This window comes from Carcharodon carcharias (genome assembly GCF_017639515.1).
Source record: "Carcharodon carcharias isolate sCarCar2 chromosome 27 unlocalized genomic scaffold, sCarCar2.pri SUPER_27_unloc_9, whole genome shotgun sequence".
In the NCBI taxonomy this organism is placed as follows: domain Eukaryota; kingdom Metazoa; phylum Chordata; class Chondrichthyes; order Lamniformes; family Lamnidae; genus Carcharodon; species Carcharodon carcharias.
The window spans coordinates 470394-532303 of record NW_024470653.1 but is presented as its reverse complement, the minus strand read 5'-3'; the positions used below and the strand labels follow the sequence as shown (position 1 = coordinate 532303).

General features: G+C 52.7%; 1 protein-coding gene across 1 annotated transcript; it reads right to left on the bottom strand.

The window, feature by feature from the left end:
* Positions 1-6667: 6667 nt before the first annotated feature.
* LOC121273989 (GMP reductase 2-like) lies at positions 6668-33615 on the bottom strand. The gene is made up of 10 exons (XM_041181119.1): positions 33607-33615; positions 32802-32885; positions 29587-29760; positions 27079-27160; positions 22511-22617; positions 20211-20253; positions 16506-16665; positions 13527-13648; positions 13089-13248; positions 6668-7350 (listed from the first exon to the last, which is right to left on the bottom strand). The coding sequence occupies exons 1-10, from the start codon at positions 33613-33615 to the stop codon at positions 7170-7172; spliced, it is 1122 nt and encodes a 373-aa protein (XP_041037053.1). The 3' UTR covers positions 6668-7169.
* Positions 33616-61910: the final 28295 nt, after the last annotated feature.

Sequence of the window (61910 nt, the reverse complement as noted above, 5' to 3'; positions counted from 1 at the left end):
ATTTAAGGTGTGAGGAGAATTTGCATTTTTAGATAAATCGGCACAGTTTGAATTTCAAAGAGGTAGAAGGATAAGGCCAATCCGTGTGTTTATTTTTCCCAAAGATTACTGATGATATTAGCACCAGGGAAAGTTTTACATTGTGGGAAAGTACATTTTCAAAGACACATGGGACAATGGAATTTACAGATTAAAAAGAAGGAAACATATAAAGGGGAGAATGAAAGGAAATGTTGAGAGAGGCCCTGCATACATCTAGCAGGAGCTGGCGAAACATCCTCAGAAACTCCTCCAGCCACATCTGCACAAGTTTGCTGCATCCAGCCCTTAAAGGTGACGATTGTACTGGCCTGAGTTTTTTTTAAACTTTAAAATCTATTTGGGACTGTTGTCTTACAAGGGGTGCATTTGGGAGTCAGGTTAGGTAGGAATTTTAGTATTTACTATAGTAATAAGTAACTGGAATCTTAAGTACGTGTTTGTCGTCTTTTTTCTTTTGTTAACAAATATTTTAATTTAGTTTTCAAAAAAAAAACCTCTCAAGGTCTTGGTGGACATATTCTGAAATCAATGCCCGCATCTCGTAATAAATACCAATTGCAAAACCGTTGTGACAGTGGCATCGAGTTTCCCTGGTGGATTTGGTCCCCCTGCCTGCACATCATCTTCCATGTCATAACATGTCTCATAACATATATAACATATAACATAACATAGCTCCTGATGTTCACTGCAACTGGCTTCAATGCTGCTGAGTGGCACTTTCATGGAATCTATCAGCGGGGGAGGTTCATCAAGGACAATTCCAGGGATAAAGAACTGTAGCAACGAGGACAGGTTAGAGAGGTTGGGACTCTTTTCCTTGGAGAAAATGATGCGAGGGATTTTTTTTTTCACCCAGTGAGTGGCTGGGGTCTGGAACGAACTTCCTGAGGGAGGGTGGTGGAAGCAGGTTCGATCGAGGTGTTCGAAAGGGCAATTGGATTGCTACCCTGGAGAGGAAGAATGTGCAAGGTGATGGGGGAATTAGGCAGGCGAGAGAGCACGGACCCGATGGGCCGAATGGCTTTCTTGTGCACCGTCAAGGTTATGTGACGCAGTGACCTCGTTCGTGTGCATCTGGAGCCACGTCCGGGCCACGGCCCAGGTACAGACGGCTGCTTTCCTACCCCACCAGGGATCTAGGAGCAAACCGGGTGGGGGAGGGAGTGATCTGGGGAACAGGGGGACGGGGGTTGGTCTGGGGGAGGGTCTCAGGGTGGGGGTTGGTCTGGGGGTGGGGGACGGGGGTGGTTGGGGGACAGAGGGTGGTGTAGGGGTGGAGGATGGAGGGTGGTCTGGGGTTGGGAGACGTGGGGTGGGAGAGGTGGAGGTTGTATGTCTGGGGGTGGGGGTTTGGGGGACGGAGGATGGTCTGGGGGGTGGGGGTGGTCACGGGGTGATTTGGGGGTGGTGATGGAGGGTGGGGATGGGGGCTGGACTGGGGGGGTGGAGGGTGGTCTGGAGATGGAGGGTGGCGATTGGGGTGGGGGGGGTGGTCTGGGGTTGGGTGGGGGAACGGGGTTCTGGTGGGGGATGGAGGGTGGGGACGGGGTTCTGGTGGGGGATGGAGGGTGTTCTGGGGGATGGAGGGTGGGGACGGGTTTCTGGTGGGGGATGGAGGGTGTTCTGGGGGATGGAGGGTGGGGACGGGGTTCTGGTGGGGGATGGAGGGTGGGGACGGGGTTCTGGTGGGGGATGGAGGGTGGGGACGGGGTTCTGGTGGGGGATGGAGGGTGTTTTGGGGGATAGAGGGTGGGGACGGGGTTCTGGTGGGGGATGGAGGGTGGGGACGGGGTTCTGGTGGGGGATGGAGGGTGTTCTGGGGGATGGAGGGTGGGGACGGGGTTCTGGTGGGGGATGGAGGGTGGGGACGGGGTTCTGGTGGGGGATGGAGGGTGGGGACGGGGTTCTGGTGGGGGATGGAGGGTGTTCTGGGGGATGGAGGGTGGGGACGGGGTTCTGGTGGGGGATGGAGGGTGTTCTGGGGGATGGAGGGTGGGGACGGGGTTCTGGTGGGGGATGGAGGGTGGGGACGGGGTTCTGGTGGGGGATGGAGGGTGTTCTGGGGGATGGAGGGTGGGGACGGGGTTCTGGTGGGGGATGGAGGGTGGGGACGGGGTTCTGGTGGGGGATGGAGGGTGTTCTGGGGGATGGAGGGTGGGGACGGGGTTCTGGTGGGGGATGGAGGGTGGGGACGGGGTTCTGGTGGGGGATGGAGGGTGGGGACGGGGTTCTGGTGGGGGATGGAGGGTGTTCTGGGGGATGGAGGGTGGGGACTGGGTTCTGGTGGGGGATGGAGGGTGTTCTGGGGGATGGAGGGTGGGGACGGGGTTCTGGTGGGGGATGGAGGGTGGGGACGGGGTTCTGGTGGGGGATGGAGGGTGGGGACGGGGTTCTGGTGGGGGATGGAGGGTGTTCTGGGGGATAGAGGGTGGGGACGGGGTTCTGGTGGGGGATGGAGGGTGGGGACGGGGTTCTGGTGGGGGATGGAGGGTGGGGACGGGGTTCTGGTGGGGGATGGAGGGTGTTCTGGGGATGGAGGGTGGGGACGGGGTTCTGGTGGGGGATGGAGGGTGTTCTGGGGGATGGAGGGTGGGGACGGGGTTCTGGTGGGGGATGGAGGGTGGGGACGGGGTTCTGGTGGGGGATGGAGGGTGGGGACGGGGTTCTGGTGGGGGATGGAGGGTGTTCTGGGGGATGGAGGGTGGGGACGGGGTTCTGGTGGGGGATGGAGGGTGGGGACGGGGTTCTGGTGGGGGATGGAGGGTGGGGACGGGGTTCTGGTGGGGGATGGAGGGTGGGGACGGGGTTCTGGTGGGGGATGGAGGGTGTTCTGGGGGGATGGAGGGTGGGGACGGGGTTCTGGTGGGGGATGGAGGGTGGGGACGGGGTTCTGGTGGGGGATGGAGGGTGTTCTGGGGGATGGAGGGTGGGGACGGGGTTCTGGTGGGGGATGGAGGGTGGGGACGGGGTTCTGGTGGGGGATGGAGGGTGGGGACGGGGTTCTGGTGGGGGATGGAGGGTGTTCTGGGGGATGGAGGGTGGGGACGGGGTTCTGGTGGGGGATGGAGGGTGGGGACGGGGTTCTGGTGGGGGATGGAGGGTGTTCTGGGGGATGGAGGGTGGGGACGGGGTTCTGGTGGGGGATGGAGGGTGGGGACGGGGTTCTGGTGGGGGATGGAGGGTGGGGACGGGGTTCTGGTGGGGGATGGAGGGTGTTCTGGGGGATGGAGGGTGGGGACGGGGTTCTGGTGGGGGATGGAGGGTGGGGACGGGGTTCTGGTGGGGGATGGAGGGTGGGGACGGGGTTCTGGTGGGGGCTGGAGACGGGGTTCTGGTGGGGGATGGAGGGTGTTCTGGGGGATGGAGGGTGGGGACGGGGTTCTGGTGGGGGATGGAGGGTGTTCTGGGGGATGGAGGGTGGGGACGGGGTTCTGGTGGGGGATGGAGGGTGGGGACGGGGTTCTGGTGGGGGATGGAGGGTGTTCTGGGGGATGGAGGGTGGGGACGGGGTTCTGGTGGGGGATGGAGGGTGGGGACGGGGTTCTGGTGGGGGATGGAGGGTGGGGACGGGGTTCTGGTGGGGGATGGAGGGTGGGGACGGGGTTCTGGTGGGGGATGGAGGGTGGGGACGGGGTTCTGGTGGGGGATGGAGGGTGTTCTGGGGGATGGAGGGTGGGGACGGGGTTCTGGTGGGGGATGGAGGGTGGGGACGGGGTTCTGGTGGGGGATGGAGGGTGTTCTGGGGGATGGAGGGTGGGGACGGGGTTCTGGTGGGGGATGGAGGGTGGGGACGGGGTTCTGGTGGGGGATGGAGGGTGTTCTGGGGGATGGAGGGTGGGTACGGGGTTCTGGTGGGGGATGGAGGGTGGGGACGGGGTTCTGGTGGGGGATGGAGGGTGTTCTGGGGGATGGAGGGTGGGGACGGGGTTCTGGTGGGGGCTGGAGGGTGGGGGCGAGGGATGGAGGGTGGTGATCTGGGGGTGGTGCTCGGACCTTGTTTATTTTGCTGGGGGGTGGGGGGGGGCGTGGTTTGGTTTATTTTATTTGTTCACATAAAGTGAATTGCAAAAATAAACGCACCCGGGCGGCTGACTGCTCACAGGATCCCGGCCGGGGCTGCTTACCAAGCTCCAACACCCGTCCGACGTTACGATCGTGGTCCCAGGTCAGACAGGCGCGGCCATCGTGGGCAAGCAGTCCCGGTGACACACCATCCCCACCGCCGCCTGTGCAGGCTGGAGGCAGCGGAAAGTTCCCCCTCGCCAGGTCGCGTCAATCGCTCTCCCGGCGCGGGCACCAGCACCTCCGCCTGCGCCGACACACTGCCGCTTCGGCACCCCGAGGCGCGAAACAAAACCTGACCCCGAGCCGCGGGGGTGGGGGTGGTGGCAGGGTGGGGGGGGGGGGGGGGAGCAATACTCCGGTCAGGCGGCCGAAAGCTTGGGTCGGAGAGGTTGGCTCTTAGGGGCGGCTTCCGGGAGGGGAGCGGGGCGGAGGAGTTGAGGGAGGGAGTTCCGTAGCTCGGGGAGAGAGGGGAGGGGGGGAGAGAAGGGAGAGAGGGAGAGAGGAGGAGGGGGAGGGAGAGGGGAAAGGAAGGGGACAAGGGGAGGGGAGAGAGGGAGGGAGGAGAGGGGATGGGGGAGAGGGACAAGGGGAGGGGAGAGGGAGAGAGAGGGAGAATGGGGGAAAAGGGAGCCCTGGCAGCTGAAGGCATGGCCATCAATGGCGGAGCAATTAAAATCGGGGGCTGTGGGGGGGAGAAACGCTTGAGAGGCGCGGAGATCTCGGAGGGTCGTGGGGCTGGAGGAGAGTGGGGGTGGCGGTGGGACCGATCGGGGGGAGAATGGGCAAAGCCATGGCAGGATGGGGAAAACCAGGATGAGAATTTTTAAATTGAGGTGTTTGTCGACTGGGAGCCAGTGTCGGTCAGCGAGCGCAGGGGTGGGGGTGATGGGGGGGGGTGGGGGGAAACCGAGACTCGGCGTGAGTTAGGACAGGGGCGGGGGGGGCAGCGGTGTTTCGCACGGGGCTGGAGTTCGCGGAGGGCGGGAAGGCAGGGAGAGCAGCCGGGAGTGGGTTGGGAATGGGCGAGTCCGGAGGCGACGAAGGGGGCGGATGAGGGTTTCTGCGACCGACGAGCCAAGCCGAGCTGGGCGGTGGGGGTAAAGCCAGGCGGCGTTACGAAGGTGGAGCCAGGCGGTTCTGGCAACAGCACGACCACGCAGTTGGGAGCTCATCTCCAGCTCAAATGTGACAGCGAGGTTGTGAGCAGTCCGGCTCGGTCTTAATTGCCGGGTTGGGGGGAGGGAGGGAGGGACGTGGTGGGCGGGATAGGGGACGGAGTTTGGGGCGAGGGCTGAAGCGAATGGCTTCAGTTTTCCCCGCTGTTTAATTGGAGGAAGTTCCTTTTTCTCCAGTCGCATGAGCAGTCTGACAATCTTGCGATAGTTGAGGGAGGCTATGGTGAGGTGGCGCTAGGGGTCCTCAGTGAACATGTGAAAACTGACACTGAGCTTTGGCTGATGTCACCGAGGGGTAGCAATGTAGACGAGAAGCAGTAGGAGGAGGAGGGTAGGGGTTGTACCCTCAGGGGGACGGCAGAGGTAACGGAGTGGGAGCAGGGAGAGAAGCCGCTGCAAGCGATCCCCTGTCTGGCTACGGGTGACATGGATAAGGATGGAACCAGGAGAGGGCAGCCCCACCCCAGCCGGATGACATGGGGTGGGGTGGAGAGAGGCGTAGGAGGAGGGCGGCGGGGTCATCCCCATGTCAAAGTTCGCAGACGGGGTCGAGGAGGACAGGGGGGGAGGGTTTACCCCTTCATGGGTCCTGCGACTCCGACAGGGGCCCTTTCCGTACTGTGGGGGGGAGAGGGCAAGGGGCGGAAACCCAGTCAGAAGGAGTCGAACACAGAGTTCCGGGAATGGGCGTCGGGAGGCGGCAACATGTTCAAGGACATAGGAGAGGAAAGGGAGACTGGGTGGGGGGTGGGGGTGTAGCAGTAGTTTGGGAGGACAGGGAGGGGTCAAGATACATGCAGAATAAAGCTCCCTCTACACTGTCCCCATCAACACTCCCAGGACAGGTACAGCAGTGGGTTAGATACAGAGTAAAGCTCCGTCTACACTGTCCCCATCAAACACTCCCAGGACAGGTACAGCAGGGGGTTAGATACATAGTAAATCTCCCTCTACACCGTCCCCATCAAACACTCCCAGGACTGGTACAGCACGGGGTTAGGTACAGAGTAAAGCTCCCTCTACACTGTCCCCATCAAACACTCCCAGGACAAGTACAGCACGGGGTTAGGTACAGAGTAAAGCTCCCTCTACACTGTCCCCATCAAACACTCCCAGGACAGGTACAGCATGGGGTTAGATACAGAGTAAAGCTCCCTCTACACAGCCCCCATCAAACACTCCAAGGACAGGTACAGCACGGGGTTAGATACAGAGTAAAGCTCCCTCTACGCTGTCCCCATCAAACACTCCCAGGACAGGTACAGAACGGGGTTAGATACAGAGTAAAGCTCCGTCTATACTGTCCCCATCAAACACTCCCAGGACAGGTACAGCACGGGGTTAGATACAGAGTAAAGCTTCCTCTACACAGTCCTCATCAAACACTCCCAGGACAGGTACAGCACGGGGTTAGATACAGAGTAAAGCTCCCCCTACACTGTCCCCATCACACACACCCTGGGCAGTGATTGGACCGTATCTGATACACTGCCCTCAGCTGGGTTAGGGTCTCTTGTGGTTACCTTCTTCCTGCCCCAGTCAAACAGGAAGCCCTACATTGCCATTACAGTGAGGTGAAAGGAGGAGACACTGAATGGAGTGGAGTGGAAAAGGGTGGGGGGGCGGTGAGGTGGGGGGCAGTGGGGTGGGGTGCAGTGGGGCAGGGAGCAGGGGTGGGTGGTCCTCAGTGGTCAGAACGGTGGGTGGAATGCAGTGTAGGGTGGGTCAGGAGTGGGGAGTGGGGAGGACGACGAATGTGTGGGTTTAGGAAGGGATTAGACAAAGCTGGATTGAAGCGCAGCCCATTGCACCACCCCACACCACGCAGCTCCGCCAACGACGCTGCTTCAAACCGGGGCGTGAGCCAGGAGTGGCTGGCGGGCTCTAGTTGAACAGGGGGTTGAGCTGCTGCGTGACGCGGATGAAGGTGGTCCTCCGGCTGAGCTCCTTCAGCTTGGCCGCTCCCACGTAGGTGCAGGTGGAGCGCACGCCGCCCAGGATATCTCGGACCGTGCTCTCCACGTCTCCTTTGAACTCCACCTCCACTGACTTTCCTTCCGACGCCCTGCAGCGAGCCAGTGAACGATGCAGGAGGGGTAGAGCGGGTAATGGTGGTGGGGAAGTGGGGGTAACGGTGGTGGGGTAGAGGAGGTAACGGTGGTGGGGTAAAGTAGGTAACGGTGGTGGGGTAGAGGAGGTAACGGTGGTGGGGTAGAGGAGGTAACGGTGGTGGGGTGGGGTGGGCGAGGTGGGGGGAAGGGAGAGAGAAAACATCAGACAAGTTAAAGGGGGTGGAGACGGCAAAGGCCGAGAGAGTCATTTGAACCGCGGAGATGGAGGGAGCTGCTGCGGCCCCTCTCGTAGCGGCCAGTTTGACCGGGGACACCGTCACAGGTACACAGAACTCGTTAAGCACTGACTCAGGGTTCATCCGGCGCCCCTTAACGTGAAACGTCCCCGCTTCAGAGGAACGCTGTCAGACATCACCGGACGCCAAAACGCAGAGGGAGCTATTGGGAAGGGCGGCAAGAGGAACATGAGAATGAGGAGCGGGAGTGGGCTATTCGGCCCCTCGAGCCTGCTTCCCCCACCATTCGGTAAGACCGTGGCTGATCTGATTGTGGCCTTGACTCCACTTTCCTGCCTGTCCCTCACACCCCCACCCATAACCCTCGACTCCCTCGTCGATCAAAACTCTGTCTAATTCAGCCTCGGATATACTCAGTGACCCGGCCTCCACCGCTCTCTGGATGGGGGGGGCGGAGAGAATCCCACAGACTGACCCGCTCTGAGAGAAGAAATTCCTCCTCGTCTCCGTCTTCAATGGGAGACCCCCCTTATTTTTAAACTGTGCCCCCCTCCCCCCCCCCACCCCTGTCGTTCTAGATTCCTCCCTCCACGAGGGGGAAACATCCTATCAGCATCCACCCTGTCAAGCAACCCCCCCCCCCACCCCCTTCAGGATCTTATCTGTCTCAATAATATCTTCTCTCGTTCTTCTAAACTCCAATGGGTACCAGCCCAACCTGCTCAACCTTTCCCCATAAGACAAACTCCCTTCCTCCTGGGAATCAGCCGAGTGAACCTTCTCTGAATGGCTTCCAGAGCAAGTACCTCCCTCCTTAAGTAAGGAGACCAGAACTGTTCGCAGTACTTCGGCTGCAGAGTCACCAATACCAGTTGTGGCAAGACTCCCCTACTTTTGTCAAAAGGATTGGTTTTAAGGAGTAACTCAAAGATGGCGAGGCAGTGAGGTTGAGGGAGGGAATTCCACAGCACACGGCCAAGACATGTCAAGATGTGCCCGCTGGTGGTGCAGCAAATGAAGTGCTTGGGAGGTCAAAATCAGAGGGAGGTCAAAGTCTCGGAGGGTTGTGGGGCTGAGGGAGGTTACAGAGATTGGGGAGGAAGTGGGGGGGAGGAGGCGAGGCCACGGAGGGATCTGAAAACGAGGGTGATCATTTTAAAATTGAAAGTGTCGCTTGACCGTGGCCAACCTAGGTAGGTCAGTGAGCCCAGGGAGCGACGGGCGGGTGGTCAAGCGGCGTGAGAGAGGGCATGGGCGGCAAGAGTTTCCGATGAGCTCGAGTTTACGGGGTGGTGGGGGGGGGGTGGGGGAGCGGGTGCAGAATGTGAAAGGCCGGTTGGGAGTGCATAGGAACGTAGTCGAGCCTAGAGGTGACGGAGGCATGGGTGGGTGGGTAGTGGGGGGGGGGGTGGTTTCACAGCGGCAGATGAGCTGAGCTGAGCTGAGCTGGATGATAACAGAGACTGAGGATTGCGAAAGATCAGCGGCAGCCGGACAAGGACGTGGGGGTGGGGAGGGGGGGTAATCGGAGGTTTCGACGGGGAGCGAGGACGATCAGTCTTCCCGAAGATTAGCCGGAGGAGAGTGCGGACTGTTCGAGGCGGAGAGGTCGGAAGGGCAGACGTATTCAAGGGGTTGGGAGAGAAGCAGCGGCAAGGTGGAGCTGGGTGTCTTTGTCTGTTTGTGACCATGTGGAACCTGACTCCTCCACCCTCTTCAGATGGCGTTTCCCCTTCCCTCCGCACCTCCCCCGCCCCCCAAAGGGCACCATGCGCACGAGGAAGATGGTGACAACTGAGGATCGATCGGTGGAAATCTCCAGAGAGAGACAAGGAGGCGGGGTTGAGAATGGGGAACCATTGCTCTGGGCGTTCCGGCTCCGGCTCATTCGCTGAAGGGTGGAACGCGGTCACTCAGGGCAGTCCCGCGGCCGCGTCCAAAGGCTGCGGAGAGACCGAGGAGGGAAAGTTTACCAATGTCACCGTCGCCTCTGTGACTTTGATGAATCACAGAATCACAGGGTTCAGAAGAGGCCCTTCAGCCCATCGAGTCTGCACCGACACGTGGGAAACACCTGACCTACCTACCTAATCCTGTTGACCAGCGCTCGGCCCCATAGCTTTGAATGTTAAGACGTGCCGAGTGCTCATCCAGGTACTTTTTAAAGGATGTGAGACAACCCGCCTCCACCACCCTCCCAGGCAGCGCATTCCAGACCCTCACCACCCTCTGGGTAAAAAAGTTTTTCCTCACATCCCCCCCCCCAAACCTCCTGCCCCCTCACCTTGAACTTGTGTCCCCCTCGTGACTGACCCTTCCACGAAGGGGAACAGCCGCTCCCCATCCACCCTGTCCACGCCCAATTCATAACCTTGGACATGAAGGGGCCACTTTGGTGCTTGGGCGCTTGGCCGCTTCGATGCGGACGGCTGGAGTCCCGGGAAAGGCGGCGATGGGTTTGGGGGGAGGCCACTGCGTGTTCGAGGGGCTTCGGAGAGAGGCGGGAGGTTGGAGAAGGGACGGGTAGTCTGCGAGGACGGAGGGATGGGTTGCGGGGGGGGGGGGGGGTAGCGCGCGCGTTTTCCAACTTCCACACCCCCCCACCAACTCCCCACTGGCATCAATCGCTATAACCTTTGACTTCACTGCGAGTGACACAACGAACAATATCCTGATCAGATCACGCCACACGGTGGGTCACGTGTCCTATCGTGCTTGTACTTGGCTCTTTAAAAGAGCTCTCTAGCTAGTCGTTTGGTAGCGCAGAACTTGAGCGTTGCTGAAATAATAGAGACTCGTCTAAGTGAGGGTGGTGGTTGGATGATAGCAGGTTGGAAAAGGGAGGGTGGGGGGGCAGGGACAGGACCTGAGGAGGAAAGGGAATTTTTTTTTGCAGTGCAGTGTCAACCCCTGGGGTGGGGGGAGGTCGGGCACCTGCTCCGACTGCCTCCCTGTCCCCCGGCAGAGGCACCCCAAACTTGGGCACATATTTGCTGAGGCTCCGCTGGGCGCCTGCTCAACGCATTTCGGGGAATAGCTCATTCCCCCTCGGTGCTGTGTGCGGTTTTGTCCGCTGTTTTTACCTGTCGGACGAACGCGGCTACACTTCAGAAGCGATGGGGGGGGGGGGGGGGGGGTGGGGGTGGGGGTGGCGGGGGGTGCTGGGGGGCCGTCCCGCGCCCTCTGGAATCAGAGCCGAATGGTGATTTAATCGGGGAGGCGGACACACGGTGATGTCGGAGCTCCCCGTGCGATTCATCTCGGCGCCAGGGGAACACCGCCACCTCGCTGCTGTCCTCTCGCCTCCGGCCCCTTCGACTCCGCCTTGACCTTTGGTCTCTCTCACTCCCCCTCTCTCTCCATTCAAGCCATCCCTACCGTAGTCACGGCCCCTCCCTTGCTGTTCCCGAGTTCGGCACTCCCCGTGCTCCCTCGTCTCCTCGCTGCGTGGAGATGGACGTCCCGATTGTAACATGGAGGTGGGTGGGTGGTGGGTGGGGAGTGGTGGTGGGGGTTGAGCGGGGCAGGGGGGGGGGGGCAGGGCTAGTACAGAAGGATGGGTGGGTGGGGGGAGTTGCAGGGCAAGCTGGCATGGCCACTGCAGCGCGAGGGAGGGGTCGAGAGCCGGCCAGTTGTGAGCCAGGCCCCTCGTCTCCCGCCTTCAAAGGCCGACCCCTGTCCGGAACTGGGCGAGGAGGGGGGGGGGGGAGGAAAGGGTGGGCAGAAGCGGGGGTGGGTGGGTGGGGGGCCATGGCACTGGAGGGGTCTGGGGGAAACAGGCGCCGACACACTGAAGCCACATTGTCCAGGGTTGAGCTTGGGGCTCCGGTGATCGCGGGCGGTGAGCCCGGCAGGGGGGGGTGTGTGTAGGGCGTGGCACCCTGTACGTTTTAACCCGTGAGGCAAAAAGAGACCTCGACGGCTCTGCTGTTCCTAGTTTCCCATTCAGCTTCCAGTCCACCCTCTCCCTCCCCTCGGCGTCACAATCTCCAGCAGTGTCTTATGTTTTGTTTTATTTAATTTACAGGATGCGCCTGGGCCCAGCATTTGTTGCCCATCCCTAATTGCCCCTCGAGAAGGTGGTGGGTGGGCCGCCTCCTTGAGCCGCTGCGGACGCTATGGTGTAGGTACACCCACCGTGCTGTTAGGGAGGGAGTTCCCAGGATTTTGACCCAGCAACAGGGAAGGAACGGCCGATATATTTCCAAGTTGGGATGGCGAGTGCGGCTCGGAGGGGAACTTCCAGGTGGGGGTGTTCCCCGTGTGTCTGCTGCCCTCGTCCTTCTAGATGGTAGCGGTCGTGGGTTTGGAAGGTGCTGTCGAAGGAGCCTCGGTGAGTTGCTGCGGTGCATCTTGTAGATGGTACACACACTGCTGCTACTGTGCGTCGGTGGTGGGGGGAGTGAATGTTGGTGGATGGGGTACCGATCGAGCGGGGGTTGCTTTGTCCTGGACGGTGTCGAGCTTCTCGAGTGTTGTGGGAGCCGCCCTCATCCAGGCAAGTGGGGGGAGTGTCCCATCACACTCCAGACTTGTGCCTTGTAGATGGTGGACAGGATTTGGGGAGTCGGGAGGTGAGTGACTCTCCGCAGGATTCCCAATCTCTGACCTGCTCTTGGAGCTACAGTATTTATATGGCTGGTCCGGTTCAGTTTCTGGTCTATTTCCTCCTTGAATGCCTCCCATTGCTCTGACACAGTTTCATCTGCAGGTAGCTGCTCCCAGTCCCCCACTTGGGCCAAATCGTATTTCATTTAAGTAAAATTCGCCTTTCCCCAGTGTAGAACTTTTATTCCTGGCCCAACCTTATTCTTCTCCATAACTGTGCTAAATCTAACTCAGTTATGATCGCTATCTCCAAAATGCTCCCCAACTGACACGCCTTTCACCTCCCCGGGCCTCATTTCCAAATATTAGGTCCAGAACTGCCCCCACCTCCCTTGTTGGGCTTGCTACATACTGGCTCCTGGATGCAACTTGAGAATTTTGCTCCCTCCCCACCTTGCACACTAAAACTATCCCGGTTAATATTTGGGTCATTAAAATCCCCCACTATTACTGCCTTATTATTCTTACGCTTCTCTGAAATTTGAATACATATTTGATCCTCTAACGCTCCCCGGCTGTTTGGGGGGCCTATAGTACACGCCCAACAGCGTGCTTGCCCCTTTTGTACTTTTTAAGACTTCTACCCACATGGCCTCATTTGTTGATCCCTCCTCACTGCTATTATCGACTCCTTGATCAATATTGCGATGCCCCCTCCTCGTCTATCCCCCCATCTCTATCCCGTCTGAATACCCCTGTGGCCAGGAATGTTGAGCTGCCAATCCTGCCCTGCTTTTAGCGAAGTCTCGGCCACAGCTGCCATCTCACACTCCCACGTGCCTGTCTGGGCCCTCAGCTCGTCTCGTCTCACCCCTCGGGCTCCTTGCGTTAAAGATATATTCCGCTCAGCCTGGCTGAACTCCCGTCTTTGCGGCCTGGACGGTTACCTGTAATCGGCGACGCCCCCGGCGTGTTTCTCCATCGCAGTCTCCGAGCTCATCCCATAGAACAGCTTGTATTTCTTGCCGTCCTTCTCGATGGTGTCGCCTCCGCACTGGGAGTGTCCCGAGAACATCCCGCCCAGCATCACAAAGTCCGCACCGGCACCTTGGATAGGTTCGGAGAGGGGGGGGCGGTGGTGGGGGTAGCGGGGAACAGGGGGAGGAGGGAGAAGGGAGAAATTAGAGACCGGCAGAGGTGAGGGCCAAAAGGTGAGACCATGGGGTGAATTTTACAGGGGGGCCTATTTCCTGACACCGCAGCCTCCACCACCACCACCCGTCAACCCTCTTGGTCCTGAAGTCTGTTGGTAACTAGCTGACTTTAAGCAGGACGTAGGACTTAGGAGCAGGCGTAGGCCATTCGGCCCCTCGAGCCTGCTCCACCATTCATGGCTGACCTGATCGTGGCCTGAACAGCCCAAGGAGAGAAATTATGCGGTGCGCCAAGGTCTGCCGGCTGGGCCGGCGCTGGGAGCGACTGCCGGGATTCTTCAGTTCGGATCATGCTGCAATCCTCAGGAACACCAGGATTAGGAGCAGGCGTAGGCCATTTGGCCCCTCGAGCCTGCTCCGCCATTCGGTAAGATTGCGGCTGATCTGATCGTGGCCTCGCCTCCACTCTCCTGCGCCCCTCGCTCCCCTTCCCTGCTCCCCCCTCGCAACTCATGGACGTCTACAGCACAGAAGGAGGCCATTCGGCCCATCATGTCCACGCCGGTCAACAAAGATCCAACTACACTCATCCCATTTTCCAGCGCTCGTCCCATAGCCCTGGAGGCTAAGGCAACGCAAGTGTATATCTAAATACTTCTTAAACGTTATGAGAGTTTCTGACTCGACCACCCTTTCAGGCAGCGAGTTCCAGACTCCCACCATCCTCTGGGTGAAAAAATGTCTTCTTAACTCCCCTCTTCCTCTCACCTTGAATCTATGCCCCCTGGTTATTGACCCCTCTACTAATGGAAAAAGTGCCTTCCGATCCGCCCTATCTATGCTCCTCGTAATCTTATACACCTCGATCAGGTCCCCTCTCAACCTTCGCTGCTCCAAGGAAAACAACTCCAGCCCATCCAACCTTTTTTTTAATGCGTTCATGGGATGTGGGCTTCGCTGGCTGGGCCCAGCATTTATTGCCCATCCCTAACTGCCCCCTTAAGAAGGTGGTCCGCCTTCTTCAACCACTGCAGCCCGTGTGGTGTAAGTACACCCACCGTGCTGTTAGGGAGGGAGTTTCCCCAGGATTTCGACCAGGCAACAGTGAAGGAACGGCCGATATATTCCCAAGTCAGGATGGTGAGCGGCTCGGAGGGGGACTTCCAGGTGGTGCTGTTCACCCCGTGCGTCTGCTGCCCTGGTCCCTCTAGATGGTAGAGGTCACAGGTTTGGAAGGTGCTGTCTAAGGATCCCTGGTGAATTCCTTGGTGAACCTTTCCTCATAGCTCAGACCCTCCAGCCCAGGCAGCATCCTGGTAAATCTCCTCTACGCCCTCTCCAGTGCAATCACATCCTTGTCCGACTCCCTCGTCGATCAAAACTCTGTCTAACTCGGCTTCGGATATATTCAGTGACCCGGCCTCCGCCGCTCTCTGGGGAGGAGATTTCCACGGACTGACCACCCTCTGAGGGAAGAAAGATTCTCTTTGTCCCCACCTGAAAAGGTAGATTGTAATTATGATTAACTCCTTGATCAATACTGAGATGCCCCCTCCTCCTCTATCCCCCCTCTCTATCCTCTCTGAATACCCCTATGACCAGGAATGTTGAGCTGCCAATCCTGTCACCGCCAATGAACCCACCCCCCCACCAGACTCCAGCGTTCAAATATGCCGGCAGGTCAGGTTGGGGGAGGTGGAGGGGAGGGGACGTAAGATGCGCCCCCCATTTGGTTAAACGAATAATACATGTTAGTCGGGCTGAATGGGGAGGTGGCGGACAGGGTGGGGGAGTGGGGTTCACAGGAAAATATTGAAATGAGCCGCTCCCTGCTAGCTTCTATGTGTGGGGGGGGTGCGGGGGGGCGGTGAGGTGGCCTTGATCGCAGGGTGGAGAGGGCGGGAGGGGCTGTTGGTTTGCAGAGTTGGGGGGGGGGTGGTGCGCTACAGGAGGGGAATCAGGCCGATGCTAATCGGCATGGCGAGGCTGATACCTTCTCCTTCTCCTCCTCCTCCCCTGAAGGCTCTGACCCCCCTCTACTGAGGGATGGGGCTGCTAGTTACCCCCTTGACCAGCTCAGCTTCTCCTTCAGGTGTGAGGCTGGTTTGGGGAGGGTGGTGGGGGTTGGGGGGGTGGGGGGGGGGGGGGAGAGAGGATTCGCTGTCCAGGTTGGGGGGAGGTGGCAGTGGGGGGGCTATTCAACTGCAGGAGGAGCCGGTGGACCGAGCCCGATCTTACCCTTGCCCACCCTTGCCCGCCACTGACGTACTGGTTGAGGAAGGGAAGCCCATCCACTACACCCTCCCCCCACTGCCCAAGGCAGAGCCTTCCGCTCTCTCTGGTGGCCTGTTTGGAGACAGGGGAGGGAGGGCAGGGAGATGGGGGGGTGGGTGGCGGTGGTGTTCAATCAGGCGGCCGATTCAGTCTGAGACAGGGAAGACCCGTAGACTGGGTAACTCTCCCCGCTGCCCGTTGAGGCGCTCGAGCGGACAGTGAATAACCCACCCCACCGCCGTTGCTGCTGTCAACCCAGCTGCAGGCGGGCCTGGGAGGGCTGCTTGTCGTTTCCCAGGGCCAGGGCCGGGGGTGGGGTGTGGGGGTGGGGGAGAGACGGGGACGGGGGCGGGGATGGGTGGGTAGATCCCTCCTCCGCGTTGGAGGGTTGAGGTGCTGGGAAGGTGCACATTGGGCGGGCGTGCCTCCGAGAGACGCCCGCTAGGCCTCGCTGCCGACCACCCGACATTCCCCCACCTGGTGAAACCCCTCTGCCGTGACTTACCTCTGGCCTTGGGGGGGGGGTGAGGTGTTGGTGGGGGGGGGGGGGGGTCTTCAGGGTGCCCTGGCGGGTGTCGTTCCTGCAGCCGCCACTGCCTCCCGGTTGGCACAGCTGAACGGTAGGCGGGCTCTCCACCTCCGCCCACCCAGTCCTGATCCCCGGGGAAACGACCTCTCCAAGGCCCGGTCGGCTCGTGGTTCGGTGGGCATTCCGTCAAGCGAGAAGACCCCAGATCCCACCACCACCCACCCCCACCCCCATCCCGTCTGAATCCCCTGTGGCCAGGAATGTTGAGCTGCCAACCTGCCCTGCTTTTAGCGAAGTCTCGGCCACAGCTGCCATCTCACACCCCCATGCCTACCTGCCCCCAACCCCTCAAAGATATATTCCGCTCAGCCTGGCTGAACTCCCGTCTTTGCGGCCTGGACGGTTACCTGTAATCGGCGACGCCCCCGGCGTGTTTCTCCATCGCAGTCTCCGAGCTCATCCCATAGAACAGCTTGTATTTCTTGCCGTCCTTCTCGATGGTGTCGCCTCCGCACTGGGAGTGTCCCGAGAACATCCCGCCCAGCATCACAAAGTCCGCACCGGCACCTTGGATAGGTTCGGAGAGGGGGGGGGCGGTGGTGGGGGTAGCGGGAACAGGGGGAGGAGGGAGAAGGGAGAAATTAGAGACCGGCAGAGGTGAGGGCCAAAAGGTGAGACCATGGGGTGAATTTTACAGGGGGGCCTATTTCCTGACACCGCAGCCTCCACCACCACCACCCGTCAACCCTCTTGGTCCTGAAGTCTGTTGGTAACTAGCTGACTTTAAGCAGGACGTAGGACTTAGGAGCAGGCGTAGGCCATTCGGCCCCTCGAGCCTGCTCCACCATTCATGGCTGACCTGATCGTGGCCTGAACAGCCCAAGGAGAGAAATTATGCGGTGCCCCAAGGTCTGCCGGCTGGGCCGGCGCTGGGAGCGACTGCCGGGATTCTTCAGTTCGGATCATGCTGCAATCCTCAGGAACACCAGGATTAGGAGCAGGCGTAGGCCATTTGGCCCCTCGAGCCTGCTCCGCCATTCGGTAAGATTGCGGCTGATCTGATCGTGGCCTCGCCTCCACTCTCCTGCGCCCCTCGCTCCCCTTCCCTGCTCCCCCCTCGCAACTCATGGACGTCTACAGCACAGAAGGAGGCCATTCGGCCCATCATGTCCACGCCGGTCAACAAAGATCAACTACACTCATCCCATTTTCCAGCGCTCGTCCCATAGCCCTGGAGGCTAAGGCAACGCAAGTGTATATCTAAATACTTCTTAAACGTTATGAGAGTTTCTGACTCGACCACCCTTTCAGGCAGCGAGTTCCAGACTCCCACCATCCTCTGGGTGAAAAAATGTCTTCTTAACTCCCCTCTTCCTCTCACCTTGAATCTATGCCCCCTGGTTATTGACCCCTCTACTAATGGAAAAAGTGCCTTCCGATCCGCCCTATCTATGCTCCTCGTAATCTTATACACCTCGATCAGGTCCCCTCTCAACCTTCGCTGCTCCAAGGAAAACAACTCCAGCCCATCCAACCTTTTTTTAATGCGTTCATGGGATGTGGGCTTCGCTGGCTGGGCCCAGCATTTATTGCCCATCCCTAACTGCCCCCTTAAGAAGGTGGTCCGCCTTCTTCAACCACTGCAGCCCGTGTGGTGTAAGTACACCCACCGTGCTGTTAGGGAGGGAGTTTCCCCAGGATTTCGACCAGGCAACAGTGAAGGAACGGCCGATATATTCCCAAGTCAGGATGGTGAGCGGCTCGGAGGGGGACTTCCAGGTGGTGGTGTTCACGCCCGTGCGTCTGCTGCCCTGGTCCCTCTAGATGGTAGAGGTCACAGGTTTGGAAGGTGCTGTCTAAGGATCCCTGGTGAATTCCTTGGTGAACCTTTCCTCATAGCTCAGACCCTCCAGCCCAGGCAGCATCCTGGTAAATCTCCTCTACGCCCTCTCCAGTGCAATCACATCCTTGTCCGACTCCCTCGTCGATCAAAACTCTGTCTAACTCGGCTTCGGATATATTCAGTGACCCGGCCTCCGCCGCTCTCTGGGGAGGAGATTTCCACGGACTGACCACCCTCTGAGGGAAGAAAGATTCTCTTTGTCCCCACCTGAAAAGGTAGATTGTAATTATGATTAACTCCTTGATCAATACTGAGATGCCCCCTCCTCCTCTATCCCCCCTCTCTATCCTCTCTGAATACCCCTATGACCAGGAATGTTGAGCTGCCAATCCTGTCACCGCCAATGAACCCACCCCCCCACCAGACTCCAGCGTTCAAATATGCCGGCAGGTCAGGTTGGGGGAGGTGGAGGGGAGGGGACGTAAGATGCGCCCCCCATTTGGTTAAACCAATAATACATGTTAGTCGGGCTGAATGGGGAGGTGGCGGACAGGGTGGGGGAGTGGGGTTCACAGGAAAATATTGAAATGAGCCGCTCCCTGCTAGCTTCTATGTGTGGGGGGGGGTGCGGGGGGGCGGTGAGGTGGCCTTGATCGCAGGGTGGAGAGGGCGGGAGGGGCTGTTGGTTTGCAGAGTTGGGGGGGGGGTGGTGCGCTACAGGAGGGGAATCAGGCCGATGCTAATCGGCATGGCGAGGCTGATACCTTCTCCTTCTCCTCCTCCTCCCCTGAAGGCTCTGACCCCCCTCTACTGAGGGATGGGGCTGCTAGTTACCCCCTTGACCAGCTCAGCTTCTCCTTCAGGTGTGAGGCTGGTTTGGGGAGGGTGGTGGGGGTTGGGGGGGTGGGGGGGGGGGGGAGAGAGGATTCGCTGTCCAGTTGGGGGGAGGTGGCAGTGGGGGGGCTATTCAACTGCAGGAGGAGCCGGTGGACCGAGCCCGATCTTACCCTTGCCCACCCTTGCCCGCCACTGACGTACTGGTTGAGGAAGGGAAGCCCATCCACTACAACCCTCCCCCCCACTGCCCAAGGCAGAGCCTTCCGCTCTCTCTGGTGGCCTGTTTGGAGACAGGGGAGGGAGGGCAGGGAGATGGGGGGGTGGGTGGGCGGTGGTGTTCAATCAGGGCGGCCGATTCAGTCTGAGACAGGGGAAGACCCGTAGACTGGGTAACTCTCCCCGCTGCCCGTTGAGGCGCTCGAGCGGACAGTGAATAAACCCACCCCACCGCCGTTGCTGCTGTCAACCCAGCTGCAGGCGGGCCTGGGAGGGCTGCTTGTCGTTTCCCAGGGCCAGGGCCGGGGGTGGGGTGTGGGGGTGGGGGAGAGACGGGGACGGGGGCGGGGATGGGTGGGTAGATCCCTCCTCCGCGTTGGAGGGTTGAGGTGCTGGGAAGGTGCACATTGGGCGGGCGTGCCTCCGAGAGACGCCCGCTAGGCCTCGCTGCCGACCACCCGACATTCCCCCACCTGGTGAAACCCCTCTGCCGTGACTTACCTCTGGCCTTGGGGGGGGGGGTGAGGTGTTGGTGGGGGGGGGGGGGGGGGGTCTTCAGGGTGCCCTGGCGGGTGTCGTTCCTGCAGCCGCCACTGCCTCCCGGTTGGCACAGCTGAACGGTAGGCGGGCTCTCCACCTCCGCCCACCCAGTCCTGATCCCCGGGGAAACGACCTCTCCAAGGCCCGGTCGGCTCGTGGTTCGGTGGGCATTCCGTCAAGCGAGAAGACCCCAGATCCCACCACCACCCACCCCCACCCCCACCTCCTTCGTCACATCCACAAGATTCCTTAAACCTCGTCCCGCTGCCAACCAAATGCAGGGGTGGGGGGGTGGTGGTGGCGAGCTTATGTGAGGACCCTGTTATCACCTACCTGCCCCCATCCCGCCCCACGCCACCCCACCCCAGCCAAGCTGGGATCGGCGGGTAGCTCAGCCAAGGCCGTGGTTGCAGCCTGGGCCCCGGCCTTGCGTGGCCTGCCCCAGGGGAACGTTTCCCGATCAAAATTTCTAGGGACACGAAGCTGAGGGGTGAGGCACATGTCAGTGAGGGGGGCGCACCGCGTCCCTCCCCACGGGCAGAGGGACCCTGGAAACCCAAGACAGCCGGCGCCGTCAGAGACCCTGATGAAAGGCTGGTACGGGGGGGGGGGGGGGGGAGGGCGGAGAGACCCGATAGCGCGTGCGCGCAGTTTACGCAGGGAGATGGGGACTCACCAAAGGCTTTGGCCACGTCCCCAGGGCAGGTGCAGCCTCCGTCCTGGTGAGAGAAATTCCACAGTCAAGCCCAATAGTTAGAACTCAGCAGCACGTGATTCCCCAACGCCTGCCTCCAACGGTAAACCCGTCACTCCCAACATCAGACATTAAGGTATTTTACATGACCTACACTCTATAGAAAATGGAGTTACAGGCTGGAATCTAATCGAGGGGTTCGGGTGGTTTATACATAGAATAACAGATACCCGGGAGTGAGTTACAGGCTGGAATCTAATCGTGGGGTTTGGGTGGTTTATATATAGAATAACAGATACCCGGGAGTGAGTTACAGACTGGAATCTAATCGAGGGGTTCAGGTGGTTTATATATAGAATAACAGATACTCGGGAATGAGTTACAGACTGGAATCTAATCGAGGGGTTCGCGTGCTTTATATATAGAATAACAGATACTGGGAGTCAGTTATAGGCTGGAATCTAATCAAGGGGTTCAGGTAGTTTATATATAGAGTAACAGATACCCGGGAGTGAGTTACAGACTGGAATCTAATCGAGGGGTTCGCGTGCTTTATATATAGAATGACAGATACTGGGAGTGAGTTATAGGCTGGAATCTAATCAAGGGGTTCAGGTAGTTTATATATAGAGTAACAGATACCCGGGAGTGTGTTACAGGCTGGAATCTAATCGAGGGGTTCGGGTGGTTTATATATAGAATAACAGATACCCGGGAGTGAGTTACAGACTGGAATCTAATCGAGGGGTTCGGGTGGTTTATATATAGAATAACAGATACCCGGGAGTGAGTTACAGACTGGAATCTAATCGAGGGGTTCGGGTGATTTATATTTAGAATAACGGGTACACGGGAGTGAGTTACAGACTGGAATCTAATCGAGGGGTTCGGGTGGTTGATATATAGAATAACAGGTACACGGGAGTAACTTACAGGCTGGAATCTAAACGAGGGGTTTGGGAGTTTTAAATATAGAATAACAGATACTGGGAGTGAGTTATAGGCTGGAATCTAATCAAGGGGTTCAGGTAGTTTATATATAGAGTAACAGATACCCGGGAGTGTGTTACAGACTGGAATCTAATCGAGGGGTTCGGGTGGTTTATATATAGAATAACAGATACCCGGGAGTGAGTTACAGACTGGAATCTAATCGAGGGGTTTGGGTGGTTTATATTTAGAATAACAGATACCCGGGAGTGAGTTACAGACTGGAATCTAATCGAGGGGTTCGGGTGCTTTATATATAGAATAACAGATATCCGGGAGTGTGTTACAGGCTGGAATCTAATCAAGGGGTTTGGGAGTTTTATATATAGCGTAACAGATACCCGGGAGTGAGTTACAGGCTGCAATCTAATCGAGAGGTTCAGGTGGTTTATATATAGAGTAACAGATACCCGGGAGTGAGTTACAGATTGGAATCTAATCGAGGGGTTTGGGTGGTTTATATTTAGAATAACAGATACCTGGGAGTGAGTTACAGACTGGAATCTAATCGAGGGGTTCGGGTGCTTTATATATAGAATAACAGATATCCGGGAGTGTGTTACAGGCTGGAATCTAATTGAGGGGTTCTGGTGGTTTATATATAGAATAACAGATACCCAGGAGTGAGTTACAGGCTAGAATCTAATCGAGGGGATCGGGTGGTTTATGTATAGAATAACAGATACCTGGGAGTCGGGTGGTTTACATATAGAATAACAGATACCCGGAAGTGAGTTACAGGCTGGAATCTAATCGAGGGGTTCGGGTGGTTTATGTATAGAATAACATACTCAGGAGTGAGTTACAGCCTGGAATCTAATCGAGGGGTTCGGGTGGTTTATATGTAGAATAACAGATACCCGGGAGTGAGTTACAGTCTGGAATCTAATCGAGGGGTTCGGGTGGTTTATATACAGAATAACAGATACCTGGGAGTAAGTTACAGGCTGGAATCTAATCGAGGGATTTGGGAGGTTTATATATAGAATAACAGATACCCAGGAGTGAGTTACAGGCTGGAATCTAATCGAGGGGTTCGGGTGGTTTATATATAGAATAACAGATACTCAGGAGTGAGTTACAGGCTGGAATCTAACGAAGAGGTGTTGTCTATAGAGAGTAACGTGAGCAGTAGTCTGGAACTGGAACCAGAGCCGGCTGGAAACGAATCGGAAGGGGTTGCACCATAGGGGACATCGGGATTGGTGCTGAGGGTCGTGCGAGCCGATCGCGTGCCGAAATGTTCCGTGAGGAGGTGCTGAACGTGACACTGCATCTCGCTGCCCACTCACCGACATGATGTGGCCTTTGAGACCGTGGGCTGCGTCTGCACACTCGATAACTGCACTCAGCTGCGGGTATCCCACCCCTGTCTTAATCCGGGTCGTGCACACGGAACCTGCGCAGGGGAAAGCAGCCCGCCGTCAGAAGGGGCCAGCTGCCAAGCCCCCCCACCTCACATAACACCGCCAGGCTCCGCAGCACATGCAGACGGTGGCACTGTCACTGGAGTGATATCCCCAATGGCCCCCCCCAGGGCAAGGCTGTTGGGGAGGACCCGGGTTCGAATCCCCACCCACGGCAGATGTTGAAATTTGAATCCAATAAAAATCTGGAATTAAAAACCTGATGACCATGAAGCAAATGCCGATTATTGTAAAAACCCAACTGCTTCACTCATAGAAACTTGGAGCCAGGAGTTAAGGCCATCCAACTCAATAGCCCTGCTCCTGCTTTCTTCCCATATCCCTTTGATCCCTTTTGCCCCAAGAGCCACATCTAACTCCTTGAAACCACACAATGTTTTGGCCTCAACTACTTTCTGTGGTAGCGAATTCCACAGGCTCACCACTCTCTGGGTGAAGAAATTTCTCCTCATCTCAGTCCTAAATGGTCTACCCTGTCTCCTCAGACTGTGACCTCTGGTTCTGGACTCCCCCACCATCGGGAACATTCTTCCTGCGTCTACCCTGTCTAGTCCTGTTAGAATTTTATAGGTTTCTATGAGATGCCCCCTCATTCTTCTGAACTCCAGCGAATATAATCCGAACCGACTCAATTTCTCCTCATATGTCAGTCCCGCCATCCCAGGAATCAGTCAGGTAAACCTTCGCTGCACTCCCTCTATAGCAAGAACATCCTTCCTCAGATAAGGAGACCAAAATTGCACACAATATTCCAGGTGTGGTCTCACCAAGGCCCTGTACAATTGCAGCAAGACATCCCTGTTCCTGTACTCGAATCCTCTGGCTATGAAGGCCAACATACCATTTGCCTTCTTTACCGCCTGCTGCACCTGCATCGCTTACCTACGGTGACTGGTATGAGACTTAGGGAAGGAAATCTGCCATCCATACCAGCAATGTGGTTGACTCTTAAAAGCCTTCTGAGCAAGGGCAACAAGGAATGAGAATAAATGCTTGCCTAGCCAGCGATGCCCAGCTCCCATGAACAAATTCAAATAAAACACAAACACACACAAGCCATGCCATTGAGAAATTTGTTAACAAATTATTTCCTTTGCTCTGCTGACGTTTTTGAGAACGGGCCAAATTGTGAGGTGACTGGATGTTCAGTCAGATCAGCCGGATCCAGAACTCTGAAAATCAGATGAATGTGCCTGTAAAAGCTGCTCGACAGTGGGAGAAACACTAGTCCCATCTGTAACTACCAAATGACCATTCACCATTCATCCATACAGTCCCATACATTCCTGGTACACCACTCCCACACAGTCCCATACAGTCCTGTACACCGATCCTGCACAGTCCCAGACATTCCCAGTACACTGCTCCTGCACAGTCCCATACATTCCTGGTACTCTGCTCCCGCACAGTCCCATACAGTCCTGTACACTGCTCCCGCACAGTCCCATACAGTCCTGTACACCGCTCCTGCACAGTCCCATACATTCCCGGTACACTGCTCCTGCACAGCCCCGTACAGTCCTGTACACCGCTCCTGCACAGTCCCATATATTCCTGGTACACCGCTCCCGCACAGTCGCATACTTTACCGGTACACTGCTCCTGCACAGTCAAATACATTCCTGGTACACTGCTCCTGCAGAGCCCCACCATCCTGGTACACGGCTCCCGCACAGTCCCGTACATTCCTGGTGCACCGCTCCCACACAGTCCTGTACATTCCCGGTACACTGCACCCACACAGTCCCGCCATCCTGTTACACAGCTCCCGCACAGTCCCATATGTTCCTGGTACACCGCTCCCGCACAGTCCTGTACATTCCCAGTACACAACTCCCGCACAGTCCCATACATTCCTGGTACACGGCTCCCACACAGCCCCATACATTCCTGGTACACCGCTCCCTCACAGTCCCGTACATTCCCGGTACACCACTCCTGCACAGTCCCATACATTCCCGGTACACCGCTCCCGCACAGTCCCATACATTCCCGGTACACCGCTCCCGCACAGTCCCATGCATTCCCGGTACACCACTCCCGCACAGTCCCATACATTCCCAGTACACGACTCCCGCACAGTCCCATACATTCCTGGTACACGGCTCCCACACAGCCCCGTACAGTCCTGGTACACCGCTCCCGCACAATCCCGTACATTCCCGGTACACCACTCCTGCACAGTCTCATGCATTCCCGGTACACCGCTCCCGCAGTCCCATATGTTCCTAGTACTATGCTCCCGCACAGTCCTGTACATTCCCGGTACATTGCACCCACACAGTCCCGCCATCCTGGTACAAAGCCCTCGCACAGTCCCATATGTTCCTGGTACACCGCTCTCACACAGTCCTGTACATTCCTGGTACAAAGCTCTCGCACAGTCCCATATGTTCCTGGTACACCGCTCCCGCACAGTCCCATGCATTCCTGGTACACTGCTCCTGCACAGTCCCATGCATTCCTGGTACACCACTCCCGCACAGTCCCATGCATTCCCGGTACACCGCTCCCACACAGTCCCATACATTCCTGGTACAGTGCTCCCACACAGTCCCATACATTCCTGGTACACTGCTCCCGCCCAGCCCCATACATTCCCGGTACACCGCTCCCACACAGTCCCATACATTCCCGGTACACCGCTCCCACACAGTCCCATACATTCCCGGTACACCGCTCCTGTGCAGTCCCACCATCCTGGTGCACCATTCCTCCCTAACAGCACGGTGCGTGTGCCAACATCACAGGAACTGCAGCGGTTCAAGAAGGTGGCTCACCCCCCGCCCCCTACCTTCTCAAGGGGCAATTTGGGATGGACAATAGTAAAAAAAAAATCGCTGGACTAGCTAGTGATGCCCGCACCCGTGAACGAATAAAAAAAAAGTTCCCATACAGTCCCACGGTGTTTTTTAAAAAAATTTGCTAGGCCATTTGAGAGTCAACCATATTGCCGTGGGGGTCGAGAGACACAAGTAGGCCAGACCATGTAATGATGGCAGATTTCCTTCCCTAAAGGACATTGGTGAGCCAATTGGGGTTTTTTACAACAAATCGGCAATGATTTCGTGGTCATCATTAGTCTTTTAATTCCAGATTTTTTTTCACTGAATCCAAATTCCACCATCTGCCCATGGGTAGGATTTGAACCCGGGTCCCCAGAGCATTACCCTGGGGTCTCTGGGGTACTAGTCCAGTGACAATAGTGCTACGCCACCCGCCTACCCCCCATCCCTGCCTTCCCCCCCACCCCCATCCCCGCCTTCCCCCCACTCCCACCTTCACCCCCCAACCCCACCCCCACCTTCCCCCCATCCCCGCCTTCACCCCCAACCCCATCCCCATCTTCCCCCCATCCCCCCCAACCCCACTACCGCCTTCCATCCACCCCCACCACCCCACCCTGCCTTACCCCCCAACCCCACCCCCACCTTCCCCCCACCCCCATTCCCGCCTTCACTCCCAACCCCACCCCCACCTTCCCCCCATCCCCCCCAACCCCACTCCCGCCTTCCCCCCACCCCCATCACCCCACCCTGCCTTACCCCCCAACCCCACCCCCACCTTCCCCCCCAACCCCACTCCCGCCTTCCACCCACACCTACCCTTGCCTTCCCCCCACCCCCACCTTCCCCCCCCCAACCCCACTCCCGCCTTCCCCCCCACTGCAACCTTCACTGCCTCAACCCCACTCCCGCCTTCCCCCCACCGCAACCTTCACTGCCTCAACCCCACTCCCGCCTTCCCCCCACACCCACCCCTGCCTTCCCCCCACCCCCACCTTCCCCCCCAATCCCACTCCGGCCTTCCCCCCACCCCCGCCTTCCCCCCTCAACCCCACTCCTGCCGTCCCCCCACCCCCACCCCTGCCTTCCCCCCACCCCCACCTTCCCCCCCAACCCCACTCCAGCCTTCCCCCCACCCCCATCTTCCCCCCCAACCCCACTCCCGCCTTCCACCCACACCTACCCCTGCCTTCCCCCCACCCCCACCTCCCCCCCCAACCCCACTCCCGCCTTCCCCCCCACCGCAACCTTCACTGCCTCAACCCCACTCCCGCCTTCCCCCCACACCCACCCCTGCCTTCCCCCCACCCCAACCTTCCCCCCCAACCCCACAACCGCCTTCCCACCACACCCACCTCTGCCTTCCCCCCACCCCCACCTTCCCCCCCAACCCCACTCCGGCCTTCCCCCCACCCCCGCCTTCCCCCCTCAACCCCACTCCTGCCGTCCCCCCACCCCCACCTTCCCCCCAACCCCACCTTCACCCCACCAACGCCACTCCCGCCTTCCGCCGCTTTCCCCCCACCCCCACTCCTGCCTTGCTCCCCAGTCCCACCTTCCCCCTACCCTCACACACAACCCCACCCTCACCCACAGTCCCAAGATCCCGATGCACCGGAGCCCCTGTGCATTTTCTATGATAGCTACCTGGTCCAATCCCAACTTTGATGATGTCGGCTCCAGCCAGGATGAGCTCCTCCACCATCTCACCCGTCACCACGTTCCCAGCCTGGGGGGAAGATGAATTCCACGGGGTGTTTGTTACACGTCAGCGAATTTAGAGTCACTCCCGGAAAATGGCAGTAAACCGGGATGGCTCATGCGAAATATTTTCTCTCTCTCGCTTATATTCAGGTCAGTGAGAGTGGAAACAAAATGGTGTCAGCCAAGGCACCACAGCATCAGTTACTGGTCAATGGCCATGCTCCTGTTTCACAGGTCTTCGCTCTGGACCCCCTTTACATCATATCGGCAGGGTTTTCTGGTCCCCATCACACACTCCCAGGATAGGTACAGCACGAGGTTAGATACAGAGTAAAGCTCCCTCTGCATTGTCCCCATCAAACACTCCCAGGACAGGGACAGCACGAGGTTAGATACAGAGTAAAGCTCCCTCTGCATTGTCCCCATCAAACACTCCCAGGACAGGGACAGCACGGGGTTAGATACAGAGTAAAGCTCCCTCTGCATTGTCCCCATCAAACACTCCCAGGATAGGTACAGCACGAGGTTAGATACAGAGTAAAGCTCCCTCTGCATTGTCCCCATCAAACACTCCCAGGACAGGTACAGCACGAGGTTAGATACAGAGTAAAGCTCCCTCTGCACAGTCCCCATCAAACACTCCCAGGATAGGTACAGCACGAGGTTAGATACAGAGTAAAGCTCCCTCTGCACAGTCCCCATCAAACACTCCCAGGACAGGTACAGCACGAGGTTAGATACAGAGTAAAGCTCCCTCTGCACAGTCCCCATCAAACACTCCCAGGACAGGTACAGCACAGGGTTAGATACAGAGTAAATATCCCTCTACACTGTCCCCATCAAACACTCCCAGGACAGGTACAGCATGGGGTTGGATACAGAGTAAAGCTCCCTCTACACTGTCCCCATCAAACACTCCCAGGACATGTACAGCACACGGTTAGATACAGAGTAAAGCTCCCTCTACACTGTCCCCATCAAACACTCCCAGGATAGGTACAGCACGAGGTTAGATACAGAGTAAAGCTCCCTCTGCATTGTCCCCATCAAACACTCCCAGGACAGGGACAGCACGGGGTTAGATACAGAGTAAAGCTCCCTCTGCATTGTCCCCATCAAACACTCCCAGGACAGGGACAGCACGGGGTTAGATACAGAGTAAAGCTCCCTCTGCATTGTCCCCATCAAACACTCCCAGGACAGGTACAGCACAGGGTTAGATACAGAGTAAATTTCCCTCTACACTGTCCCCATCAAACACTCCCAGGACAGGTACAGCACGGGGTTAGATACAGAGTAAAGCTCCGATTGAGACCCCGCTGTCGCAATGGACTCACTCTGCCACAGAGAGGGGAGCCTTTCGTCCTCGCTTGGGGGCAGCTTTCGTAGGCAGGGCCTGCCCTGCTGTCCCGTCTCCGGCTTACTGTGCGTCGCCTTCCCAGTGCTCAAGAGTGATGCAGAGCACGGCCTGTTCAGTGCGTTGCGTGTTTGCCATCTCCTTGAAAGAGCGGCTCGTTGTTCTCTCTGTCAAGCAGCCAAGAGCTGTGCTGGGCGGGTGACAAGGTTACCCAGCACGTGCTGCATTACAAACAACAATGGGAGGGGCTGCTAGCTGGGGTTGGGTGCAGCTCTTCAGTTATAATCGTATTGGGACCCTCAGGAACACAAGGATTTCGGAGCAGGAGTGGGCCATTCGGTTCCTCGAGCCTGCTCCGCCCATTCGATAAGATCGCGGCTGATCTGACTGTAACTTCGACTCCTCTTTCCTGCTGTCCCTCTCCCCCCCTCCACACCCCCATAACCCTCGACTCCCCTCGCCGATCGAAACTCTGTCTAACTCGGCCTCGAGTTATATATTCAGTGACCCGGCCTCCGCCGCTCTCTGTGGGGGGGGAGAGAATCCCACAAACTGACCCCCCCCCCTCTGAGAGAAGAAATTCCTCCTCGTCTCCCTCTTCGATGGGAGACCCCCTCCCTGCCTTATTTTTAAACTGTGCCCCTCCCATGCTAATCCAGGACCGACACCCCCGGTGCCAGTACCCATGGAACACCGCGCTGTCGGAGACGCCTTATCTCGGACATGGCGTCAAACAGCGGTCTGCTCTCTTGGGCCGGGGTATTGAGAGAAGAGCTGGGGGAGGGGGGGTTCTTCGGGGGGGTGGGGGCGGGGGGCGGTAACAGTTGGGCACGGGGTGGCAGGGAGGGGTTGGTAGGGTGGGGGAGTGGTCATTAAAAAAAAACTGCACGAACTGATCATTATCAGGTTGCTGTCCGTGGGATCTTGCCGTGCTCAAATTGACTGCCACCCGGTTAGCTGCCAATCGTTCTGGAATGTTCTGAAGCGGTGAAAGAGGCGTTGCAAGAAGTGGTTACGGTGCTTCTCACTGCCCCCACCAACACCAACCCCCCCACTCCCTCCCCCCGCCCCCACCCCCACCCACACACGCTTACCATGATGGTGTGATCCGGAAATCTTTTCCTCACGGCTTTCACAAGCTCCACAAAGTGTTCCGAGTATCCGTTGGCGACGTCCAGGCAGATGTAACGGATGTCCGGCAAGAGCTCCAGGATCGCCGTCAGCTTCTCCAAGTCGCTGGGCCCAGTGCCCGCGCTTGCTGCTATGTTCTGTGGGACAGAGAGAGCAAGAGAAAGAAAGAGAGAGAGAGACAGAGAAAAAGATAGAGAGATAGAGGGACACAGAGAGAGATAGAGGGACACAGAGAGAGAGAGACAGAGAAAGCGAGAAAGAGAAAGAGAGACAGAGAGAGGGAGACAGAGAGAGAGAGGGAGAGACAGACAAAGAGAGAGACAGAGAGAGAGACAGAGAGAGGGAGACAGAGGGACACAGAGAGAGAGACAGAGAGAGGGAGACAGAGAGAGACAGAGGGACACAGAGAGAGAGACAGAGAGAGACAGACAGAGAGAGAGACAGAGGGACACAGAGAGAGAGACAGAGAGAGGGAGACAGAGAGAGAGACAGAGAGACAGACAAAGAGAGAGACAGAGACAGAGGGACACAGAGGGAGACAGAGGGACACAGAGAGAGGGAGACAGAGAGAGAGAGGGAGGGACAGACAGAGTGAGAGACAGAGACAGAGGGACACAGAGAGAGATAGAGGGACACAGAGAGACAGAGAAAGCAAGAAAGAGAGAGAGGCAGAGAGAGGGAGACAGAGAGAGAGAGAGAGACAGACAGAGAGACAGAGACAGAGGGACACAGAGAGAGATAGAGGGACACAGAGAGAGAGACAGAGAGAGGGAGACAGAGAGAGAGAGGGAGAGACAGACAGAGAGAGAGACAGAGACAGAGGGACCAGAGAGAGAGACAGAGAGAGGGAGACAGAGAGAGGGAGAGACAGAGAGAGAGACAGGCAGAGAGGGACACAGAGGGAGACAGAGGGACACAGAAAGAGAGACAGAGACAGAGGGACAGAGAGAGAGAGACAGAGGTTCACAGAGAGAGAGACAGAGACAGAGAGAGACAGAGACACAGAGAGAGAGAGAGAGAGAGAGAGAGAGAGAGAGAGAGACAGAGAGAGAGAGGGAGGGAGAGCCGGTGAGGAAGTCTGTCTGCGCCTGTTGCCCCTGTTCGGCTCCCCCCTGCTCACCCTTGCTCCTGTCCACTCCCACTCCGCAGTCAAGGGTCAACTTGACAGTCTCAATCTCCATCTCGCCACCCGTCGAAACCCCCACACACACCCCACTCCCCTTCGTGGTTCCGATCTCGCCAAGCGCAAACACGAGTTTGCACCCCTCCCCTGCCCCCCAAGCAGCAAAACAGTGACTGAGAGCTAAAGGCTGTGCGATGCTGCGGGGCCCTCTGAGAGCCCATGCCAGCGTTTATGCTCCGCTCCCCATCCGAACCCACCATCGTGATCCTCTATCCCCTTCTCCCTCATGGGCTTGCCTGGCCTCCCCTTAAATGCACCGATACCGTTCGCTTCAACCGTCCCTTGTGGGAGCAAGTTCCACATTCTCACCACTCTCTGGGTGAAGAAGTTTCTCCTGAATTCCCTTCAGGATTTCTTGGTGACCACCTTAGATTGACAGCCTCCAGTTACGCTCTTCCACACAAATTGAAATGTTCTCTCTCCATATCCACTCCATCAAAAACTTTCATCATTTTCAAGACCTCTATTAGGCCACCCCTCGGCCCTCCTTTTTTTCCCCCCAAGAGAGAAGGTATGTAAACCCACACATTCCTGGTACCGTCCTTGTGAATCTTCTCCGCACCCTCTCCAGCGTTAACCGGTCGGTGAAGCCAAAACCAAGACACCCGTAGCTTTTCTTTATTGAGAGAGTTTATGGACTTGCTCAGCCTCACAGCTCTCCTTCCACTCAACCCAGTGTCCCAGCTGTCCCCTATTTATACGTACTCAAAGACAATTAATGCCCATCACCTGTATCCCTTAACACATTGGCATCCAGTGCCCCGATATCCTTTTAACAATACGGTGAGCAGAGCCGCCCACACCGCTTGAAGTGCTGTCTAACCGAGGCTTGACATGGGTTTAGCATACCTTCCCTCCTTTTCAATTCTATCCCTGTACATGTAACGCTGAGCCCTTGGTTCGCCTTTCGTCTAATGGCCTTGCCAACCTGCGGCGAAGATTTTAGGCCGGAATTTGCCAGCCGCCCCCTCCGCTCCCCATACCGGAGGTATCTTCCAGTCCCAGGGAAGTGAATGGGCGTTTGAATGGCTTGCCGCATTTGCCATCTCCGGCCCCTGCCCTTGCCTCCGCCACAACAGGGCTGGAAAATTCTGCCCTTGGCGATTAATGCGTTTGTACTCCCGAGTTCCTCTTTGTTTCTCTACCCCACCTGGACTCCACCTTCCAAAGAATAAATGGCCTCCTTGTTCTTCCCACCGAAACATAACTACTTGTTTTTGACATTTCCCATGTGCGCTCTCTCCCTCTTCTCTGTACCCCACCCTGTTCTCAACGCTGACCTGCCTTCCCTCGTTACGCCCCTCCCTCCTCCACCCCTCATCACGCTCTCCTCCACCCCCTGCCCCTCCCTCCTCCACCCCTCATCACCCTCTCCTCCACCCCCTGCCCCTCCCTCCTCCACCCCTCAACCCTCTCCTCCACCCCCCCACACCCCTCTCCACCCCCCCCTCTCCCACTCTCCACCACCCCTCCACCCCCCCGCACCCGCTTCCTCCACCCCCACCTCCCAACTCCCCCTCTCCTCCGCCCCCCACCCCCCGCACCTCCACCCCCACCCACCTCCCCTCTCCTCCACCCCCACCCACCTCCCCCTCTCCTCCATCCCCCACTCCCCCCTCACACCCCCTCTCCTCCACCCCCACCCACCTCCCCCTATCCTCCGCCCCCCACACTCCTCTCCACCCCCTCTCCTCCTCCTCCTCCTCATCCACCCCCCAAACCCCACCGCACCTCCCACTCTCCACCCCCCCACCCCCTGCCCCACCCCACCACTCCCACCCCCCATCAGTTCTCCCCATGCTCCCTGGTGTCTCCTCATCCACGTGCGTGTCTGCACGTCACCCATCTGGTTCTGAACTTGAACATAACCCACCCACCCTTGCATACCTGCGAGCACCAACCCCCCCACAACCCCCATCCAACACATCCCCTGAAAAACTCTCTCTCTCTCTCCCCTTCCAACCCCAACCCCCCAAACTGCAACCCCCCCCTTACCTGCAAACAGTCCGGATTATCGAGGGCAAACTCCTTCCACTGTTCCAACGTGTAGTGCTTGTGGATGGCAGTGAAGAGCGAGAACTGTAAGAGGCAACAAACATGGTGGGGGGGGGGGTGGGGTTGATGAGTCAGGGTCTCCTTTAAGCCCGAAGGGAGCTTCCAACAACAGACCACGTTCAGACGGCGCTGCTGACGTGGGCAAGGCCTCCCCGAGGCGCTCCACAGGAGTGACCGTGAAAAGCAATTCGACAGCTGAGCTACCGGAGGAGGCGCTAGGTCAGGTGACCCGTCCAAGAGTTCGGTTTTAAGGAGGAGAGAGACAGAGAGAGAGAGAGGGTGGGAGGGGGGGAAGAGAGAGGAGCAGAGGTTCAGGGAGAGAATCCCAGAGCTCGGGGCCCAGGCAGCGGGAGGCACGGCCGCCAGTGGTGGGGTCGGTTAAAAGGAGGGATGGAGTCAATAGAAATTTGCAGCACAGAAAGACATCATTCAGCATTTGTGCCGGCCCAAACAAAAATGAAAAGGAGGCCATCGAGCCAAAGGGGTCTACAGCACAGAAAAAGACCCTTCGGCCCATCGACTCTGCGCCGGTCAAAAAAGTACCTAACTATTCTAATCCCATTTTCCAGCACAAGGCCCATAGCCTTGTATGCCATGGCATCGCAAGTGCACACCCAAATACTTCTGCAATGTTATGAGAGTTTCTGCCTCCACCGCCCTTTCAGGCAGCAAGTTCCAGATTCCCACCACCCTCTGGGTGAAAAAATTCTTCCTCACATCCCTGCTAAACCTCCTGCCCCCTCACCTTAAACATATGCGCCCTGGTTACTGATCCCTCCACCAAGAGGAAAAGTTCCTTCCTGTTCTACCCTATCTGTGCCCCTCCTAATTTTATACACCTCAATCATGTCCAGGGAACAATAACCCTTGTCTATCCAATCTCTCCTCATAACTAAAGCTATCCAGCCCAGGCAACATCCTGGTAAATCTCCTCTGCGCTCTCTCTCTCTCTAGTGCAATCACATCCTTCCTATAATGTGGATTCCAGTACAGCACGCAATACTCCAGCTGTGGCCTAACCAGCATTTCACACTGTTCCAGCAGAAGCTCCCTGAGGTAAGGAGCCTAATCCCACTTTTCAGCTCTATCGGTCCACAGGTCTATCGGTTATGGGTGCTTCAAGTGGATATCCAAATACTGTTTAAATGATATGAGGATTTCTGCCTCAGCCACACTTGGGGTGAGTCAGTTCGAGGCATCACTCCCCCACCCCCAGGGTGAAAATAACTTCTCTTCAAGCTGCTCCCGGTCCGTCTGCCTGTTCATTTAAAGGACGGGTGGGTGGTGATAGTGTGGCGGTGATGTCACTAGACTAGTAATCCGGAAGACCCAGGCTAACGCTCTGAGGGACGCGGGTTCAAATCCCACCCATGGCAGCTGGAGGAACTTAAATTAAATTCATGAAGCCAGTTTCAGTCATGGTGACTATGACATCCATCATCGATCGTCGTAAAAACCCCATCTGGTTCACAAATGAAATCTGCCGTCCTTACACGGCCTGACCAACTCATGACTCCAGATGCCCCCACACCGATGCGGTTGACCCTTAACTGCCCCTCTGACATGACCGAGCAAGACACTTGGGTTCTAGGGGAAATTCGGGAGGGGCAATAAATGCTGGTGCCCTGCCCATGTCGCCACGTCCCGGGAATGAATAAATTTTTTAAAATCTACGAGCTCCTGGGAATTGAACTCTTTGCCAAGGAAATAGGTGCTTTACTTGTTGTTGGGGTGAAGAAGGCAGGGAAGAGGGGTTTAAAAAGACAGTTTACAGTACAGACTGGTACCTGTTGTTGGGGTGAAGAAGGCAGGGGACAGGGGTTTAAAAAGACAGTTTACAGCACAAACTAGTACCTGTTGTTGGGGTGGAGAAGGCAGGGAAGAGGGGTTTAAAAAGACAGTTTACAGCACAAACTGGTAATTGTTGTTGGGGTGGAGAAGGCAGGGGAGAAGGGTTTAAAAAGACAGTTTACAGTAGACACTGGTACTTGTTGTTGGGGTGGAGAAGGCAGGGAAGAGGGGTTTAAAAAGACAGTTTACAGTAGACACTAGTACTTGTTGGGGTGGAGACGGCAGGGGAGAGGGGTTTAAAACGACAGTTTACAGCACAAACTGGTACTTGTTGTTGGGGTGGAGAAGGCAGGGGAGAGGGGTTTAAAAAGACAGTTTACAGTACAGATTGGTACTTGTTGTTAGGGTGGAGAAGGCAGGGGAGAGGGGTTTAAAAAGACAGTTTACAGTACAGACTGGTACTTGTTGGGATGGAGAATGCAGAGGAGAGGGGTTCAAAAAGACAGTTTACAGTACAGACTGGTACTTGTTGTAGGGGTGGAGAAGGCAGGGGAGAGGGGTTTAAAAAGACAGTTTACAGTTCAGACCTGTACTTGTTGTTAGGGTGGAGAAGGCAGGGGAGAGGGGTTTAAAAAGACAGTTTACAGTACAGATTGGTACTTGTTAGTGTGGAGAAGGCAGGGGAGAGGGGTTTAAAAAGACAGTTGACAGTACAGACTGTACTTGATGTTAGGGTGGAGAAGGCAGGGGAGAGGGGTTTAAAAAGACAGTTGACAGTACAGACTGGTACTTGTTGTTAGTGTGGAGAAGGCAGGGGAGAGGGGTTTAAAAAGACAGTTTACAGTACAGACTGGTACTTGTTGTTGGAGTGGAGAAGGCAGGGGACATGGGTTTAAAAAGACAGTTTACAGTACAGACTGGTACTTGTTGTTGGAGTGGAGAAGGCAGGGGACATGGGTTTAAAAAGACAGTTTACAGTACAGACTGGTACTTGTTGTTGGAGTGGAGAAGGCAGGGGGAGAGGGGTTTAAAAAGACAGTTTACAGTACAGAACTATACTTGTTGTTGGGGTGGAGAAGGCAGGGGAGAGGGGTTTAAAAAGACAATTTACAGTACAGACTGGTACTTGTTGTTGGAGTGGAGAAGGCAGGGGAGAGGGGTTTAAAAAGACAGTTTACAGTAGACACTCGTACTTGTTGTTGGGGTGGAGAAGGCAGGGGAGAGGGGTTTAAAAGGACAGTTTACAGTAGACACTGGAACTTGTTGTTGGGGTGGAGAAGGCAGGGGAGAGGGGTTTAAAAAGACAGTTTACAGTACAGACTGGTACTTGTTGTTAGGGTGCAGAAGGCAGGGAAGAGGAATTTTAAAAAGACAGTTGACAGTAGACACTGGTACTTGTTGTTAGGGTGGAGAAAGCGGGGAGAGGGGTTTAAAAAGACAGTTTATAGTATAGACTGGTACTTGTTGCGTGGAGAAGGCAGGGGAGAGGGGTTTAAAAAGACAGTTTACAGTACAGACTGGTACTTGTTGCGTGGAGAAGGTAGGGGAGAGGGGTTTAAAAAGACAGTTTACAGTACAGACTGGTACTTGTTGTTGGAGTGGAGAAGGCAGGGGAGAGGGGTTTAAAAAGACAGTTTACAGTACAGACTGGTACTTGTTGTTGGGGCGGAGAAGGCAGGAGAGAGGGGTTTAAAAAGACAGTTTACAGTACAGACTGGTAATTGTTGTTAGGGTGGAGAAGGCAGGGGAGAGGGGTTTAAAAAGACAGGTTACAGTACAGAATGGTACTTGTTGTTAGGGTGGAGAAGGCGGGGAGAGGGGTTTAAAAAGAGATTTTACAGTAGCGACTAGTATTTGTTGTATGGGTGGAGAAGGCAGGGGAGAGGGGTTTAAAAAGACAGTTTACAGTACAGACTGGTACTTGTTGTTGGAGTGGAGAAGGCAGGGGAGAGGGGTTTAAAAAGACAGTTTACGGTACAGACTGGTACTTGTTGTTGGGGCGGAGAAGGCAGGGGACAGGGGTTTAAAAAGACAGTTGACAGTACAGACTGGTACTTGTTGGAGTGGAGAAGGCAGGGGATAAGGGTTTAAAAAGACAGTTTACAGTACAGACTGGTACTTGTTGTTGGAGTGGAGAAGGCAGGGGAGAAGGGTTTAAAAAGACAGTTTACAGTACAGACTGGTACTTGTTGTTGGAGTGGAGAAGGCAGGGGAGAAGGGTTTAAAAAGACAGTTTACAGTACAGACTGGTAATTGTTGTTGGAGTGGAGTAGGCAGGGGAGAGGGGTTTAAAAAGACAGTTTACAGTACAGACTGGTACTTGTTGTTGGGGTGGAGAAGGCAGGGGAGAGGGGTTTAAAAAGACAGTTTACAGTACAGACTGGTACTTGTTGTTGGGGTGGAGAAGGCAGGGGAGAAGGGTTTAAAAAGACAGTTTACAGTACAGACTGGTACTCGTTGTTGGGGTGGAGAAGGCAGGGGAGAGGAGTTTAAAAAGACAGTTTATAGTACAGACTGGTACTTGTTGTTGGAGTGGAGAAGGCAGGGGGAGAGGGGTTTAAAAGGACAGTTTACAGTACAGACCTGTACTTATTGTTGGGGTGGAGAAGGCAGGGGAGAGGGGTTTAAAAAGACAGTTTACAGTACAGACTGGTACTTGTTGTTGGAGTGGAGAAGGCAGGGGAGAGGGGTTTAAAAAGACAGTTTATAGTATAGACTGGTACTTGTTGTAGGGGTGGAGAAGGCAGGGGAGAGGGGTTTAAAAAGACGGTTTACAGTACAGACTGGTACGTGTTGTTGGAGTAGAGAAGGCAGGGGAGAGGGGTTTATAAAGACAGTTGACAGTACAGACTGGTACTTGTTGCGTGGAGAAGGCAGGGGAGAGGGTTTTAAAAAGACAGTTTACAGTACAGACTGGTACGTGTTGTTGGAGTGGAGAAGGCAGGGGAGAGGGGTTTAAAAAGACAGTTTACAGTACAGACTGGTACTTGTTGTTGAAGTGGAGAAGACAGGGGAGAGGGGTTTAAAAAGACAGTTTACAGTACAGACTGGTACTTGTTGTTGGAGTGGAGAAGGCAGGGGAGAGGGGTTTAAAAAGACAGTTTACAGTACAGACTGGTACTTGTTGTTAGGATGGAGAAGGCAGGGGAGAGGGGTTTAAAAAGACAGTTTATAGTAGAGACTGGTACTTGTTGTTAGGATGGAGAAGGCAGGGGAGAGGGGTTTAAAAAGACAGTTTACAGTAGACACTGGTACTTGTTGTTGGGGTGGAGAAGGCAGGGAAGAGGAATTTAAAAAGACAGTTTACAGTACAGACTGGTACTTGTTGTTAGGGTGGAGAAGGCAGGGAAGAGGAATTTAAAAAGATAGTTGACAGTAGACACTGGTACTTGTTGTTGGGGTGGAGAAGGCAGGGGAGAGGTGTTTAAAAAGACAGTTTACAGTACAGACTGGTACTTGTTGTTGGGGGGGAGAAGGCAGGGGAGAGGGGTTTAAAAAGACAGTTTACAGTACAGACTGGTACTTGTTGTTGGGGGGGAGTAGGCAGGGGAGAGGGGTTTAAAAAGACAGTTTACAGTACAGACTGGTACTTGTTGTTGGGGTGGAGAAAGCGGGGAGAGGGGTTTAAAAAGACAGGTTATAGTATAGACTGGTACTTGTTGTAGGGGTGGAGAAGGCAGGGGAGAGGGGTTTAAAAAGACGGTTTACAGTACAGACTGGTACGTGTTGTTGGAGTGGAGAAGGCAGGGGAGAGGGGTTTAAAAAGACAGTTGACAGTACAGACTGGTACTTGTTGCGTGGAGAAGGCAGGGGAGAGGGGTTTAAAAAGACAGTTTACAATACAGACTGGTACGTGTTGTTGGAGTGGAGATGGCAGGGGAGAGGGGTTTAAAAATACAGTTTACAGTAGACACTGCTACTTGTTGTTGGGATGGAGAAGGCAGGGGGAGCGGTTTAAAAAGAGAGTTTACAGTACAGACTGGTACTTGTTGTTGGAGTGGAGAAGGCAGGGGAGAGGGGTTTAAAAAGACAGTTTACAGTACAGACTGGTACTTGTTGTTAGGGTGGAGAAGGCAGGGGAGAGGGGTTTAAAAAGACAGTTTATAGTAGAGACTGGTACTTGTTGTTAGGATGGAGAAGGCAGGGGAGAGGGGTTTAAAAAGACAGTTTACAGTAGACACTGGTACTTGTTGTTGGGGTGGAGAAGGCAGGGAAGAGGAATTTAAAAAGACAGTTTACAGTACAGACTGGTACTTGTTGTTAGGGTGGAGAAGGCAGGGAAGAGGAATTTAAAAAGATAGTTGACAGTAGACACTGGTACTTGTTGTTGGGGTGGAGAAGGCAGGGGAGAGGGGTTTAAAAAGACAGTTTACAGTACAGACTGGTACTTGTTGTTGGGGGGGAGAAGGCAGGGGAGAGGGGTTTAAAAAGACAGTTTACAGTACAGACTGGTACTTGTTGTTGGGGGGGAGTAGGCAGGGGAGAGGGGTTTAAAAAGACAGTTTACAGTACAGACTGGTACTTGTTGTTGGGGTGGAGAAAGCGGGGAGAGGGGTTTAAAAAGACAGGTTATAGTATAGACTGGTACTTGTTGTAGGGGTGGAGAAGGCAGGGGAGAGGGGTTTAAAAAGACGGTTTACAGTACAGACTGGTACGTGTTGTTGGAGTGGAGAAGGCAGGGGAGAGGGGTTTAAAAAGACAGTTGACAGTACAGACTGGTACTTGTTGCGTGGCGAAGGCAGGGGAGAGGGGTTTAAAAAGACAGTTTACAATACAGACTGGTACGTGTTGTTGGAGTGGAGATGGCAGGGGAGAGGGGTTTAAAAATACAGTTTACAGTAGACACTGCTACTTGTTGTTGGGATGGAGAAGGCAGGGGGAGCGGTTTAAAAAGAGAGTTTACAGTACAGACTGGTACTTGTTGTTGGAGTGGAGAAGGCAGGGGTGAGGGGTTTAAAAAGACAGTTTACAGTACAGACTGGTACTTGTTGTTGGGGTGGAGAAGGCAGGGGAGAGGGGTCTAAAAAGACAGTTTACATTACAGACTGTGACTTGTTTTTGGGATGGAGAAGGCAGGGGAGAGAGGTTTAAAAAGACAGCTTACAGTAGAGACTGGTACTTGCTGTTAGGGTGGAGAAGGCAGGGAAGAGGAATTTAAAAAGACAGTTGAAAGTACAGACTGGTACTTGTTGTTGGAGTGGAGAAGGCAGGGGAGAGGGGTTTAAAAAGACAGTTTACGGTACAGACTGGTACTTGTTGTTGGGGCGGAGAAGGCAGGGGACAGGGGTTTAAAAAGACAGTTGACAGTACAGACTGGTACTTGTTGGAGTGGAGAAGGCAGGGGAGAGGGGTTTAAAAAGACAGTTTACAGTACAGACTGGTACTTGTTGTTGGAGTGGAGAAGGCAGGGGAGAAGGGTTTAAAAAGACAGTTTACAGTACAGACTGGTACTTGTTGTTGGAGTGGAGAAGGCAGGGGAGAAGGGTTTAAAAAGACAGTTTACAGTACAGACTGGTAATTGTTGTTGGAGTGGAGTAGGCAGGGGAGAGGGGTTTAAAAAGACAGTTTACAGTACAGACTGGTACTTGTTGTTGGGGTGGAGAAGGCAGGGGAGAGGGGTTTAAAAAGACAGTTTACAGTACAGACTGGTACTTGTTGTTGGGGTGGAGAAGGCAGGGGAGAGGGGTTTAAAAAGACAGTTTACAGTACAGACTGGTACTTGTTGTTGGGGTGGAGAAGGCAGGGGAGAGGAGTTTAAAAAGACAGTTTACAGTACAGACTGGTACTTGTTGTTGGAGTGGAGAAGGCAGGGGGTGAGGGGTTTAAAAGGACAGTTTACAGTACAGACCTGTACTTATTGTTGGGGTGGAGAAGGCAGGGGAGAGGGGTTTAAAAAGACAGTTTACAGTACAGACTGGTACTTGTTGTTAGGGTGGAGAAGACAGGGGAGAGGGGTTTAAAAAGACAGTTTATAGTATAGACTGGTACTTGTTGTAGGGGTGGAGAAGGCAGGGGAGAGGGGTTTAAAAAGACGGTTTACAGTACAGACTGGTACGTGTTGTTGGAGTAGAGAAGGCAGGGGAGAGGGGTTTATAAAGACAGTTGACAGTACAGACTGGTACTTGTTGCGTGGAGAAGGCAGGGGAGAGGGTTTTAAAAAGACAGTTTACAGTACAGACTGGTACGTGTTGTTGGAGTGGAGAAGGCAGGGGAGAGGGGTTTAAAAAGACAGTTTACAGTACAGACTGGTACTTGTTGTTGAAGTGGAGAAGACAGGGGAGAGGGGTTTAAAAAGACAGTTTACATTACAGACTGGCACTTGTTGTTGGAGTGGAGAAGGCAGGGGAGAGGGGTTTAAAAAGACAGTTTACAGTACAGACTGGTACTTGTTGTTAGGGTGGAGAAGGCAGGGGAGAGGGGTTTAAAAAGACAGTTTATAGTAGAGACTGGTACTTGTTGTTAGGATGGAGAAGGCAGGGGAGAGGGGTTTAAAAAGACAGTTTACAGTAGACACTGGTACTTGTTGTTGGGGTGGAGAAGGCAGGGAAGAGGAATTTAAAAAGACAGTTTACAGTACAGACTGGTACTTGTTGTTAGGGTGGAGAAGGCAGGGAAGAGGAATTTAAAAAGATAGTTGACAGTAGACACTGGTACTTGTTGTTGGGGTGGAGAAGGCAGGGGAGAGGTGTTTAAAAAGACAGTTTACAGTACAGACTGGTACTTGTTGTTGGGGGGGAGAAGGCAGGGGAGAGGGGTTTAAAAAGACAGTTTACAGTACAGACTGGTACTTGTTGTTGGGGGGGAGTAGGCAGGGGAGAGGGGTTTAAAAAGACAGTTTACAGTACAGACTGGTACTTGTTGTTGGGGTGGAGAAAGCGGGGAGAGGGGTTTAAAAAGACAGGTTATAGTATAGACTGGTACTTGTTGTAGGGGTGGAGAAGGCAGGGGAGAGGGGTTTAAAAAGACGGTTTACAGTACAGACTGGTACGTGTTGTTGGAGTGGAGAAGGCAGGGGAGAGGGGTTTAAAAAGACAGTTGACAGTACAGACTGGTACTTGTTGCGTGGAGAAGGCAGGGGAGAGGGGTTTAAAAAGACAGTTTACAATACAGACTGGTACGTGTTGTTGGAGTGGAGATGGCAGGGGAGAGGGGTTTAAAAATACAGTTTACAGTAGACACTGCTACTTGTTGTTGGGATGGAGAAGGCAGGGGGAGCGGTTTAAAAAGAGAGTTTACAGTACAGACTGGTACTTGTTGTTGGAGTGGAGAAGGCAGGGGAGAGGGGTTTAAAAAGACAGTTTACAGTACAGACTGGTACTTGTTGTTAGGGTGGAGAAGGCAGGGGAGAGGGGTTTAAAAAGACAGTTTATAGTAGAGACTGGTACTTGTTGTTAGGATGGAGAAGGCAGGGGAGAGGGGTTTAAAAAGACAGTTTACAGTAGACACTGGTACTTGTTGTTGGGGTGGAGAAGGCAGGGAAGAGGAATTTAAAAAGACAGTTTACAGTACAGACTGGTACTTGTTGTTAGGGTGGAGAAGGCAGGGAAGAGGAATTTAAAAAGATAGTTGACAGTAGACACTGGTACTTGTTGTTGGGGTGGAGAAGGCAGGGGAGAGGGGTTTAAAAAGACAGTTTACAGTACAGACTGGTACTTGTTGTTGGGGGGGAGAAGGCAGGGGAGAGGGGTTTAAAAAGACAGTTTACAGTACAGACTGGTACTTGTTGTTGGGGGGGAGTAGGCAGGGGAGAGGGGTTTAAAAAGACAGTTTACAGTACAGACTGGTACTTGTTGTTGGGGTGGAGAAAGCGGGGAGAGGGGTTTAAAAAGACAGGTTATAGTATAGACTGGTACTTGTTGTAGGGGTGGAGAAGGCAGGGGAGAGGGGTTTAAAAAGACGGTTTACAGTACAGACTGGTACGTGTTGTTGGAGTGGAGAAGGCAGGGGAGAGGGGTTTAAAAAGACAGTTGACAGTACAGACTGGTACTTGTTGCGTGGAGAAGGCAGGGGAGAGGGGTTTAAAAAGACAGTTTACAATACAGACTGGTACGTGTTGTTGGAGTGGAGATGGCAGGGGAGAGGGGTTTAAAAATACAGTTTACAGTAGACACTGCTACTTGTTGTTGGGATGGAGAAGGCAGGGGGAGCGGTTTAAAAAGAGAGTTTACAGTACAGACTGGTACTTGTTGTTGGAGTGGAGAAGGCAGGGGTGAGGGGTTTAAAAAGACAGTTTACAGTACAGACTGGTACTTGTTGTTGGGGTGGAGAAGGCAGGGGAGAGGGGTCTAAAAAGACAGTTTACATTACAGACTGGGACTTGTTTTTGGGATGGAGAAGGCAGGGGAGAGAGGTTTAAAAAGACAGCTTACAGTAGAGACTGGTACTTGCTGTTAGGGTGGAGAAGGCAGGGAAGAGGAATTTAAAAAGACAGTTGAAAGTACAGACTGGTACTTGTTGTTAGGGTGGAGAAAGCGGGGAGAGGGGTTTAAAAAGACAGTTTATAGTATAGACTGGTACTTGTTGTTGGGGTGGAGAAGGAAGGGGAGAGGGGTTTAAAAAGACGGTTTACAGTACAGACTGGTACGTGTTGTTGGAGTGGAGAAGGCAGGGGAGAGGGGTTTAAAAAGACAGTTGACAGTACAGACTGGTACTTGTTGCGTGGAGAAGGCAGGGGAGAGGGGTTTAAAAAGACAGTTTACAGTAGACACTGGTACTTGTTGTTGGGGTGGAGAAGGCAGGGGAGAGGGGTTTAAAAAGAGAGTTTACAGTAGCGACTAGTATTTGTTGTATGGGTGGAGAAGGCAGGGGAGAGGGGTTTAAAAAGACAGCTTAAAGTACAGACTGGTACTTCTTGTTGGGGCGGAGTAGGCAGGGGACAGGGGTTTAAAAAGACAGTTGACAGTACAGACTGGTAATTGTTGTTGGAGTGGAGAAGGCAGGGGAGAAGGGTTTAAAAAGACAGTTTACAGTACAGACTGGTACTTGTTGTTGGGGTGGATAAGGCAGGGGAGAGGAGTTTAAAGAGACAGTTTACAGTACAGACTGGTACTTGTTGTTGGGGTGGAGAAGGCAGGGGAGAGGAGTTTAAAAAGACAGTTTACAGTACAGACTGCTAATTGTTGTTAGGGTGGAGAAGGCCGGGGAGAGGGGTTTAAAAAGAGAGTTTACAGTAGCGACTAGTATTTGTTGTATGGGTGGAGAAGGCAGGGGAGAGGGCTTTCAAAAGACAGTTTACAGTACAGACTGGTACTTGTTAGGGTGGAGAAGGCAGGGAAGAGGAATTTAAAAAGACAGTTGACAGTACAGACTGGTACTTGTTGTTGGAGTGGAGAAGGCAGGGGAGAGGGGTTTAAAAAGACCGTTGACAGTACAGACTGTTACTTGTTGTTAGTGTGGAGAAGGCAGGGGAGAGGGGTTTAAAAAGACAGTTTACAGTACAGACTGGTACTTGTTGTTAGGGTGGAGAAGGCAGGGAAGAGGAATTTAAAAAAATAGTTGACAGTAGACACTGGTACTTGTTGTTGGGGTGGAGAAGGCAGGGGAGAGGGGTTTAAAAAGACAGTTTACAGTACAGACTGGTACTTGTTGGAGTGGAGAAGGCAGGGGAGAGGGGTTTAAAAAGACAGTTTACAGTACAGACTGGTACTTGTTGTTGGAGTGGAGAAGGCAGGGGAGAAGGGTTTAAAAAGACAGTTTACAGTACAGACTGGTACTTGTTGTTGGAGTGGAGAAGGCAGGGGAGAAGGGTTTAAAAAGACAGTTTACAGTACAGACTGGTAATTGTTGTTGGAGTGGAGTAGGCAGGGGAGAGGGGTTTAAAAAGACAGTTTACAGTACAGACTGGTACTTGTTGTTGGGGTGGAGAAGGCAGGGGAGAGGGGTTTAAAAAGACAGTTTACAGTACAGACTGGTACTTGTTGTTGGGGTGGAGAAGGCAGGGGAGAGGGGTTTAAAAAGACAGTTTACAGTACAGACTGGTACTTGTTGTTGGGGTGGAGAAGGCAGGGGAGAGGAGTTTAAAAAGACAGTTTACAGTACAGACTGGTACTTGTTGTTGGAGTGGAGAAGGCAGGGGGTGAGGGGTTTAAAAGGACAGTTTACAGTACAGACCTGTACTTGTTGTTGGGGTGGAGAAGGCAGGGGAGAGGGGTTTAAAAAGACAGTTTACAGTACAGACTGGTACTTGTTGTTAGGGTGGAGAAGACAGGGGAGAGGGGTTTAAAAAGACAGTTTATAGTATAGACTGGTACTTGTTGTAGGGGTGGAGAAGGCAGGGGAGAGGGGTTTAAAAAGACGGTTTACAGTACAGACTGGTACGTGTTGTTGGAGTAGAGAAGGCAGGGGAGAGGGGTTTATAAAGACAGTTGACAGTACAGACTGGTACTTGTTGCGTGGAGAAGGCAGGGGAGAGGGTTTTAAAAAGACAGTTTACAGTACAGACTGGTACGTGTTGTTGGAGTGGAGAAGGCAGGGGAGAGGGGTTTAAAAAGACAGTTTACAGTACAGACTGGTACTTGTTGTTGAAGTGGAGAAGACAGGGGAGAGGGGTTTAAAAAGACAGTTTACATTACAGACTGGCACTTGTTGTTGGAGTGGAGAAGGCAGGGGAGAGGGGTTTAAAAAGACAGTTTACAGTACAGACTGGTACTTGTTGTTAGGGTGGAGAAGGCAGGGGAGAGGGGTTTAAAAAGACAGTTTATAGTAGAGACTGGTACTTGTTGTTAGGATGGAGAAGGCAGGGGAGAGGGGTTTAAAAAGACAGTTTACAGTAGACACTGGTACTTGTTGTTGGGGTGGAGAAGGCAGGGAAGAGGAATTTAAAAAGACAGTTTACAGTACAGACTGGTACTTGTTGTTAGGGTGGAGAAGGCAGGGAAGAGGAATTTAAAAAGATAGTTGACAGTAGACACTGGTACTTGTTGTTGGGGTGGAGAAGGCAGGGGAGAGGTGTTTAAAAAGACAGTTTACAGTACAGACTGGTACTTGTTGTTGGGGGGGAGAAGGCAGGGGAGAGGGGTTTAAAAAGACAGTTTACAGTACAGACTGGTACTTGTTGTTGGGGGGGAGTAGGCAGGGGAGAGGGGTTTAAAAAGACAGTTTACAGTACAGACTGGTACTTGTTGTTGGGGTGGAGAAAGCGGGGAGAGGGGTTTAAAAAGACAGGTTATAGTATAGACTGGTACTTGTTGTAGGGGTGGAGAAGGCAGGGGAGAGGGGTTTAAAAAGACGGTTTACAGTACAGACTGGTACGTGTTGTTGGAGTGGAGAAGGCAGGGGAGAGGGGTTTAAAAAGACAGTTGACAGTACAGACTGGTACTTGTTGCGTGGAGAAGGCAGGGGAGAGGGGTTTAAAAAGACAGTTTACAATACAGACTGGTACGTGTTGTTGGAGTGGAGATGGCAGGGGAGAGGGGTTTAAAAATACAGTTTACAGTAGACACTGCTACTTGTTGTTGGGATGGAGAAGGCAGGGGGAGCGGTTTAAAAAGAGAGTTTACAGTACAGACTGGTACTTGTTGTTGGAGTGGAGAAGGCAGGGGAGAGGGGTTTAAAAAGACAGTTTACAGTACAGACTGGTACTTGTTGTTAGGGTGGAGAAGGCAGGGGAGAGGGGTTTAAAAAGACAGTTTATAGTAGAGACTGGTACTTGTTGTTAGGATGGAGAAGGCAGGGGAGAGGGGTTTAAAAAGACAGTTTACAGTAGACACTGGTACTTGTTGTTGGGGTGGAGAAGGCAGGGAAGAGGAATTTAAAAAGACAGTTTACAGTACAGACTGGTACTTGTTGTTAGGGTGGAGAAGGCAGGGAAGAGGAATTTAAAAAGATAGTTGACAGTAGACACTGGTACTTGTTGTTGGGGTGGAGAAGGCAGGGGAGAGGGGTTTAAAAAGACAGTTTACAGTACAGACTGGTACTTGTTGTTGGGGGGGAGAAGGCAGGGGAGAGGGGTTTAAAAAGACAGTTTACAGTACAGACTGGTACTTGTTGTTGGGGGGGAGTAGGCAGGGGAGAGGGGTTTAAAAAGACAGTTTACAGTACAGACTGGTACTTGTTGTTGGGGTGGAGAAAGCGGGGAGAGGGGTTTAAAAAGACAGGTTATAGTATAGACTGGTACTTGTTGTAGGGGTGGAGAAGGCAGGGGAGAGGGGTTTAAAAAGACGGTTTACAGTACAGACTGGTACGTGTTGTTGGAGTGGAGAAGGCAGGGGAGAGGGGTTTAAAAAGACAGTTGACAGTACAGACTGGTACTTGTTGCGTGGAGAAGGCAGGGGAGAGGGGTTTAAAAAGACAGTTTACAATACAGACTGGTACGTGTTGTTGGAGTGGAGATGGCAGGGGAGAGGGGTTTAAAAATACAGTTTACAGTAGACACTGCTACTTGTTGTTGGGATGGAGAAGGCAGGGGGAGCGGTTTAAAAAGAGAGTTTACAGTACAGACTGGTACTTGTTGTTGGAGTGGAGAAGGCAGGGGTGAGGGGTTTAAAAAGACAGTTTACAGTACAGACTGGTACTTGTTGTTGGGGTGGAGAAGGCAGGGGAGAGGGGTCTAAAAAGACAGTTTACATTACAGACTGTGACTTGTTTTTGGGATGGAGAAGGCAGGGGAGAGAGGTTTAAAAAGACAGCTTACAGTAGAGACTGGTACTTGCTGTTAGGGTGGAGAAGGCAGGGAAGAGGAATTTAAAAAGACAGTTGAAAGTACAGACTGGTACTTGTTGTTAGGGTGGAGAAAGCGGGGAGAGGGGTTTAAAAAGACAGTTTATAGTATAGACTGGTACTTGTTGTTGGGGTGGAGAAGGAAGGGAAGAGGGGTTTAAAAAGACGGTTTACAGTACAGACTGGTACGTGTTGTTGGAGTGGAGAAGGCAGGGGAGAGGGGTTTAAAAAGACAGTTGACAGTACAGACTGGTACTTGTTGTGTGGAGAAGGCAGGGGAGAGGGGTTTAAAAAGACAGTTTACAGTAGACACTGGTACTTGTTGTTGGGGTGGAGAAGGCAGGGGAGAGGGGTTTAAAAAGAGAGTTTACAGTAGCGACTAGTATTTGTTGTATGGGTGGAGAAGGCAGGGGAGAGGGGTTTAAAAAGACAGCTTAAAGTACAGACTGGTACTTCTTGTTGGGGCGGAGTAGGCAGGGGACAGGGGTTTAAAAAGACAGTTGACAGTACAGACTGGTAATTGTTGTTGGAGTGGAGAAGGCAGGGGAGAAGGGTTTAAAAAGACAGTTTACAGTACAGACTGGTACTTGTTGTTGGGGTGGATAAGGCAGGGGAGAGGAGTTTAAAGAGACAGTTTACAGTACAGACTGGTACTTGTTGTTGGGGTGGAGAAGGCAGGGGAGAGGAGTTTAAAAAGACAGTTTACAGTACAGACTGCTACTTGTTGTTAGGGTGGAGAAGGCCGGGGAGAGGGGTTTAAAAAGAGAGTTTACAGTAGCGACTAGTATTTGTTGTATGGGTGGAGAAGGCAGGGGAGAGGGCTTTAAAAAGACAGTTTACAGTACAGACTGGTACTTGTTGTTGGGATGGAGAAAGCAGGGGAGAGGGGTTTAAAAAGACAGTTTATAGTATAGACTGGTACTTGTTGTAGGGGTGGAGAAGGCAGGGGAGAGGGGTTTAAAAAGACGGTTTACAGTACAGACTGGTACGTGTTGTTGGAGTGGAGAAGGCAGGGGAGAGGGGTTTAAAAAGACAGTTGACAGTACAGACTGGTACTTGTTGCGTGGAGAAGGCAGGGGAGAGGGGTTTAAAAAGACAGTTTACAGTACAGACTGGTACGTGTTGTTGGAGTGGAGAAGGCAGGGGAGAGGGGTTTAAAAAGACAGTTTACAGTAGACACTGCTACTTGTTGTTGGGATGGAGAAGGCAGGGGGAGCGGTTTAAAAAGAGAGTTTACAGTACAGACTGGTACTTGTTGTTGGAGTGGAGAAGGCAGGGGAGAGGGGTTTAAAAAGACAGTTTACAGTACAGACTGGTACTTGTTGTTAGGGTGGAGAAGGCAGGGGAGAGGGGTTTAAAAAGACAGTTTATAGTAGAGACTGGTACTTGTTGTTAGGATGGAGAAGGCAGGGGAGAGGGGTTTAAAAAGACAGTTTACAGTAGACACTGGTACTTGTTGTTGGGGTGGAGAAGGCAGGGAAGAGGAATTTAAAAAGACAGTTTACAGTACAGACTGGTACTTGTTGTTAGGGTGGAGAAGGCAGGGAAGAGGAATTTAAAAAGATAGTTGACAGTAGACACTGGTACTTGTTGTTGGGGTGGAGAAGGCAGGGGAGAGGGGTTTAAAAAGACAGTTTACAGTACAGACTGGTACTTGTTGTTGGGGGGGAGAAGGCAGGGGAGAGGGGTTTAAAAAGACAGTTTACAGTACAGACTGGTACTTGTTGTTGGGGGGGAGAAGGCAGGGGAGAGGGGTTTAAAAAGACAGTTTACAGTACAGACTGGTACTTGTTGTTGGGGGGGAGTAGGCAGGGGAGAGGGGTTTAAAAAGACAGTTTACAGTACAGACTGGTACTTGTTGGGGTGGAGAAGGCAGGGGAGAGGGGTTTAAAAAGACAGTTTACAGTATAGACTGGTACTTGTTGTAGGGGTGGAGAAGGCAGGGGAGTGGGGTTTAAAAAGACGGTTTACAGTACAGACTGGTACGTGTTGTTGGAGTGGAGAAGGCAGGGGAGAGGGGTTTAAAAAGACAGTTGACAGTACAGACTGGTACTTGTTGCGTGGAGAAGGCAGGGGAGAGGGGTTTAAAAAGACAGTTTACAGTACAGACTGGTACGTGTTGTTGGAGTGGAGAAGGCAGGGGAGAGGGGTTTAAAAAGACAGTTTACAGTAGACACTGCTACTTGTTGTTGGGATGGAGAAGGCAGGGGGAGCGGTTTAAAAAGAGAGTTTACAGTACAGACTGGTACTTGTTGTTGGAGTGGAGAAGGCAGGGGAGAGGGGTTTAAAAAGACAGTTTACAGTACAGACTGGTACTTGTTGTTGGGGTGGAGAAGGCAGGGGAGAGGGGTTTAAAAAGACAGTTTACATTACAGACTGGGACTTGTTGTTGGGATGGAGAAGGCAGGGGAGAGAGGTTTAAAAAGACAGTTTACAGTAGAGACTGGTACTTGTTGTTAGGGTGGAGAAGGCAGGGAAGAGGAATTTAAAAAGACAGTTGAAAGTACAGACTGGTACTTGTTGTTAGGGTGGAGAAAGCGGGGAGAGGGGTTTAAAAAGACAGTTTATAGTATAGACTGGTACTTGTTGTAGGGGTGGAGAAGGAAGGGGAGAGGGGTTTAAAAAGACGGTTTACAGTACAGACTGGTACGTGTTGTTGGAGTGGAGAAGGCAGGGGAGAGGGGTTTAAAAAGACAGTTGACAGTACAGACTGGTACTTGTTGCGTGGAGAAGGCAGGGGAGAGGGGTTTAAAAAGACAGTTTACAGTAGACACTGGTACTTGTTGTTGGGGTGGAGAAGGCAGGGGAGAGGGGTTTAAAAAGACAGTTTACAGTAGCAGACTGGTACTTGTTGTTGGGTGGAGAAGGCAGGGGAGAGGGGTTTAAAAAGACAGTTTACAGTACAGACTGGTACTTGTTGTTGGGGCGGAGAAGGCAGGGGAGAGGGGTTTAAAAAGACAGTTGACAGTACAGACTGGTACTTGTTGTTGGAGTGGAGAAGGCAGGGGAGAGGGGTTTAAAAAGACAGTTTACAGTACAGACTGGTACTTGTTGTTGGGGTGGAGAAGGCAGGGGAGAGGGGTTTAAAAAGACAGTTTACAGTACAGACTGGTACTTGTTGTTGGGGTGGAGAAGGCAGGGGAGAGGGGTTTAAAAAGACAGTTTACAGTACAGACTGGTACTTGTTGTTAGGGTGGAGAAGGCAGGGGAGAGGGGTTTAAAAAGACAGTTTACAGTACAGACTGGTACTTGTTGTTGGGTGGAGAAAGCGGGGAGAGGGGTTTAAAAAGACAGTTTATAGTATAGACTGGTACTTGTTGTAGGGGTGGAGAAGGCAGGGGAGAGGGGTTTAAAAAGACAGTTTACAGTACAGACTGGTACGTGTTGTTGGAGTGGAGAAGGCAGGGGAGAGGGGTTTAAAAAGACAGTTGACAGTACAGACTGGTACTTGTTGTTGGAGTGGAGAAGGCAGGGGAGAGGGGTTTAAAAAGACAGTTTACAGTACAGACTGGTACTTGTTGTTAGGGTGGAGAAGGCAGGGGAGAGGGGTTTAAAAAGACAGTTTACAGTACAGACTGGTACTTGTTGTTGGAGTGGAGAAGGCAGGGGAGAGGGGTTTAAAAAGACAGTTTACAGTACAGACTGGTACTTGTTGTTGGAGTGGAGAAGGCAGGGGAGAGGGGTTTAAAAAGACAGTTTACAGTACAGACTGGTACTTGTTGTTGGGTGGAGAAGGCAGGGGAGAGGGGTTTAAAAAGACAGTTTACAGTACAGACTGGTACTTGTTGTTGGAGTGGAGAAGGCAGGGGAGAGGGGTTTAAAAAGACAGTTTACAGTACAGACTGGGACTTGTTGTTGGGGTGGAGAAGGCAGGGGGAGAGGGGTTTAAAAAGACAGTTTACAGTACAGACTGGTACTTGTTGTTGGGGTGGAGAAGGCAGGGGAGAGGGGTTTAAAAAGACAGTTTACAGTACAGACTGGTACTTGTTGTTGGAGTGGAGAAGGCAGGGGAGAGGGGTTTAAAAAGACAGTTTACAGTACAGACTGGTACTTGTTGTTAGGGTGGAGAAGGCAGGGAAGAGGGGTTTAAAAAGACAGTTTACAGTATAGACTGGTACTTGTTGTTGGGATGGAGAAGGCAGGGGAGAGGGGTTTAAAAAGACAGTTTACAGTACAGACTGGTACTTGTTGTTAGGGTGGAGAAGGCAGGGGAGAGGGGTTTAAAAAGACAGTTTACAGTACAGACTGGTACTTGTTGTTAGGGTGGAGAAAGTGGGGAGAGGGGTTTAAAAAGACAGTTTACAGTATAGACTGGTACTTGTTGTTGGGGTGGAGAAGGCAGGGGAGAGGGGTTTAAAAAGACAGTTTACAGTACAGACTGGTACTTGTTGTTGGAGTGGAGAAGGCAGGGGAGAGGGGTTTAAAAAGACAGTTTACATTACAGACTGGTACTTGTTGTTGGAGTGGCGAAGGCAGGGGAGTGGGGTTTAGAAAGACAGTTTACAGTACAGACTGGTACTTGTTGTTAGGGTGGAGAAGGCAGGGGAGAGGGGTTTAAAAAGACAGTTTACAGTACAGACTGGTACTTGTTGTTGGGGTGGAGAAGGCAGGGGAGAGGGGTTTAAAAAGACAGTTTACAGTACAGACTGGTACTTGTTGTTGGGTGGAGAAGGCAGGGGAGAGGGGTTTAAAAAGACAGTTTACAGTACAGACTGGTACTTGTTGTTGGGTGGAGAAGGCAGGGGAGAGGGGTTTAAAAAGACAGTTTACAGTACAGACTGGTACTTGTTGTTGGGTGGAGAAGGCAGGGGAGAGGGGTTTAAAAAGACAGTTTACAGTACAGACTGGTACTTGTTGTTGGGGTGGAGAAGGCAGGGGAGAGGGGTTTAAAAAGACAGTTTACAGTACAGACTGGTACTTGTTGTTGGAGTGGAGAAGGCAGGGGAGAGGGGTTTAAAAAGACAGTTGACAGTACAGACTGGTACTTGTTGCGTGGAGAAGGCAGGGGAGAGGGGTTTAAAAAGACAGTTTACAGTACAGACTGGTACTTGTTGTTGGAGTGGAGAAGGCAGGGGAGAGGGGTTTAAAAAGACAGTTTACAGTACAGACTGGTACTTGTTGTTAGGCTGGAGAAGGCAGGGGAGAGGGGTTTAAAAAGACAGTTTACAGTACAGACTGGTACTTGTTGTTGGGTGGAGAAGGCAGGGGAGAGGGGTTTAAAAAGACAGTTTACAGTACAGACTGGTACTTGTTGTTAGGGTGGAGAAGGCAGGGGAGAGGGGTTTAAAAAGACAGTTTACAGTACAGACTGGTACTTGTTGTTGGGTGGAGAAGGCAGGGGAGAGGGGTTTAAAAAGACAGTTTACAGTACAGACTGGTACTTGTTGTTGGGGTGGAGAAGGCAGGGGAGAGGGGTTTAAAAAGACAGTTTACAGTACAGACTGGTACTTGTTGTTAGGGTGGAGAAGGCAGGGGAGAGGGGTTTAAAAAGACAGTTTACAGTACAGACTGGTACTTGTTGTTGGGTGGAGAAGGCAGGGGAGAGGGGTTTAAAAAGACAGTTTACAGTACAGACTGGTACTTGTTGTTGGGTGGAGAAGGCAGGGGAGAGGGGTTTAAAAAGACAGTTTACAGTACAGACTGGTACTTGTTGTTGGAGTGGAGAAGGCAGGGGAGAGGGGTTTAAAAAGACAGTTTACAGTACAGACTGGTACTTGTTGTTGGGTGGAGAAGGCAGGGGAGAGGGGTTTAAAAAGACAGTTTACAGTACAGACTGGTACTTGTTGTTGGGGTGGAGAAGGCAGGGGAGAGGGGTTTAAAAAGACAGTTTACAGTACAGACTGGTACTTGTTGTTGGGTGGAGAAGGCAGGGGAGAGGGGTTTAAAAAGACAGTTTACAGTACAGACTGGTACTTGTTGTTGGGTGGAGAAGGCAGGGGAGAGGGGTTTAAAAAGACAGTTTACAGTACAGACTGGTACTTGTTGTTGGGGTGGAGAAGGCAGGGGAGAGGGGTTTAAAAAGACAGTTTACAGTACAGACTGGTACTTGTTGTTGAGTGGAGAAGGCAGGGGAGAGGGGTTTAAAAAGACAGTTTACAGTACAGACTGGTACTTGTTGTTGGAGTGGAGAAGGCAGGGGAGAGGGGTTTAAAAAGACAGTTTACAGTACAGACTGGTACTTGTTGTTGGGGTGGAGAAGGCAGGGGAGAGGGGTTTAAAAAGACAGTTTACAGTACAGACTGGTACTTGTTGTTAGGGTGGAGAAGGCAGGGGAGAGGGGTTTAAAAAGACAGTTTACAGTACAGACTGGTAATTGTTGTTGGAGTGGAGAAGGCAGGGGAGAGGGGTTTAAAAAGACAGTTTACAGTACAGACTGGTACTTGTTGTTGGGGTGGAGAAGGCAGGGGAGAGGGGTTTAAAAAGACAGTTTACAGTACAGACTGGTACTTGTTGTTGGAGTGGAGAAGGCAGGGGAGAGGGGTTTAAAAAGACAGTTTACAGTACAGACTGGTACTTGTTGTTGGAGTGGAGAAGGCAGGGGAGAGGGGTTTAAAAAGACAGTTTACAGTACAGACTGGTACTTGTTGTTAGGGTGGAGAAGGCAGGGGAGAGGGGTTTAAAAAGACAGTTTACAGTACAGACTGGTACTTGTTGTTGGAGTGGAGAAGGCAGGGGAGAGGGGTTTAAAAAGACAGTTTACAGTACAGACTGGTACTTGTTGTTAGGGTGGAGAAGGCAGGGGAGAGGGGTTTAAAAAGACAGTTTACAGTAGACACTGGTACTTGTTGTTGGGGTGGAGAAGGCAGGGGGAGCGGTTTAAAAAGAGAGTTTACAGTACAGACTGGTACTTGTTGTTGGGGTGGAGAAGGCAGGGGAGAGGGGTTTAAAAAGACAGTTTACAGTACAGACTGGTACTTGTTGTTGGGTGGAGAAGGCAGGGAGAGGGGTTTAAAAAGACAGTTTACAGTACAGACTGGTACTTGTTGTTGGGGTGGAGAAGGCAGGGGAGAGGGGTTTAAAAAGACAGTTTACAGTACAGACTGGTACTTGTTGTAGGGTGGAGAAGGCAGGGGAGAGGGGTTTAAAAAGACAGTTTACAGTACAGACTGGTACTTGTTGTTGGAGTGGAGAAGGCAGGGGAGAGGGGTTTAAAAAGACAGTTTACAGTACAGACTGGTACTTGTTGTTGGGTGGAGAAGGCAGGGGAGAGGGGTTTAAAAAGACAGTTTACAGTACAGACTGGTACTTGTTGTTGGAGTGGAGAAGGCAGGGGAGAGGGGTTTAAAAAGACAGTTTACAGTACAGACTGGTACTTGTTGTTGGGTGGAGAAGGCAGGGGAGAGGGGTTTAAAAAGACAGTTTACAGTACAGACTGGTACTTGTTGTTGGAGTGGAGAAGGCAGGTGAGAGGGGTTTAAAAAGACAGTTTACAGCACAGACTGGTACTTGTTGTTGGAGTGGAGAAGGCAGGGGAGAGGGGTTTAAAAAGACAGTTTACAGTACAGACTGGTAATTGTTGTTAGGGTGGAGAAGGCCGGGGAGAGGGGTTTAAAAAGCCAGTTTACGGTAAGACTGGTACTTGTTGTTGGGGCGGAGAAGGCAGGGGAGAGGGGTTTAAAAAGACAGTTGACAATACAGACTGGTACTTGTTGTTGGAGTGGAGAAGGCAGGGGAGAAGGGTTTAAAAAGACAGTTTACAGTACAGACTGGTACTTGTTGTTGGGTGGAGAAGGCAGGGGAGAGGGGTTTAAAAAGACAGTTTATCGTACAGACTGGTACTTGTTGTTGGAGTGGAGAAGGCAGGGGAGAGGGGTTTAAAAAGACAGTTTACAGTACAGACTGGTACTTGTTGTTGGGATGGAGAAGGCAGGGGAGAGGGGTTTAAAAAGACAGTTTACAGTACAGACTGGTACTTGTTGTTGCGTGGAGAAGGCAGGTGAGAGGGGTTTAAAAAGACAGTTTACAGTACAGACTGGTACTTGTTGTTGGGGTGGAGAAGGCAGGGGAGAGGGGTTTAAAAAGACAGTTTACAGTACAGACTGGTACTTGTTGTTGGGTGGAGAAGGCAGGGGAGAGGGGTTTAAAAAGACAGTTTACAGTACAGACTGGTACTTGTTGTTGGGTGGAGAAGGCAGGGGAGAGGGGTTTAAAAAGACAGTTGACAGTACAGACTGGTACTTGTTGTTGGGTGGAGAAGGCAGGGGAGAGGGGTTTAAAAAGACAGTTTACAGTACAGACTGGTACTTGTTGTTAGGGTGGAGAAGGCAGGGGAGAGGGGTTTAAAAAGACAGTTTACAGTACAGACTGGTACTTGTTGTTGGGTGGAGAAGGCAGGGGAGAGGGGTTTAAAAAGACAGTTTACAGTACAGACTGGTACTTGTTGTTGGAGTGGAGAAGGCAGGGGAGAGGGGTTTAAAAAGACAGTTTACAGTACAGACTGGTACTTGTTGTTGGGGTGGAGAAGGCAGGGGAGAGGGGTTTAAAAAGACAGTTTACAGTACAGACTGGTAATTGTTGTTGGAGTGGAGAAGGCAGGGGAGAGGGGTTTAAAAAGACAGTTTACAGTACAGTCTGGTACGTGTTGTTGGAGTGGAGAAGGCAGGGGAGAGGGGTTTAAAAAGACAGTTTACAGTAGAGACTGGTACTTGTTGTTGGGGTGGAGAAGGCAGGGGAGAGGGGTTTAAAAAGACAGTTTACAGTACAGACTGGTACTTGTTGTTGGGTGGAGAAGGCAGGGGAGAGGGGTTTAAAAAGACAGTTTACAGTACAGACTGGTACTTGTTGTAGGGTGGAGAAGGCAGGGGAGAGGGGTTTAAAAAGACAGTTTACAGTACAGACTGGTACTTGTTGTTGGGTGGAGAAGGCAGGGGAGAGGGGTTTAAAAAGACAGTTTACAGTACAGACTGGTACTTGTTGTTGGAGTGGAGAAGGCAGGGGAGAGGGGTTTAAAAAGACAGTTTACAGTACAGACTGGTACTTGTTGTTGGGTGGAGAAGGCAGGGGAGAGGGGTTTAAAAAGACAGTTTACAGTACAGACTGGTACTTGTTGTTGGAGTGGAGAAGGCAGGGGAGAGGGGTTTAAAAGACAGTTTACAGTACAGACTGGTACTTGTTGTTGGAGTGGAGAAGGCAGGGGAGAGGGGTTTAAAAAGACAGTTTACAGTACAGACTGGTACTTGTTGTTGGGTGGAGAAGGCAGGGGAGAGGGGTTTAAAAAGACAGTTTACAGTACAGACTGGTACTTGTTGTTGGGTGGAGAAGGCAGGGGAGAGGGGTTTAAAAAGACAGTTTACAGTACAGACTGGTACTTGTTGTTGGAGTGGAGAAGGCAGGGGAGAGGGGTTTAAAAAGACAGTTTACAGTACAGACTGGTACTTGTTGTTGGAGTGGAGAAGGCAGGGGAGAGGGGTTTAAAAAGACAGTTTACAGTACAGACTGGTACTTGTTGTTGGGTGGAGAAGGCAGGGGAGAGGGGTTTAAAAAGACAGTTTACAGTACAGACTGGTACTTGTTGTTAGGGTGGAGAAGGCAGGGGAGAGGGGTTTAAAAAGACAGTTTACAGTAAGACTGGTACTTGTTGTTGGGTGGAGAAGGCAGGGGAGAGGGGTTTAAAAAGACAGTTTACAGTACAGACTGGTACTTGTTGTTGGGTGGAGAAGGCAGGGGAGAGGGGTTTAAAAAGACAGTTTACAGTACAGACTGGTACTTGTTGTTGGGTGGAGAAGGCAGGGGAGAGGGGTTTAAAAAGACAGTTTACAGTACAGACTGGTACTTGTTGTTGGGGTGGAGAAGGCAGGGGAGAGGGGTTTAAAAAGACAGTTTACAGTACAGACTGGTACTTGTTGTTGGGTGGAGAAGGCAGGGGAGAGGGGTTTAAAAAGACAGTTTACAGTACAGACTGGTACTTGTTGTTGGGGTGGAGAAGGCAGGGGAGAGGGGTTTAAAAAGACAGTTTACAGTACAGACTGGTACTTGTTGTTGGGTGGAGAAGGCAGGGGAGAGGGGTTTAAAAAGACAGTTTACAGTACAGACTGGTACTTGTTGTTGGGTGGAGAAGGCAGGGGAGAGGGTTTAAAAAGACAGTTTACAGTACAGACTGGTACTTGTTGTTGGAGTGGAGAAGGCAGGGGAGAGGGGTTTAAAAAGACAGTTTACAGTACAGACTGGTACTTGTTGTTGGACTGGAGAAGGCAGGGGAGAGGGGTTTAAAAAGACAGTTTACAGTACAGACTGGTACTTGTTGTTAGGGTGGAGAAGGCAGGGGAGAGGGGTTTAAAAAGACAGTTTACAGTAGACACTGGTACTTGTTGTTGGGGTGGAGAAGGCAGGGGAGAGGGGTTTAAAAAGACAGTTTACAGTAGACACTGGTACTTGTTGTTGGGGTGGAGAAGGCAGGGGAGAGGGGTTTAAAAAGACAGTTTACAGTACAGACTGGTACTTGTTGTTGGAGTGGAGAAGGCAGGGGAGAGGGGTTTAAAAAGACAGTTTACAGTACAGACTGGTACTTGTTGTTGGGGTGGAGAAGGCAGGGGAGAGGGGTTTAAAAAGACAGTTTACAGTACAGACTGGTACTTGTTGTTAGGGGTGGAGAAGGCAGGGGAGAGGGGTTTAAAAAGACAGTTTACAGTACAGACTGGTACTTGTTGTTGGAGTGGAGAAGGCAGGGGAGAGGGTTTAAAAAGACAGTTTACAGTACAGACTGGTACTTGTTGTTGGGTGGAGAAGGCAGGGGAGAGGGTTTAAAAAGACAGTTTACAGTACAGACTGGTACTTGTTGTTAGGGTGGAGAAGGCAGGGGTGAGGGGTTTAAAAAGACAGTTTACAGTACAGACTGGTACTTGTTGTTGGGATGGAGAAGGCAGGGGAGAGGTGTTTAAAAAGACAGTTTACAGTAGAGACTGGTACTTGTTGTTAGGGTGGAGAAGGCAGGGGAGAGGGTTTAAAAAGACAGTTTACAGTACAGACTGGTACTTGTTGTTGGGTGGAGAAGGCAGGGAGAGGGGTTTAAAAAGACAGTTTACAGTATAGACTGGTACTTGTTGTTGGGTGGAGAAGGCAGGGGAGAGGGGTTTAAAAAGACAGTTTACAGTACAGACTGGTACTTGTTGTTGGGGTGGAGAAGGCAGGGGAGAGGGGTTTAAAAAGACAGTTTACAGTACAGACTGGTACTTGTTGTTGGGTGGAGAAGGCAGGGGAGAGGGTTTAAAAAGACAGTTTACAGTACAGACTGGTACTTGTTGTTGGGTGGAGAAGGCAGGGGAGAGGGGTTTAAAAAGACAGTTTACAGTACAGACTGGTACTTGTTGTTGGGGTGGAGAAGGCAGGGGAGAGGGGTTTAAAAAGACAGTTTACAGTACAGACTGGTACTTGTTGTTGGGGTGGAGAAGGCAGGGGAGAGGGGTTTAAAAAGACAGTTTACAGTACAGACTGGTACTTGTTGTTGGGGTGGAGAAGGCAGGGAGAGGGTTTAAAAAGACAGTTTACAGTACAGACTGGTACTTGTTGTTGGGTGGAGAAGGCAGGGGAGAGGGGTTTAAAAAGACAGTTTACAGTACAGACTGGTACTTGTTGTAGGGGTGGAGAAGGCAGGGGAGAGGGGTTTAAAAAGACAGTTTACAGTACAGACTGGTACTTGTTGTTGGGTGGAGAAGGCAGGGGAGAGGGGTTTAAAAAGACAGTTTACAGTACAGACTGGTACTTGTTGTTAGGGGTGGAGAAGGCAGGGGAGAGGGGTTTAAAAAGACAGTTTACAGTACAGACTGGTACTTGTTGTTGGGTGGAGAAGGCAGGGGAGAGGGGTTTAAAAAGACAGTTTACAGTACAGACTGGTACTTGTTGTAGGGTGGAGAAGGCAGGGGAGAGGGGTTTAAAAAGACAGTTTACAGTACAGACTGGTACTTGTTGTTGGAGTGGAGAAGGCAGGGGAGAGGGGTTTAAAAAGACAGTTTACATTACAGACTGGTACTTGTTGTTGGAGTGGAGAAGGCAGGGGAGAGGGGTTTAAGAAGACAGTTTACAGTACAGACTGGTACTTGTTGTTGGGGTGGAGAAGGCAGGGGAGAGGGGTTTAAAAAGACAGTTTACAGTACAGACTGGTACTTGTTGTTGGGTGGAGAAGGCAGGGGAGAGGGGTTTAAAAAGACAGTTTACAGTACAGACTGGTACTTGTTGTTGGGTGGAGAAGGCAGGGGAGAGGGGTTTAAAAAGACAGTTTACAGTACAGACTGGTACTTGTTGTTGGAGTGGAGAAGGCAGGGGAGAGGGGTTTAAAAAGACAGTTTACAGTACAGACTGGTACTTGTTGTTGGGTGGAGAAGGCAGGGGAGAGGGGTTTAAAAAGACAGTTTACAGTACAGACTGGTACTTGTTGTTGGGTGGAGAAGGCAGGGGAGAGGGGTTTAAAAAGACAGTTTACAGTACAGACTGGTACTTGTTGTTAGGGTGGAGAAGGCAGGGGAGAGGGGTTTAAAAAGACAGTTTACAGTACAGACTGGTACTTGTTGTTGGGTGGAGAAGGCAGGGGAGAGGGGTTTAAAAAGACAGTTTACGGTAAGACTGGTACTTGTTGTTGGGGCGGAGAAGGCAGGGGAGAGGGGTTTAAAAAGACAGTTGACAATACAGACTGGTACTTGTTGTTGGAGTGGAGAAGGCAGGGGAGAAGGGTTTAAAAAGACAGTTTACAGTACAGACTGGTACTCGTTGTTGGGGTGGAGAAGGCAGGGGAGAGGAGTTTAAAAAGACAGTTTATAGTACAGACTGGTACTTGCTGTTGGAGTGGAGAAGGCAGGGGGAGAGGGGTTTAAAAGGACAGTTTACAGTACAGACCTGTACTTATTGTTGTGGTGGAGAAGGCAGGGGAGAGGGGTTTAAAAAGACAGTTTGCAGTACAGACTGGTACTTGTTGTTGGAGTGGAGAAGGCAGGGGAGAGGGGTTTAAAAAGACAGTTTACAGTACAGACTGGTACTTGTTGTTAGGATGGAGAAGGCAGGGGAGAGGGGTTTAAAAAGACAGTTTACAGTACAGACTGGTACTTGTTGTTGGGGTGGAGAAGGCAGGGGAGAGGGGTTTAAAAAGACAGTTTACAGTACAGACTGGTACTTGTTGTTGGGTGGAGAAGGCAGGGGAGAGGGGTTTAAAAAGACAGTTTACAGTACAGACTGGTACTTGTTGTTGGGGTGGAGAAGGCAGGGGAGAGGGGTTTAAAAAGACAGTTTACAGTACAGACTGGTACTTGTTGTTGGGTGGAGAAGGCAGGGGAGAGGGTTTAAAAAGACAGTTTACAGTACAGACTGGTACTTGTTGTTGGGTGGAGAAGGCAGGGGAGAGGGGTTTAAAAAGACAGTTTACAGTACAGACTGGTACTTGTTGTTGGGGTGGAGAAGGCAGGGGAGAGGGGTTTAAAAAGACAGTTTACAGTACAGACTGGTACTTGTTGTTGGGTGGAGAAGGCAGGGGAGAGGGGTTTAAAAAGACAGTTTACAGTACAGACTGGTACTTGTTGTTGGAGTGGAGAAGGCAGGGGAGAGGGGTTTAAAAAGACAGTTTACAGTACAGACTGGTACTTGTTGTTGGGTGGAGAAGGCAGGGGAGAGGGGTTTAAAAAGACAGTTTACAGTACAGACTGGTACTTGTTGTTGGGTGGAGAAGGCAGGGGAGAGGGGTTTAAAAAGACAGTTTACAGTACAGACTGGTACTTGTTGTTGGGGTGGAGAAGGCAGGGGAGAGGGGTTTAAAAAGACAGTTTACAGTACAGACTGGTACTTGTTGTTGGGGTGGAGAAGGCAGGGGAGAGGGGTTTAAAAAGACAGTTTACAGTAGAGACTGGTACTTGTTGTTGGGGTGGAGAAGGCAGGGGAGAGGGGTTTAAAAAGACAGTTTACAGTACAGACTGGTACTTGTTGTTGGGGTGGAGAAGGCAGGGGAGAGGGGTTTAAAAAGACAGTTTACAGTACAGACTGGTACTTGTTGTTGGGGTGGAGAAGGCAGGGGAGAGGGGTTTAAAAAGACAGTTTACAGTACAGACTGGTACTTGTTGTTGGGTGGAGAAGGCAGGGGAGAGGGGTTTAAAAAGACAGTTTACAGTACAGACTGATACTTATTGTTGTGGTGGAGAAGGCAGGGGAGAGGGGTTTAAAAAGACAGTTTACAGTACAGACTGGTACTTGTTGTTGGAGTGGAGAAGGCAGGGGAGAGGGGTTTAAAAAGACAGTTTACAGTACAGACTGGTACTTGTTGTTAGGGTGGAGAAGGCAGGGGAGAGGGGTTTAAAAAGACAGTTTACAGTAGAGACTGGTACTTGTTGTTAGGGTGGAAAAAGCGGGGAGAGGGGTTTAAAAAGACAGTTTATAGTATAGACTGGTACGTGTTGTTGGAGTGGAGAAGGCAGGGGAGAGGTGTTTAAAAAGACAGTTTACAGTAGAGACTGGTACTTGTTGTTGGGTGGAGAAGGCAGGGGAGAGGGGTTTAAAAAGACAGTTTACAGTACAGACTGGTACTTGTTGTTGGGGTGGAGAAGGCAGGGGAGAGGGGTTTAAAAAGACAGTTTACAGTACAGACTGGTACTTGTTGTTGGGTGGAGAAGGCAGGGGAGAGGGGTTTAA

What these genes read in the sequence shown, in the direction of transcription:
- LOC121273989 (XM_041181119.1), bottom strand. An exon ending in ATAATCCGGACTGTTTGCAG is followed by an intron (nt 29,761 to 32,801) that starts GTAAGGGGGGGG and finishes TCTGTCCCACAG; the next exon opens with AACATAGCAGCAAGCGCGGG. An exon ending in GGGGGCGTCGCCGATTACAG is followed by an intron (nt 7,351 to 13,088) that starts GTAACCGTCCAG and finishes GGCTCGCTGCAG; the next exon opens with GGCGTCGGAAGGAAAGTCAG.